The 72089-nt window shown below is 42.1% G+C and overlaps 2 protein-coding genes across 4 annotated transcripts in view; one reads left to right on the top strand and one right to left on the bottom strand.

Moving 5' to 3' along the window:
* The first annotated feature begins 14607 nt into the window (after nt 1-14607).
* On the top strand, nt 14608-60025 carry ndst3 (N-deacetylase/N-sulfotransferase (heparan glucosaminyl) 3). Of its 2 annotated transcripts, none has more exons than XM_084342436.1 (15): nt 14608-15006; nt 16648-17924; nt 27495-27582; nt 29398-29552; nt 31632-31817; nt 39341-39469; nt 48420-48602; nt 49614-49710; nt 50523-50646; nt 51175-51349; nt 51635-51805; nt 52729-52838; nt 56078-56180; nt 57158-57268; nt 58876-60025. In XM_084342436.1, exons 2-15 carry the CDS (start codon nt 16926-16928, stop codon nt 58903-58905), a joined length of 2661 nt encoding a protein of 886 aa, XP_084198562.1. In that variant the 5' UTR covers nt 14608-15006; nt 16648-16925; the 3' UTR covers nt 58906-60025. The 2 variants fall into 2 exon arrangements, with proteins under 2 accessions (XP_084198562.1, XP_084198563.1); XM_084342437.1 differs by having other exon boundaries at nt 58871-60025.
* Nucleotides 60026-64380: 4355 nt separating this feature from the next.
* The window catches only part of prss12 (serine protease 12), a 24834-nt gene continuing 17125 nt past the window's right edge, over nt 64381-72089 (bottom strand). For both annotated transcript variants that reach the window (XM_084340115.1, XM_084340116.1), the window contains exons 12-13: nt 68593-68888; nt 64381-66080 (exon numbers count right to left, since the gene is read on the bottom strand). In XM_084340115.1, the coding sequence (XP_084196241.1) occupies nt 65749-66080; nt 68593-68888 (628 nt within the window). In that variant the 3' untranslated portion in view covers nt 64381-65748. The remainder of the gene's footprint in view (nt 66081-68592; nt 68889-72089) is intronic.

Below are 72089 nucleotides of genomic sequence, written 5' to 3'. Positions count from 1 at the left end.
TGCTCACACATCGTATGTTGGCCTCTCACCTCAGGCCACAAAGCAGGTGAAATGGGGTTGACCTTAAGACCTTAGCCCTGCTTTTTGGCTGCATGCAAAGGAAATGGAATCTGATATGATTCACATGGCTTGATAGGGTTCATCAGATCACACAAACTTGAGGGCCAGGAACAAAATTCTTCACTGTCTCTTTTTTGAACAATTCCCACCACTCTTGATCTCTATTCCCCCTGCAGTCCTCAATCTATCTTTTCCTCTTTACCTCTGACCTTTTCATTTTTGAGTTCCTCCGTACCAATCTACTCCTCCATCTTGTCGTCTACACTCTCTCTCAATCCTGCCATACTACTGACCTTTCAGTTTCATTCTTCCTCCATTTCTCTACCTCTCCTCTCCTCCTGGTCTGGGCTGTAATTCAGCTTGTTTCAGGGCCAGTTAGGCAGCCAGTGGAGTTAATCTGTCTTTTCAGGTCATAAATCACCGCTTGGCATCTCTCTCTCTCTCTCTCTCTCTTTCCCTCTCTGTATCTCTCTCCCTGTTTCTTTCCTCTCTCTCTCCCCTCCTCGCTCTCACCTGCTGCATGGACGTAGAGCATACTTTGAGGTGATTGCGTCTGACAGTCAATGCTGGTGTTCTTTGCATGCGTGTTGGTGTGAGGTTATCGCTGCTTTAACACCCAACAGATAGGGAGTGAAACTGCAGACTCTGGAAGTGCCACGGCCAATCAGAAAAGATTGTTGAAACGTCAAGGCAGATCGGAAGTGATGCTTCTCTCTGTGGTGCAGTTTGGATCTCTATCTCTGCGTCTTTTTTTTTGCAAACACAACAATGGCACTCACACTCATAACAGATGGAATCTACTGGCTAAAACTCATGCATAAGATTGGTTTCTTTGAACTTTCAGGGGTTGGATTAAAGCCGGCTTTGTGTGTGCGCGTGCATTGGCTCCGTGCATTCTGACACATCTACGACCAGGCAGGTGCATGGGAAACTGTTGGCCCCTACAAGCAGACAAAACCACATCAGGAACTAGAATGGCGGAATTGATGGGGGGAGAAATACAGAAGAAAGAAGGGGAAGGAGAGAAAACAGCTTAGCGTTGCAGGAGGGAGTAGAGAGAAAGAGGGCGAACGCGGGAGGAGAGTAAAGTTGAATAGCAGGAGGGCGGGAGTGGGAGAGCGTGTGAATGAATGTGTTGTGGATCTATTGTGCCCGGCTCCTGAATGGAGTGTTAGTAAGCTAAGTAGTAACTGGTGATTTACAGCTCCGAGGCCATATCAGCTCAAGTGGGCAAACAATAGCCTTTCATACGCAACATTCAGCAACTAGAAGGAGCTTGTCGAGCTGTGCTATTCTGGATCCAAAGTGGGGTGAAGTGTTTTGGATGTCTGTGGTTACATGCAAGGAGACACTTCAGCGGAGAGGCAAAGCGAACGAAGGGCAGCAAAAAAGAGAGAGTGCAAACTGAACAAGCAGGGACGTGCTGTTTGTGTCGACTAAGCTTCATGCAATGTTTTTTAACCAGTGTGTTAATTAAGTCCTGTATTGTCTCTGTTTGAAAGTGCACCACACGATCTTTTTCAGCGAGAGATAAAGAGACGGTGTGGCATTATCAGCTGTGTTCAAATTTATCGCTAAGCTGTGTTTTTAGGGTCTGTGTGTGTGTGAGGAGGTTGGGGTGGCGTTGTAAATAATCTCCAGGCTCTCTCTGCTGGCTGCAAGTTCCCAGAGATTAGCTTCCCGTCTCCCTCTGAGCTTTGAGCTATGTTCAGCACCTTCCACAAATATAAAGACACACGTTAACTTGACAACCGCTCTGATAACAAGAGGCATGTGTCGACTAGAAATGCTGAAGTTTATTTTCGCAAAATACGTTTTCAGACATTTTTTTTTCCCCCCGTCAACCTCTCACTCTGTCTGTCAGTCTTTCCCCCGAGCTCGGTGAGAAATGTTGAGACGCAAGTCATTATGAGCAGAGCCGCCCAGCATGGGGACCCTGAACGCAGACCTATCCGTGGCATTAGAACAACAAGCCCTGTGACGAATGGGAGAAAATAGAGGAGTCGCGCTGCATATGTGTGTGTGTGTGTGTGTGTGTGTGTCCACGGCTACATTTTTGCCATTCTGATTTGTTGAGAAAGAAGAAGGAGATTCAGTCGACCATTCTGAGTGTATTGCGCTGCAGAATTGTGATAAGGGCCACACACGCAGACACACACACACACACACACACACACACACACACACACACAATCATTCACCTAATAGCAACTGCATTCCTTACTGCAGTGCCCATTCTGCTCTGCATATAGATTGTGAAGAAGATAGTCCTCAAGTAGGGTTCTTGCACAAGTGTCACGGGAGAGGGAAGCTCACAAAAACACACGCACACTCTTGCACGTGCGCTCCGAAAAGCAACACACAACTGCTGCAGGAGCAACAGTTGGCGCTAGCCTGCCTCCCCAAACCCTCGAGACCTCCTTTCAGAGACCCCAGAGACCTCAGCCTCCCTCCTAATGCTCCTCCATCCCTTTCCAATTCATCCTCTCCTCTGTTCCGTTCCTCCCCCTCCTCTGCCCTTCCCGCCCCAGAGAGTTCTCAGTTCTGACAGAACAGTTAATCATACACTCTCTGCAGGTCTCATCCTATGTGTGTGTGTGTGTGTGTGTGCCTGTGTGTGTGTGTGTGTCCAGATGTACACCTTCATTTTCAGCAAGACAGAGGATCCGTCTCTCTCACCTCCATTTTTCACACGTTTCTCTTCACTTTTTAAAACTCTTCTTTGCCTGCCCTTCATCTCTCATATCTTACCCATGTGTCTATTAAAATCACAAGCACGTCCACAAGAGAAAATACATTTTTTAGAGTCATGTTTTCGACAATTTTGTTATTCATTCTAGCTCTGGTTACTGTTGTCTGTTGATTTATGTGCACAGTTATTTAATTTGTTTTTGGATCTTTATGCTTGGATTACTCTGCATGTTTTAATTTGATAAAAATGTTCTTACTGGTACAGCGCTTTTTTAGTTTGTATTTGTTGTTGTGTTGATATATATCTCCAGGAAGACTAGCAACCAGTGTGTGAATGGGTGAATGCTGATTTGTGTTGGCAATCGTTTTGAGACTAGAAAAGCGCTATATAAATAAAGTACATTTACATTCCGAAGGGCTAATTATAACTTCTTGTAAATCGTGTTGAAGGTATAACTATCATTTAGACAATGACTGGAACAATTAAAGCAACTGTGGCTGAAGCTCATGCTAAGCGATCATTATTCCCACCACCACCACTCCCCTTCTAATTTAAACGCTACTAAGGACTGCACATTTCCTTGTCCACCCAACTTTCTGGTGATGAGCTTCCCCAATCTCCAGTTTGGAGATCCTTTCCGAACATTCTTGCAAATGAAGTGATGGGGTCAAAATCCACACAAATCCTGTGAATTTCGTTCCCTATCGTTTACGTTGGGTTATAAGGGCACCTGATTACTGTTTTAGGACACACTTAACTCTTGAACATATCCTTTAATCCTTCATTGCATGTCCAAAAAGTTGAGGGAGGCGTTTTCAAAAGGAAGAAGAATGGTCAGAATTGATGCAGCACAGGCTTTGAGACCTCCCTATGGGTCAAACTAGACCCTGCAATTCCCATAACTTGTTTACATCGTTATTTCAACTCTCGCTGGCTGTAAACTCCCACATCTTTCAAGTTCCTGCTCATAGTTTGCAACACGGGCTTTTCGATAAGAATTTGCAGTCTCCAAGGCCAAAGCTGAGATAAGCCTCAGAAGACATTACACAGCTGTTTTTCACAGGCTGAGTAGTAGGCTACTCTCCATGGCAAGTAAACTGATCCAAATGTGTAAAATCAGTGGGGTGCCTCTTTAATCAGAAGTATGTCTTGAACTCATGTCCGCTGAGATTGCTGTTGGTCAAGAAGCCGGTAATTCGGTGTCTGCTATAGTGGATTCCTGCTTCTATGTTTAGTCCAGAAAGAAGCCATGTTTAGAGCTGAAATCTGTAACTTTCACATCTTCACCTTCGCCTGGTGTGAGAGGTCTCACACCGCAAAGACGGCCAAGTTGTTATGGGAGGTTGTGTGGGAGCCTGTAGTTCAGTTGAATCTGCCATTACAAGACTTGAAAAATATCTCAGCTAGTGAAGTGTTGACCTACTGGGCTTCTGCTTGATTTTGGTGCGTGAAACTACAAACGTAGCGCAAAATGTGTTGCTTTCAGTGTGCTGGCTCAGTTTTAAGTGGAGTTTACTGGCAGTGTCAGCCAGGAGAGGAGTAACCTGACAAGTCGTGACTATCAGATCAACTTACTCACAGACTACACAGTCTCCATCCTTGGTTAATGACGTGTGTCATATACTCCACCATAGGAATGAATATCTTATGATTGTAATTTAAAAAGCATTACGGAGAGCAGCTTTTGTTTTAGAGACACAGCAAAGAATCTAAGAATAATGAGCCCCCAAAAACCACATACACAGACTGTTTTTATTCGTATTTATTTATTTATTTTGTTTTATTTTATAAGTGCAGGCAACAGTGGTCTAATCCGGATGTATGCACAGCTGCAACAAACCATTCAAGAAAGATGAAAAAGGAAAACAAACTTAGTCAAGTGGACGGAGAACAAACCAAGCTTGAGAGCAAAGCATGCAAGCAAAAGTGTTGCTAAAGAATGCCTTTCTACACCGCTCAGTCGCCAGAATACAATGTTGGCTTTGTTCAATTCAGCAAACCACTGATGTGTTAACTTTGTATGTTTCATATGTATAATATCAATATTAATACATAACATGCAGTATGTTGTAACAATCAGAATACATGTATAGGTGTTGACTTTCCTGTCTTTCACGTCAGGAGGCGCAGGGGATGGTGGAGGTGTCACAGAGATCACTGTTCGAGACAGCCACTTAAATAAGAAGTCTTGACATTTTCCAGCTGTGTCAGCGGTAACACAACCAGATATTTTAGACGAGACATCGGGACAATTTGCAGATGTAGATGAGACTCTGGGACAATTTATGAACAAGGTAAGCCATAAGCCACAGGATCTTTTCCTAACCCTAAGCTAAAACTTTTTGTGTCAAAACCCTGATCAGATCACAATCACAGAGTTGTCACAACATACAATTGAACACTGAAAATAAAGAAATGTGAAGTTGCAACATAAAGACATTTTAAGTTGTAAAATATCAACAGTAAACCTTCACCATATCTGTGGTTTTCATGAACGTTCAGTACATTACCAAGTTTTATTCTGGTGATTGGTTTGTGTAGTGATGTTAATACTGATGATGATGATGATGATGATGATGATTAGGATGATTAGGATATCCTTTAACATGCTCCTTATATTGAAAATTTAAAGAGCCATGCTAAATGCAAGGTACGTGCTTTAATCCATAACATTCAATGATTTGTCACAATTGCTGTTTGTTTTGTATATTTACAAACCAGCAGACAGAACTTTGTATTATACTAGTTTGCAAAACTCTCGATTGCTTTCAATGCCATAAAAAAAACTACAATACTTCCAACTACAGTATGGTTAAAGTAAGATTGAGGTTACCCGACCATGCACTCCTCTCCTGAATGAGAGTCAGATACAGATACTCTTTTTGCTCACACAGCACCCTGACCTCCACACCTTTACCTCTTCACATATCTACACAGCTATTTTATCTGCTTTGGCATTGAGCATTGGCAGCGGAGTTAAATTGTGAGGTGCAGAATCATCCAATGTGAATGTAATTTCTAGGATACTTGAGTTTATGGCAGAAAGGGCCTTTATTATGTTGCCTTTGACTGGGTGCTTATATTTCTTCTCCCAGAGATGAAATACAAGATACGAATTGCCCAGAGTATCATGAGATCACTGCCTTCAGACATCAAGGACAGTTACAACATTTTGGAGGCCATAAACATTTCTACAGACAGAGCACGCTCTTGCGACCTCATCTTTGTTTGCGGATTGAGATTCAGGAACCATTTTGTCCCTGGAGTCATCACCTGTCTGAGTACTGCCCACCACTGCTAACTCTCTCACCACGCCTGCCACCTGCCAGACTCACAGGGTGAGCACGACAAACCCCACAAATACACACATACAGTGCTGGAGTCAAATAACACATGTTACTTATTCATTACAGCCTCCATTTCTTTAGTGGTCAGCCGTGCTAAATATTTTGCATGTGAAGTGAGTGGTGTGGGGAACATAGTACATTTACATAAGTTCTGTATTTTATACAATCCTGAGGTACTTTACTTGACTTTTTCTGTTTTAGAGTATTTCATATTTCTACTTCACTGCTTTCACATTTTACATTTCAGATGGAAATATTGCAGTTTTGACTGCACTACATCCAAGTCGCTACTTTTCTGATCAACGTTTTTCTTATAAAACATGGATTTGTTACTTTTGTTGCTAATACTTTCCTACTTTTATCTAATTAATTGTATCAAATTAGTTTACTTAAACTGGAAATAGTGTTTTCTGCTTTTGTATCATTGTGAAGTTCACTACTCAAAATTAGTTAGGAATATTGGGATATGCATGTGCATGGATATGCAATAAAAGTCAAATGAAATATGTTGCAATATTTTTGGGGATGAAGATTATTCACAAAACACAAGATAAAAATTCATATTTGTCCAGAATATACAATCAAGTGAAGCACTAAAATATCCCAATATTCCTGACTTTTACATTTTCAGTAGTAAATGTTGATTGCACGATGTAATGACGAAAAAGTCAGTGTTTTTAATATAAACCTTGCTCCTACTATGCAGTTTCCTCCCTTCTGGAGGAATAAACACCCAGAGTCACACCAGATTCTGTTCTATTTTGGAGCTGTTTACCAACAGCAGAAGAGCTCAGAGATAACTATTTACCTTTAGGGATTCAAAATTATGTAAAAAAAATTGTAATTATCTTCCCTCCTGTTTATCACCCTGATTGCAGCAATCCACAGAGGTGACCTCCATTGTCAAGTTTTTATGTTTTGTAATGTTGACTGGTGACTGGTGACTGGAGCTGGAGGGGAAACGTACTTTACTTCGTTACAGAAAGGAGAGGGGAAAAGAAGAGAGAACTGGAATCTCTGGTGAGTGCTGAGTTCAATGAGAGTTGACCTTTATTCAAACAAACACACACACTGTCCTCTGTTCTTGCCGTTGCTGCTAGCTCACTGCTAATGTACAGTAAAGTAATCTGGCTGTTTGTTTTTGCTTCACTGGTGGTGAACACACCGTTAAACAACCAGCATTGCCTTTGAAAACCTGACAACAGAAATTTAGTTTTTTCGCCAAATCTAAAAATATGTAACTTTTAACCTTTTTATTCCTAATTGTTAATAAAGAAATCGCATGACCAATAACTCTAAATCCTGTTAAGAGCTGTGCTGGTGATAAAGGATCTTTTTTAGTTACATTCCACCAAATCGCTGTTGTAATAGTTTCTTCTCCTCAAGGTTTGGGAGTGGGCGTTTGGTCATAAAATGAAAAAAACTGACAATGAGGATTTTTCAAATTAGGGTTGATCAGAACACTAATTTGCAAAACACCCTCTGTACAGCTTTCACATTTTACATTTAAAGCTGTGCATAAATGAATGTGCAAGTCAAACCCTCCTTGTTCTCCTTCATGCTGGTATGATTTGCTGATGGACACACATAGGCCCCCTCTCTCTCTCTCTCTCTCTCTCTCTCTCTCACACACACACACTCACACACACACACCAATCAAGTGTGCAAGGAACTGTGGGTGTGAGTGAATATTACAAGTCAGCAATTTTGAGGTGTGAAAATTGCTCTTGCTCTCCAGGATATTTTTAATTTCCTATTAAACATCATTACACTCGCATGATTATGCATGGAAACCACACCTAGGTGCATGCACACTCGCCCCCCTCACACTCACACATATATTGCCTATGCACCATCTCTCTCTGTCAAAGACAAACTTACCAAGTTCACACTACGTGACTGCCCATGTGATGCTCATCCTTGTCCTCCATTTCATTAGACAGGGGGCCGAGTGAGCTATTCTGGGAGAGAATGGTAACTCTTTGTTGGTTGCTCAGCTGAAGAGACGTCTCCAATAGCAACTGAGACCTATGGCCTCCCCCCTGTGGCGTCCAGCTCTCATACTTGTGGATGTGAGTGTCCACGTCTGTCTTTCTGTCTGTGTCTGTGTGAGAGGGTTCATCCCTTTGTGTGTGTGTGCATGTGTCTGTGTGCAGCCCTCGAGTGTGTGCCTGTGTTTTGCATGTGTGTTTGTGTCTGCGTGCAGCCCTTGAGTGTGTACCTGTGTTTTGCATGTGAGTTTGTCGGTGCACACATGGAACAGGATGTGATCTATCACTCACAGATCTATAACAGTGGCACGCAGCGAGGGATGAACACGTTAGTGTCAGTTGCAGACGAGGGAGACGAGCAGAGGAGAGGAGTGATGTGACTGTTATCGATCCTGCCTGGTAATTACAGCGCGATTTATTACCAGAGAAGAGAGGGGGGGAAGAGAAGGGGGGAGAGACGGAGAGACGAGGTATCATATTTAGTTTGGGGTTGTAAGTCAGGTTTTTGGCGAGAGTGAACAAGGTCAGAGAGAGACAGAGACAGATCACTTTACCCCTCCCTCCCTTGAGTGCTGTGCGATCTGATCAGTGTTGTGCTTTCTGACATCCTCCCCCGTCCTTCCCTCTCTCTCTCTCTCCACACTCATTCCTATTTTTTAAATCCTCATGTGACCATATGATGCTGTGAGCACTTCTGTTCAACATAAGCAGACTCAGGTCTGTTAAACACTCCTGCATACATTGAGCCTTTCCATGCATGGTGCCTTTTTGCCTCTCGGAAGCATCACTTGTAATCAGCGCCGAGATGAAGTGTTGACATGATATGAAACGAAGGTGCACTCTGTCACTCTCGCAACAAGCCTGACAGTGTCTGTGGCTTGTAAAAGTGTGGGAGTGTTGGGTTGTTTACAGAGATGTGTGGGCGTTAAGCATGATCTTGTGGGTATGTGTGCGCATTTATGTGTGTTTCTGTTTGTGCGGAGACAATATTGTTCCTGAATCTGTCAAAAAACTATGTTCTTATATTGGCGAACCACATCCTGTCTGTCAATGAGTCACACAGAAAAACACACACGTACCAAAACACACCACTATGATCCTACTCACGTAGATAGATGTTTGGTTGAACTGTAGATAGCTAGGTGGTGATTTTCTTTTCATTGTTCTTTGTGCCTGACCACTAACTGTTATGTAAATATTTCACCAGATGCAGTTTTTGCATAAACAGCATTGATCCGGTTGCATTTACACAACTAAAAATACTTGCACATTGATTCATTTTTGCTTGGCTTTCATCATCGGACAAAGGCACATAACTGAAAAAAAAAAGCCTCTTCAAAAAGAAGTAAGTAAAATGAACACAAGGTGTTTCTGCTTGAAAAGAATTAAAAAGAAAAATCTACCAATGGAGCAAGTGAAGATTAGACTAAAAACAAGTCCTTGTATCTCACTGAAATGTTACTTTCTAGATGATTAGGCTATGCCTTATATTAAGTGTAATGAGAGCCTAGAAATTAGACGAATACACTTGATAAGATTTTGAATTTATATTGAAGTTGTTTCAAGGTATTTCTTATATATTTACATAAACACACATTTTTGCAGTGCCCCCTCAAACGCTTGTTATAAAAATACCCATTTAAATATTTTACAATTTAAGAACAACAAACTTTAGCGACCAGAATGTCGTCAGTGCACTGAAACAGTAAACTTCACTGGAATTTTATGATAATAAATTACCCAAAGAATCTTTTTCTACATTATGTTCTCTAAAAATTACAACATGTGCCAGTTTTTACTTTCCAATTCTTGTCTTTGTCTGTTTTCCTGCCCTTTCTCTGTGTACACTTGTGTTTTAATTCTTTATTGGCCCTTCTGTATCTATATCTGTTTTTTTCCCTGTCTCTTTGTCAGTTCATCTGTTTGCCCACGTTGGTCTTCCGTCTGATGAGTTCTCTGTTCCCTGGTCCTCTTCTGTTCCTGGTGTCTCTGTGTTTGCTCCTCATGTGCTCTGGCCTTGTGTTATTTTGCAGTCCTATGCGTGTTCCCTGAGTTATATCCTGATTTGTACTTTATTTAGTTTATGTATTTCTTTTTAGTCTTTTGTATTTTCCCCAGCCTGTTTTGTCAGTGTTGGTGCTCCTCATCTTTTTGCAAGCCATGAAAGCATTAACTTTTCAAACAAACAAATTGAAAAAGAAACTCTGGAATTTGTAATTTTGTAATATTTATATATTCGTAATATATTGCGAAATATTTTTTCTTATGGATTTGTTTTTATAAAAAACATTATTATTATTATCATTATTATTATTATTGTTTTTTTTTATATATGAATTTAGTTACCAAACATAAAAATAGGCTAAGCCAGGCTCCATTTTCATGTAAATGCTTTTTTCTTTGCATCAAAGCGATGCACATAAGCCTGCTATAGGAGTATCATGTTATGCAGAGGGATGGATTAGATTTAAATTAGAAGTTTATCTGGGACTGTTAAATAAAGACTACATTTGATATTATTCATAGCAGACTATAGTTTGCTGGTGTACTGTATGTTGCTATGGTAATCCTGCTACTGGCAGCATTCCAGTAATAGATTGATTTGGGTCTGGTTATTCTATACACCAGAACCCAAAGATGGAGGAAGAAAATATCTTTCTTTTTCTGTGTGTGTGCATGTGTATCATTGCCTTATCAATCTGTAAGCAGTGTATTGATTGGCCAAAAGATATTCTCTCTAATGTGCTCGGGGATGAGGAGTGGGAGGGAGGGGAGGAGGGGAGGGAGAGGGGGGCGACAGCTTTCACTTAGCCTCCGAGCTCTTAAGAGAACATCTATCTATCAACGTTTCCAGGCATGGGGAGGGGTCAGGAGCGGGTAGGTGGTTCGATTACACACACATACATAGAGAGAGAGGGAGAGAGAGAGAGAGAGAGAGAGAGAGAGAGGAAGGAGCTGGAATCATTAAAATAGCAACAGCATCAAGCAGCCAACACACCTAAGCAAAGCTGGAGCTTGTTGTTGTTTACACTGTGGGAGGCAAAGAGCTGATACATCTCAGAGAGCTGCTAGTTTGAGCCATAGATCCTTCGCTTTGTGGAAACAGCCAGGAGAGAAGAGTGTCATTATTAGTGCCAGGGCTCAGGGTCTAGTATGTATTCAGTGCAAGCATGCAACAATCTGTCCAATGTTTTGTTCTGTTTTTAATTAGAGGAGGGGGGGTATAGCGTGAACGTTGCACTGTGTCTGGATGCCTCCCGCCCTCACTCCTGGGATAATGTGATGCATCGCGATGATAATGTCTTTCCCTGTTTTTACACTCGAGCTCCATTTGCTCTCTTCAGGCCTCGAACAGGACCAGAGGCTCACAGAGCCACCATTTAGCTCTCAGCAGGGAGAGAGAAGAGGGGGAATCAGTCGCTCCTCCTCTCTTATCTCTCACTTAACAAAAGCCTCTGATGAAGACAACAAGCGTTCCCCCTCTCCCGCTCTCTGTCTCTCTCGTGCTCCCTCTCATTTGTCTGGTGCTCTCCTCTGTTTGACTGTCAGAGTGCTAGTTGAACATGGCAGCTCCGACACTTTTCACATCTCGAGTCCTTTGTTGTGTGTGCCCTCACATGTGTGCCTGAGTGACTGCAGTCTTGCGTGCATTGCTGTATATAGCACAGTCTTGTGTTTCTGCTTTGTATACTTGCTCCCGGGTCTGTGTCTCAGCGAGTTTATGTGTGTGCTAGAGCCACCATGCTCACATGTGTGCAATCGCATGAGTTTGGTTTCGACATTGTGGTAAACACATTAATGGCGAGCCAGGGTCCCAAAATTCAAACTTTTTCAAACTTTTCATTTCCTGCATTCTGGTGAACTTTTATGCGCCAATCTGTGCCTTGTCTAAGGAGAAAACAAAATTCAGATGTCAGGTGACAATTCAAAATATAATGTAAAATAATGCAGTATGGCTCAGACAGACTGTATTGATTTAAAAATGGTCCTCTCATGTACATCATCTTCTAACATCTATTATTTAACACATCATCTGCATTTGTGAACTGTATGTAAATTCCAATCGATGGAATTCGAGTTCAAATGCCCAACGCTGCCAACAAATCACATGCTGCCATTATTTTGAGTGTCTTTGGACAGCTGCTGCGTAGCTAATGCTGAGCTAAAGTGACCGCGAGGAACTTTTAAGTGTTTATGAAACAGTCTCGTTATTCCTCTGATGACTACGAATGACCAGTAACAGCAAAGGAGACCATCAGTGAAAAGACTGCTACTTTGTAGAGTTATCATTAAAATGAACAGGTTGTTTGTAGTCATGTGATTTCAATAACGTGGTAAAATGGATGAGATGGAGGAAAGTATGTACTGTTGTTCAGTTACAGCGGTACAAACTCCAACAAAGGACAGAAAAACGACTTTAACATTACAAAGTAAGGAAACAGTTAGTTACATACCCATGGTTTGTAAACGACACAAACCATGGGTATTTTGAAAGTTAGTGACAGTGTTTGCTTTGTATCAACAAGGAACACGTCACTGCGTCTCATAAATCATTTGCTGCTCTCCCTCCATTTACAGTTTGGGCCACAGCCACGGATTGGCGTGACATCTTCTCCAAACAAGCTATCTACGAGATTCCTGTGAAAGTCACTGGGGAAACAATTATGGGTGATACTTTCAGCGCTCGTCGGAACTTAGCATAAGCAAGATGGTATCGTAATAACTGACACCAGCTTCACCTTCAAGGCTTGAGAAGCTTTAGCTAAGTGAGCTAAGCAATAATAATGGTTTCAGTAGTATTCACACGATTAAGTTGCTCACCTGGATCTCATGAATGAATGATACGCCGTACCGATTGCTCGGAGAATGAAGACCAGCGTCCTTGGTTTTGACACTTTCTAAGAAAGAACCTTCTTTTATTGGACCTTGCTTCTTTTTCTTCTTTTGTTTCACAGCAGATTGTAACTAGTGCTGTTGAGGTTTGCACGCTGCCACCACCTACTTTACCACCACCTCTGCTACTTTCATGTTTTTGCTGTGTGGAGGACAAATGCTCTGAATACGGAGGAGGATGTGTAACTGCATCCCCCGTGATATCTCCGCTTATACATGTGCGCGCATTATTGTTCTTTTGAGTGAACGTCTCCGTAATTATCTCTCGGGTTAGCACACGCATGCATGGAGGCGCACACAAACACACACAAAACACAGCCTACACTGCAGTCTATGCGCAGCTGTCTAGTTTTCATCCCTGGCTTATTGTCTCCAACTTGCACTGTAGCAGGAGTGGTTCTCAGCTTGTAATGTGGAGGAAATGGGTGAACAGCCTCTCTAATTACACTTCACCCACTGACACTAATTTACATACAAACACAATCGCACTCCAATCCAAACCTTCATTATCTCCGGATTCCATTCTGTAGGGCATGATATTCTGCCTGTTGTGTTTCATTCATCCCTGTGTTTTTCAACACCGCCGCTCACTCATTACACTAACTGACAAAGAGGGACGCTTCCAGTGCGAACGTGACCCAAGAATGTCCAAGTGTTTCAAACTAGCCAGCGGGCAAGAGGAACATGTTACTGGCATGAGAATGGGCTCTCTCTTAATGCTCTATGGGGATCCGTGTGCTTAATGTTGTATGGAAGCCACAATCAGCCCCAACATCAGCCTCTGTGATCTGACAGCACAACTGCCAGTCTGGCTACTTGCATTTTTCTTCACACTTCTGACTGTGTGTGCCCTCTCTCTCTCTCTCCCACACACACACATGCACGCACACTAAATAAGCTCCATTGTAAGGCCATTACAATGTGAATGAGGGGCCCACCAGTCCCCATTGAGACTTATGTGAGCGAGTGTGTGTCAGCGCAAGTAGGTTAGAGAGATTGATGAACTAGAAGGGAGGGAGAGAGGAACACCTAATCAAGTTAAAAACACTGCGTGATTGACAAGCAGCGCCTGGCTGATTGACACTCTCCAGGAGCAGTCCTAATGGGGGCTGATTCATATGTGGGTGAACATGCATGAATTGAGAGTGAGTATCAGAAATGTCTTGTGTTCCCCCGCATGATTGATACCATTCTTAATTATGTGAAAATGCTTCTTTCTTTTTCTTTTCTTTTTTTTCCCCTTGCACACCAGCTTAGTGGAAGTGTTCCTCCTCACTTCTCCCACTCTTTTTTTTTTTTTTTTTTTTTTTTTGTTGTTATCCTTACAACTTGTGCAAGGAGCGAGAGAGAAGCAGCAAGGCGCGCCATTAACTTGCACCGGTGCGTATCCGTGTGTGACATCCCTCATCCGACTAACACCAACTAACGGGCCGTGAGCTTTTACCGGGCCCGTGATCGCTGATGCCCGAGAAAAAAGGCTGCTCGTGTCAATCAAACACGGGCCCCCCCTCCCCTCCTCTGCGCTCCCCACCTCTCCCTCCCTCCCTCTCTCTCTCTCTCCCTCGCTCGATCGCCTCCACTTGTGTAGGCGCTCTTAAAGCAGAGCATTTACGCACGGCGGCCAGTCGTTAACGGGCAGCCGCTCCTCCGTCTACTCCTCGCTGCCTATAATCTCCACCTTAAAGAGCAAGAGATTAAGAGACAAGAGAGGAGAGGAGAGGAGAGGAGAGAGGAGAGGACGGCGGGGGAGAGGAAGAGAAAGAGAAGAATAATGAAAGGGGGAAGAAGGAGGAGGAGGAGAGCGGATCATTCCGGCTGCCCGCATCTGCTGCTCTAGTGGAGGCTAGAGGGAGACAGGAGATGGCACAACGCTTCAGCATCCAAAACACACGGGAGTGGTGCGCCACAGAGACCGGAGCCCCGGACCCACCCGAAGCAGCGGCAGCGGCAGCAGCAGCATCGCACTCAGCGCTCTCCCGTCACACCTCTTCCCCGCACGGCAGCGCCTCAGCCTCGGCGAGGGGTAAGTGGGAGAGTCGGCGCTCGTTCTCGACATAAACTTCAGCGGCGTGGAGCGGGATGGGGGGAAACTCTGAGGAATGATCTGCTGTTAGTTTGAGCTCATCTCTCTGTCTGTTAGTAATGATCAGGTTTGTTCCTGTTCGTGCTGCGGGTTGCTTTGGAGAGCAGATTTATTAATTTCCCTCCAGTCTTTTTATGTTTTTGTTTAGTTTAGTAGCTTAAAAAGGGGTTGGACGATTTTCCTTTTTCGCAGTTATAAACAACAGTCAGTCTGATATCGACACCTAAAGGCAAGACAATGACACACGTTTGATTTTAAACTCGAGTAGATCTCTGGTTTACAGTTGGGATTTCGTGTCACGGAGCATTTCATGCATGAGAAAGCGACGTGCAGGCGCAGTATCTTTAGTATCCTGCATGATTTAGAGCACCGCTGGGAGTTTTAGTTGTTAAAATGACAGAGGAGAAACTTCCATGTGAAGTCTCTTGTGTTCATCCAATTCCAGCGCCCTCCTGTGGCTCCCAATAGTGAGACCCAAGCCTACCTCTTGTAACAGGTTAAACCAGCACTCACCTATGAAGTTTGAACTTCTTTAAAATCTCAAAACAGCAGCCTCAACTGAGCCTCTCCAAGACTGCTGCACATGGTCGATGTCCAATAATGATGATGTCATTTAAATACTATTTTAGTACTATTTTCCCCTCTGCGTTGCCCATAAAGACATCTATTCTAGCTCTTTTCCTTCTTCTTTTTCCTTTTCGGGTATCATATTTAAGGAATGTGACTGGACTCCCTCCTCTATGACCTTCTCCTCGCATGTGTTCTCTTAAGGCTAGGAACAAGAAGAGAAGGGATGGGGGAAACGTGAGGAAAGACTATTGATATTCAAACAGACAGAAGGAGAGAAAGGGGGGGTGTGGAAAGATAGAGAGAGGGGGAGAGAGTGAGGCGCAGAGAGAGAGAAAAGAGAGAGAAAGAGATGCTGTGGGATCTTTTCTTCTCCCTGGCTCCCGGCACATACATTAAGATGCTAATCCTGGTCTTTTTTGTCTCTTTCTATAATTCATTGCATTTTGTTCCTCTCTCTCTGCTCCTGTTCTCCCACTCTCTTATTCTTGCACTTTTCCTCTCACTCTCCATTTTTCCTCTGTACTGTCACGGGCTCCCCCCAGATTAGAGCTCCTGGCGAACGGATTCCAACTCTAATTTTGTGGTATTTCAGATGATTAGGTTCAGAAATAGGACAGAAGTGCACAGAATTTGGCGCAATTAGAGGAATTCTCCGTAGAGCTTTATGGGCCTGATTAGTTGAGCTGCCATCCACCTCCCCACATCGCCGTGCTAACACACAACCAGCTGTTGTTTATTTGCGAGGATCGACTTTTGTGTCTTGTGGTGTCACTTTGTGTGTGTGTGTGCCAGAGGTTGGATAAGCCCTAAGGATGCAAGTTGTTTTCAATCAGCTCTGTAGTTACCAGCTGTGCCCTCACACTCCCCAGGGTGGCACAACCTAGGTACACACACACACACACACACACACACCCGCGAGCGCGCACACACACAGGGAACTAATGCATACTATTCAACCTTGCCCAAAAAATTCACTCTCTCTTCTTTTCTCCTTGTCCCCTTTCTCTGCAGGCATTAATCATCGCTCGCTCCGTCTCTGCATGTGATTCCTCTGTGTGGATTGGAAGGGGAGTACCTTGACTGCGTTTCCTCAATGAAGATCTTTGTTCCCCAACATCCGGCACAGTTCCACTCTCCACCTGCCATGGTGACATGACGCACCCCTGAGTGGCTTTGCTCCTTTCTCACACACACAGACAATCTCTTGGACTCCTGAAACACTCTACTAGACCGAGCGGTCTAAAAAAAGACATTACCAACTGCTACGCGCAACAACTCCTCGCTTCGAGATGACGGTGGCCGTGCGATTCCGTCGCCACCTGCGGAGGCTCCTGCTCCTTTTGGCCTCCTGCTGCCTGCTCTCCCTCCTCCTCTCTGCCTACTTTCTGTTTACGAACTCCTCCCCGTCTATGCAGCTTGGACAATCCCCCGAACCCGCCTGCGCCCAGCCTCTCTCCATGTCCCCGTACCATCAGCTTCCATACCCATACCCTCCCAACCCCCCTCACACACACGTCCACACCGACCCGGTGGTGCTGGTGCTGGTAGAGTCCCAGTACTCCCAGCTGGGTCAGGACATTGTGGCTATATTGGAGTCAGCACACTTCCAGTTTCGCATGGAGATCGCCTCAGGGAAAGGCGACCTTCCGCCATTGACAGAGAAAGGCCGCGGCCGATATTCACTCATCATTTATGAGAACTTGTTAAAGTATGCACATGCAGACACATGGAACAGACAGCTGTTGCATCAATACTGCACTGAGTACAGAGTGGGCATCATCGGTTTCTTCCGCTCCACGGAGAACTCCCCACCTCTCCTCAAACTCCGAGGCCTCCCTCTGGTGCTCAGGACCAACCAGGCGCTTTGGGACTGCTGCGTCGTCTCCAGCTCGCCTCTCCTCCACCTGACCAAGCCCGGCACAGATCGAGGAGCTTTACCTGGGGAGGACTGGACCTCCTTCTCCTCCAATCATTCCACCTATCAGGCCGTGCTGCATGCACGGGCCAAGGAGGGAGCAGGGGCAGGCAGCGGCGATAATCCGGGGCCTGGGTTTAGTTTGGGCCTCCAGGCCACTGTGGTGCAGGACATGGGGCTCTATGATGGGGTGAGGAGGGTGCTGTTTGGACAGGGACTGGGCTACTGGCTCCACAGACTCATCCTGGTGGACGCCATCTCCTACCTCACAGACAGGAAGCTTACTTTGGGTCTGGACCGTCACATTATGGTGGATATAGATGACATTTTCGTGGGAAAGGAAGGGACACGCATGAACGCCAAGGATGTGAAGGTATTGGGGGTGATGGGCGTGTGATAATGTGCAGTGGGATAGAAAGGATGAATTCATGTCGGGCCAGTGGTGTTGGATTAGATTTTTAATTCAGCTATCAACTTTTAATAGCGGTAAGTCATGGCAGTGCGGTAGTGAAAATAAGGAATGTTTGTCGAGATTTCAGCTCGGGCACGGGTGCACCGAGGGGCTACTCTGGAAGGCGCATGCATGTCTGTGTGTGTTGTGTACCAAGTGCATATGTGTTGGGGTACATTGAGAGGGTATTTATCTCAAATGGAGGTTTAGCCAGAAGCAAAGAGGCCATTTAAGGGAACAAAGACGTGGAGTGAAAGAGAGAGAGGAGAGATGAGAGAGAGAAAGAGCGGCAGTGAATGAGCCTGTGAAAAGATGAATGGCACTTATTCCTCTTTTCCCACGTTCCTCCTCTGAGGGGAACTAAAGGAGAGTCAGCCATGCAGCCCGCCTCTCAAGACAGCTATTGTTTCAACACACATGCTTGCATGAGCAAACACACACGCATACAGACATACACTGAGGCATGCACCTCCACAGACACACACTGGAGTGCATATAAACACTTCTTCTGTGGGAATTAAATATTTTTTAAAAGACAGACAAAACACCTCAGGTTCACTGGAGTTTGGAGGAGTTTTGTTTGAAATCGCTGGTCACATTCTCCCACTGCGTCCTCACGGAAAATTAAAAAAGAATGTGTTTGGCGGGAGTGTGTGCATGTGTGTGTGGAGCTGAGGCTTTAAAACAGGTGAGATTTATGCTGATCTGCGGTGATGTGCATGAGCTAAACCCAGAAGCGCCTGCCCGTATCAGTGCAGCCACAGGATATACATGATAGGGAAATGTGTGTGTGTGTGTGTGTGTGCATAGATATGTGTGTTTGTGTGGGGGTGTTTTTTCTGAATCACTACTCTAGATTAGAATGTCACTTTCCGTCAATGGCTGACACCTGTCCCGTCAGGCAGAAGGAAAAAAAAAGCAGCCACCTGTCTGTGGCTGAAACGTGGGGACAAGATGAGAGGAATAGGGAGGCTGAGAAACAGGAGGGCAGTGGGTGGTGAAGTGGAGAGGAATTTCACCCTTGAATATAAAAAAGATGCTTGTATCCAAAAGGGATAAAAGAGTGCCGATCCACACACACACACACACACACACACACACACACACACACACACAACAGTGCACATACACATTCACAAAACGAGCACACAAGCGCTCTCTAGTTTGAGTTTTCATTTTAAGTCTGCCTGACTCTTCAGCTTTGTAGCATAAATATACATGAGGATGAACCAGTGCCATAACAGAAGGACAGGGAGATGGGGATGGAGGAAGAGGTGGAGTGTGGGAGATGGAGAGATAGAGAGGGAGGGCGGCAGAGAAAGAGAGAGAGTCTTGCCATTTGAAACATTCCTTCCACATTTCTTCCCTCTCCTCTCTCACAGCGAGAAAGAGCCGAGGAAAAAGAAGGAGAAGAGTTGGGAGGGGAGCGAGGGGAAGGTGGAGCTACAGCAGCTAACTTTGCGATTTGAGAGAAACAAAATGCTGTGGGGAAATGGGGAAGCAGAGGAGGGGAGGTGGAGGAGCAGGGATATGGTGATTTGTAGCAGCCCTCCCCTCAGAGCAGGAGAGCCTCAGGTAGAGTTGTCAGATTACAGCTTGGGGCTTATTTTCACTGACAAGTGTGTGTGTGCGCGTGTTAACCACGTACGTCCATAATTGTGTCATCAAGCCAATTTATCTTACTGTTCTCTTCTCGAAATGTAAAATACGTCTTTGATCTGTAAAATGGTAGTTCTCAGATGGAAGTATTTCCCTTCTTAGCAAGTGTCATTGAAAAGCTGGTGAAAGGATGAGTCATATCAGACGGCCATGTGTTAAATATACATCCAGCTTTGGTTGAAGGTGACAGCTGGAAAGATGTTTCCTTATAAAAAGAAAAATGTGAACGCTTGTGGAATCCAAGGAATTATTTAATCATGAAAGGAACTTGTTAGCACAAATTCTTGAGCTGAGGTTGTGTAAAAATTGACTTTATAGAGGAAAATAAATAAACTGTCTTGTAGAGCTGCAACAATAATCGATTAGTTGTCAGCTATTAAATTCATCACAAACTATTTTGATGATAGTTTTAAGAAGGAAACAGTTCTTCTTTTCTCCTCTTTGACAGTAAACTTTGGGTTGTGGACAAAACAAAACATTAGATGACGTGCTCCTGTCTCTTTAAGACCCCCCCTCCCGAATACCCAGTCTGCTCTGATTGGTCAGCTCACACATGCCTGACCCAGCACCGCTAACAACAACAACAGAGCACCTGTGCTATATCAATTCTTACGTGCCAAACTTGTCACTCGGCATAAATTACACAAATGTGTGACATGGTGGGGTAGTGTGATGTCACAAAGTCACAAAATTAAAGTTGGGACTACTAACGAGGCGTTAAAGGAACAGTGTTTTCTGTGGGAGAGAGGAGCTTCTGTTGGGGCTGCCTTTGGCCTTTTTAACTTGCAAGACTTTTTACGTGCACAAGAACCTATACATATATATAAATATATATATACTCATAAACACACACACACACACACACACACACACACACACACACACACATATATTGTTTGTTGCTGCCCTAGAAGAGAAACATCTACTTCTGAGCATGTTAAGTCCTCTGTGATTTCATCCTTACACACCTAATGCTAATGTATTCCAATACTGTAGCACTGAAAATGATTTTTCAATGACCAAATGTCAGACACAAGCCACCACAGCACATGTGGTGATGAATGTTTATGAATGACACACAAGCTATGCCAGTGTGTAAATCCTCTCTCATCTCAATAGTGCTCCGTAGACGACTTATGTGTAACACAGTATGTAACAGGATGTATTATTGACCAATTAGTAGGGCAAGGCGTTTGGAGTGCTAGTGTTAGAAATCCCTTCTTACCTCTGTGAAGCCAACATTCAGTCTCCTGTTCTCCCTGCCAGAAGAAGAAGGGAGAGGAGTGAGACGGAGAGAGGGAGAGAGGCCAATTAAAATGCCTCCCTCCTTCTCTCTGCACTCTTCATTAGTCTCACCCCACGAGTTCATCTGGTGACAAACAATACCTACACCCCCTCCTGTCTGTGCACACACTCACACACACAGCTGTATTTCCTCTATTAAAATGATTCACAGGGAGGCACCCCGCCGATGACATTTCTCAAAATGAGGGATGATGCCAGTCAAAAACTCCCATCAATGATTTGCGCGTGCCGCCGCCACTTGTGTCTTTTAATTCATGCGTGTAGGTTTTCTCTTAGCTTGGAGTGTTTGTGAGGGAGGTGTCTAATTCTCATCCTCAGATCCCTCTTTATCCTCCTCCTCCTTCTCCACTCACCTTCCTCCGCACCCCCTTCATCGCCCGAGTCATTGATCACTATCTCCGGCCTATTTGTATTCCCCCCCTAAACCTCTCCCTTCAACTCGTTCTCACTCTTTACCTCCCCAAGGTGCTTTCTGACACCGTGTCACCGAAGTTGAGAGGACACTACATGTGTGAACACACATACTGTACAAACCAAGTGGAAACACACACTCTCTGTTTTGCACAGAGGGTTGCATTTAGTTGATCTGACTAGATACTTGGCATTTTTATGTAATCAAATAAAAGTAAAAGCTCAGTCACAACTTTGAACCATTCCTCGGAGCTGCTGTGTGCAAATTCAAACCATCACCATGTCGGAGGAAATTCCCTCTAGTGACAGTCTGTCTGTTGTTCCCCTGAGAATGAAATAATTGGCTAAATAAGATTAAAACATGTGTTTCCAGAGACTCCATGGGGCTGGGATTTTTTGCAATTTCATTGCTTTGTTTAATTTGGCAAGACAAATAAATTCTAATAACCCATAAAATGTTATTTAGCCTTTGCGACTGAACTGAAAGCTTGTTTTAACATTTCTTCCAGCTAGAAGATAGTTATTCTACATATTACTGAGAAATGTGTGATAACAGGGTCGGAGCATTTGAAATAAAGAAATTAATATCGAGGCCAAAGTGTTTCTCTATGTGCTCATGATCGCTTTTGGTCTGGCAATGACCTGAAATTGAAAACAAGACAAAAAAAGGACTCTGGCAATAGTCAGACTTCATTGAAGATTTTTGGCTTAGCAGTCTGGAAAGTTATTGTGCAGTCCTACTTAGAGTTAATCTTTAGGCCTAATTAAGTATGATGCATTTTTGCCACTTAAGTCAATGGAACCGAGCTCATCCCATATCCGTTTATTGCTTTGCCAAATTACATAAGTAATGAAGAAAAGACATAAACAGTGGAGGAAAGATTTGGAAACCAGTGGAGAGAGACGAGGAAATGTGAGAAAAAGAGACTGCTTTTGGTCTTAAAGAGGCATACAAATCTCTGTTTTTTAATCTTTCATTTTAATACATGGCACCCATAAGGAACCTTAGGTGTAAGGCCTCAATAGTTTCTAAAATGACAAAGTTGTAGGTGAGAGAAGGAGAAAGGGAGATGACATATAAGATGACAGAGGGGAGCAGGATATTGCTTCCAGCATAATGCTTCCCGACATCTGCTCACATTCACCCCTTCTGATCTGGACAAGTGAAATTATCACAGTCGGCCCTGCAGGGAAGGAGAAGTTTCACAGAAAGAAAAGAGGCTGTTCCATGTTTATGTATCAAGGGAGGTTCATTTTTGGTTTATAACATATAAAAGACAAAAAGACAAAAAAAAAGTAATCCTGTCAAAGTAATGAATGCTCCTGTCAACAAGAAAATTATCTTAATAACTTTTTTTTTGTGTTTAATTAACAGTTTTTTTGTCCGCGCTCTTGTTTTTACTCCAAATTTGCTCTGAGAGCGTGGCTGTGTGCCATGCATTTTCTTCCACCAAATGAGGCAGGTTTTGCGGTCACAGCAATCACTGAAACTCAAAATCCTTGAGGGGCTGCCAAGTAGAATTTAGTGTAAGTACAGCGATGCCAAAGCAATCACAAGTACCTTGGATCCGTAAATGCAACTGAATAGATGATTTTGTAAAACGCTCCAATATAAAAAGCTACACAGGCTCGAAATCTGACAAGCGAGAATGGAAGTGAGACAGCGAAGGGAAGAGTAAGCAAAAGGAAGACTGGCATTAACTGGTAAAACGCTCATCCTGCTCATCAAATAGAGATGCCTGACCCAGTTAAATCTGCTGGTCTAGTGTTCGCATTACATGCACAGCTACACACACGTAGACACAAACGCGTGTGCTCACGTAGATGAATCGAGAACTTTGACCTGCTTCTGCGCCAGAATTAAACCCCCTAAATGTGCCTAATTGTCTTGTTCCCCTCAACCCGCCTTTAAATCTGTTTGCAAATAAGTGGTTTCGTAATTACTTTAGTTACTTTTGATCTCCCAGCCAGGCTTACGGCCGTGAAAAAAAAGAAAAGAAACAGTGCAAAGGCGAGAATGACAGAATGGGGATATGGTGGAGAGGTGGTTGGTGTAAAGGGTTTGTGAAAGGCAGTGAATGCCAGCTGTCCAGATGCCTGTCTCCCATCTGTTTGAACCCCAACATCTCGCTGGCACCTCTTCCAGCGCTTTCCCCCGCACATGTGCAAGGACACACAAACACGCACACCCGCTGTCGCTCTCACGTACACAGCAACAAACTGGCATTGCTTCTGACACCAGCAGTGTTAGGCAGCTGTGGGATTGGGCACGGAAACCAGGGCTATCACTAACCGCTAATCACAGTGTGTGTGTTTACCTTCATCAGTAGGATTGTCAAGATCTCCGCATAGTCCCACCTCCTGCTAATCCAAATCCCCCCTTCTTTCTTATGAAGTATCTCTTATGGCACGTTTTTAAAACCATCTCCAGCTTTAAGCTCAGTATTCAGTGGACAGATTGGCTCCATATTGCTCAAAGCCCTCCATTCTCCCAGATCTGCTGCCGTTACCCTCAGAAAAGCAGCAGGAGGGGCGTTCATTGTCCCCCATAGCCGGAGTTAGAGGTTTTGTCATATGCTCAGTGTGTTTCTGACCGAGACGTGTGCTCCTTTTTATAGCTGGGCATAGTTTGTACCCACGGTTCTACCTCCTTATGATGATATGCAGCAGTCAGTAGGGCACAATTCACTCAGCACTTTGCTTTCACTTAGGTGTGAACAAAACATCCTGTTACCATTGCTGTGGTATCCTGATGTGGTTGTTTGGAATATTTTACCAATCATACACAGATTTCACTCCGCTTTTACTGCCTGTGGTGCACAACTGGCAGAATAACCTTATCTCTGCTGTCTGGAGAATGGATAGGTTAGAACCAGCAGGAAGATTAGGCTCCCATGCAAATAAGAAATGCCCCCTAAACTACAAGTATACTTCTTCAGAGATGTTTGTCGGATAGTTAAAGTCCACCCCCCCTACACGCTTCCGATGTTGGTTCTCTCTCTAGCTCTCTCTTCTTTTCTTTAACTTTTTGTGTCGCTTTTCACATGAACAACCAAGTGCAACACTATGAATGCCTTACGTGAGAAGTGAAGAGAGAAATGTCAGTAAATGTGCACTGTTATTCCCATATAAATATATAGAGAACGTCTTGCGATGCCCATTAACAACATTGTACGACCCATGAGTACTCAGTATTCATTACTTTGTAGTTACATTAGTACTTAGTACTCATGGGCAGATCTTTTTAACTCGGCCCCACCTGGCAAAGTACTTAAAACTTCTTCTGTGGTAAATTCTGCAGCAAAAGTTGTTTTCAGGACCAACATTTGACCTTGATAAAAAAATGTGCACACAGACTCACGAGGTGAAAACATTAGCAACCGACGCTGTCCCGACTAACAATAGCACATATCCTTCATCTCTCTGACAGCCAGCTTTTCTTATCAGGTATATAATCCTGATTTCCGACACGCTGTCTGACCCTGTCCAGAAAAAAACAAGCTAATTTTATTCAAGCATAACCCCACCCTTATGGTAGTATCACAGAGTACAGCTTTTGCACACCTTCAGATCGACAGGTGCGTAGGAGAAGACCGAAGGCCGACAAAATCAGGAAAAAGACTCCCGCACACCGTCCACTTCACTCGCAATTAAGTTTAATGACGTCATTAAACTTAATTGCAAGTGAAGTGGACGGTGTGCGGGAGTCTTTTTCCTGAGTACAATAAGTATCGAAAGGATGCAAAAGAGGATACAAAGAAAAAGTTGAGAAGCAGTATGATGAAGAAACAATGGATAAAGTTTGATAAAGTCACCCAAAATTTTGAACTGAGTTACATCAAGCTAAGTTAAAAATAATTCAAATAAAGTCACTATTTACTACCAAATACCCGGAGAACTTCATATGAAAATCACAAATAGAATACAATGTTTCAACAATGTTGAAATTGTACAATAGTTAACTTGCTAGAAGTGTCCTCTTCATTGTTTCCCCCAGCATTTTAGTTGGCCCTCAAACTGAAATAGGACCAGTAATCTGTAGACAGTGAACTGTCAAGTTTATCTATTAGATGCAGCTTACATTACATAAAAGTTCTTTCGAATGGTTTGGAAAACCACTTTGCTGCGATGTGAAACTTGCCTGAGAAAGCAGATCTATCACAGTGAGCAATTTGTAGCCTGTAAAAGTTTCATAATCAGTGCTGCGGCTGCAAACAGTGAGTGTTTTGAAAACTCTCCTTGTTAGTGTTAGATTTTGGCAAAAACTTCTTTAATGTCAGAAGTCCACGTTAATGTTTGCCTTTTGGTGTCCTGGATTTGTCAGCGCAAGAGTCAGTTAGCGGTCCTGGGATGACAGAGCAGCCCTGAATGCAGCACCGTAGCATTACTGCCCAATGACGACTTAACTTTCCCAAGAAAGAAATCAAGGTGACAAAATGTCCGCTGTGATAGTAAAACATGCAGAAGCACCTGTATGGTCATTAGTGGCTCTGACACATCACAAAAATGTCCTGCGTGGCTCTTTTGTTTTCTGCTACGGATGTTAGCTAGCAGAATACAGATGAGGTGTTTAAACTAATATACTGCACACTTGGACACACACCTACGCCGACCCTCACAGATAGCAGCACACACGTTAATAATGCATTTTGACCAAGTGCATCGGGGGGTTTATATTGAGTTACAATGCAAAGCACTCAGCTGCAAACTTAATTTAATTCTTAAATCTTTGTATCCACACACGTTTGCCTGCATATGTGTGTGTGTGTGTGTGTGTAGAGGAGATGTAGAGGATGTCATAACAGAGGAGACAGGGGATCAGATTAGGGAGCTGTGCACATCTGTCAGCATGCAGCCATCTTCAACAGCATTAGATTAGAGCTAATGAAGACACTCTGTGCATGTGTCTGTATATTTGTTAACTTGGGACACACACACACACACACACACACACACACAGTGGAGTACAGAGGGTGAAGAGAAACTGCCTGGAGCTGATTCCTTGCTCTGACATCAGCTGCTCAGGTCTCGTAAATCAGGCAGGGTTCCTGGGGATCGATTAAAAGCAGCATGACAAAGAATGGTAATAGAGATGTGGCTCGTAGCCCGGCAGAAACACCCAGACTGACTGAAATATACAGAGAATTATAAGACTTTCATACACAAACAAAATATTTTTTGTATGCGAGAAGTGCAGCGGTGGCAAGAAGATAGGATGGGAGAGTGCGAGAGAAAGAGCAAGGGGGGAGAGAGCGATCTTTCCTCCGTGCTGCTTCAGCCTTCCTTTCAAATTAGAGCAGCCCCGTCTCCTGAGAATGTGACATTTTCACGGAGCAGGCGAGGGAGAGATGGAGGTTTAGAGAAGGGTGGGGTGGAGGTGGTGGAAGACAAATGGGGAAGGGAGGGCAGAGAGGCGGCTGCAGGTTCTCAGAAGCAGGAAGATGGAGGAATAGAGGGAGAATCAGGAAGAAAGGAGGCGAAGGAGGGAGGAAGAGTGGGAGAGAGGAAGGGAGGATGCAGGGTTTCACTTGGTAATGTTAGGGATGGATGGAGAGAATGATGAGTAGGGAGGAGTGTGTGCGGGGGTTATTAGTCCACCCTCCAGAGGCTACTAATGCACTGACCTTCATTAACTCGCATTACTGTCGGTGTGTGTGACTGTGTGCGCGAGAGTGCAACTCTCTTTAGTTAACACTCATTACAGAGTCTTTGTTTAAAGGCCAGTAAACTAATGAAGTCATTAAATAAGTGGAGAAAATCCTGATTCAAGTATTGAAACCAGAGGCCGAGGTATGTTTAAGGAAGGAAGCAGCCACTGGAGCGTGTGTACGGAGGACTGACACCGCCGAAATCAAAATAAAAAAACAAAGAACTGAATCCATAAATAAACAAACCTTTTACTATTTTTTTCTCTTTTTTGTCCATGTTCGAAATGAATTATATCAATCAAATAAAAAAAAATCTATCAAAAATGAATAAAACTAATAAATAAAACGGGGAAGTAAATTAGTAGTTAATACAAAGGTGGAGAAGAAAATGATGCAATTAAAATATTGACATCCATATATGTCACATTTTATACATTAATTAACGGCTACATTTATTTTCAATCTACAGGCTCTCCTCGATACTCAGAGGCAGCTGCGTTCTCAAATCTCCAACTTCACCTTCAACCTGGGCTTCTCTGGAAAGTTCTACCACACAGGTGAGTTCTGTTCACATGCTTTATATAACGTGCTAGTGCCAGACATACACAGTGTACAAAAAGGTATTTTGTTTGAATTGACTCATGCATTAAATACTTTTATTCATTTCAGTGGGTTTTACTCAAAATGTCAGCAGGTTAAGGTCCTTCGATAAAATAGTTTGCCTTCATTATTAATAAAAGCTATCCTTTGGTTTCCATTCAAGTTAATCATATAAGATTTGTTTTCATTTTAACTTTCACTTCCACTTTTGACACTAAGAAATTTTTTTTTCTCAAACATTAGGCGCAGCCCTTGTGGCGCTACAACATCCTCATCTATTAGTTGGTCTTATGATGAAGGATGAAGGATGAAACAATTTTTTAAATGGAAATTTTCACATGAACATTTGTTGGTGCAATCCATCAATTGAGAAATGTATTAGGAGGCTTACCCAGTGTTAGTTTGAGTCAAAAAAGAAGCCTATTATTATTATGTGGAAGTCGAAATAGCACTTTCTTTAATACTAAGTAGTAAAGCCTGACGATATATCGGCTGCTGATATTATCGGCGGATGTTGGCCTATCATAGATGTATCGGTATCGGCTTATATGTGCCCCGATATCTGCAAAACTTTCTTGGGAGTAGTTTTAATTATTAAATTCCCAGCAAAGTTTAATGCTTCAGTGCACTGATGTCATGTTAGACAATAAACTTTAAAGTTTAACTGTAAAATATCCTGTCTCTGTTACACATCTTCGTCACAATTGACCGATCACATCATTGCAAAAATCTGTGTCTCTCAGCCAGTATGCTGATATCTGAGTTTTTTACTTCTTAATATTGGCATCGGCCTCAAAAATTGAGTATTAGTTGGGCTCTACTAAAAAGTTAAGAAATGATGTATATTATATATATATTATTTATTTGAAACATGGCACTGAAACTGTATTAGAACAGTCACTGAGAACCAATTGCTTTTATTTCTGTTGCACGTCTGATACATAGTATATATGCATCTATCAACTAACTCTTTACAACTTGATATCAGATAATTAACTTGATCAGTAGGGTCATGTATTTCTGTAAAATAAATGTTCTGCTAGGATGGAAGCAAAGTGAGAAATGATTTAATTTAGATTTGTTCATTACAATCAATTCAATGTTTCTTTATTTACCGTAACAGACATATATGTGAATGAACTGCGTCAAGACGTCTTAAAGTCAATCCTGAAAAACACAATTGTAACAAAGGGATGGTCTCAGAGGGACCAATCAAATCCACGTAGTTGCCATAGCTTGTGCTGAGTATATGTGATAATACATCATAAAACAATCTTTTTTTTATTATGTCATATTATCTCCAGATTTAGAGTTATGCAGTAATATTGATAAAAGCATATTTGCGAGGCTGACGTATTGCCGTGCATCCAAAGCTCTGTTGCGGTTGCAAGGACAGATTTTATTGATTTTCTAGTTAAAGTGTCTAACTCTGCAGCGAGAGAACAAAGGAGGAGGATAGTCTGGAAAAGAAAAACAGAGGTGAGACTGAACATCTAATTATAATTAGAAGGAATCTGACACAGAAAAAATCATATTACCATAGCATCTGTTATTTCCATGGCTTCGCTTTTCATCACCATGGTATCTGACTGCCACCTTATTTAGCAACGCAACTTTAAAACAAGCCAGTTGCTTGGTGATGTGCTCTCACCTTACACCGGAGAGAAGTTGTGTGCAGCAACACTTTTTCATCTGCTCTCAATCTGCATGCGGCGTGCATTTATACATATCATTTCTCGTCCTTTTGCCCTTGCGTGTGTGTGTGTTTGCAGGCACTGTTGAGGAGGATGAAGGAGACGATTTGCTGTTGAAGTATGTGGATGAGTTCTGGTGGTTCCCCCACATGTGGAGCCACATGCAGCCTCACCTCTTCCACAACGAGTCCTCACTGCTGGAGCAGATGGTCCTCAACAAGGAGTTTGCACTGGTGAGAAGCACATGCACACACACACATGCACTCACACACATTTCTTGCAGCTGTCTATTCCGTTGCTGCTTTCTTTCGTCTTGTGTGTCCTTTTAATCACGCTCGCTTCCCATGATTGCGTTTTCTTCAAGGACGTCTGCTGCTGTTAGTAATTGTTATTTCCCCGCCACAGCAGATTAAAGACATGATGTTCACAGGTAAATTTGCTGGAACTGTTTTAGAAAAAAATGCATTACATACAATATATGTTTTATAGGAAAGCTGCTTGGATTATGACATTCCTACACCAAAGGACATAGACACAAGAATGTGGATTTCACATCCTGTCCTATGTGTTGTTCGGTTTAAAATGCGTCATCCCATTTTTACACCAAAATTAACCCTTACATTAAGGTTTTTTTTCAATGCGGGTAAGCCTACTAAAAATAGGCGATGACTCATTTCCTCCTTGCATTGCCAGTCGATGAGTTCGCCTTTCTGTTTTTTTTTTTTTTTTTGTTTGTTTTTGTTTTTTCTGGTGTGTCACATTCAGTGTCACAAGCGGACCAGAAAACGTTCGAAAGCAGGATGGAGGCCAGTGACAATGATACTGTGGTTTTTAATGTCTTTTACTTCAGTCTCTTATTCAGACTTAATGCCAAATGAATGATGTTCAAGCACTGCTTTAATGTAAACAGGTAGAAAATTGGAATAAATCGACCCATAGATTATTGGCCCGATATTGGTATATTTATATATAATATATATAATGAAATTCAATAGAAACCAAATTGCTTTGATTGGCTTAACAAGCACATCATCTACACGCTACAATACGGTAGGTTTCAGAGCCAAGCATGTGAATGCTTTTTACAGTTTCAGAGGAATACAACACAATTGCGTATTCCAAAATTAGAGCTGTGGAATACAGAAAAGGATCTTGTTTTTAAATGGAAAAATGTAAAATTATCTGTTATCTTATCTGAATCGCCCATGAGAAGCAGGTAACTATCAGTTATCGGTATGTTATGAACATATCCGCCGGATGTTTTAGTTCCGATCGGAGCTGGAGCAGATAAATACCCATTACTGCAGCGTCATTTGACCCAGGAACAACAGCAGATTGTACCCTCTCCAACTGACGACATAAGCCAGATGTTAGTGGGTGTTAGTGGGGTTTTTTGTCCAGTTTGAAAGGGATCTTAGCTTCCCCCAAGCCCCGCAGGGAGAGCAAACATGAACGATATTGACAGCGTATGTTCTGCAGATGTGTGCAATATAAATATGCCTTTGTTTTGTTGATAAAAAACACAATCAGGATAGAATTACACGTCCTGCAGAACGTATTTGTTAATGCAAATTAGTTGCATGTGAACATATTTTTAAGCGGAAGAGCCCTTCGTCTGTCTTCAGAAACAAGAATGCTTTTAGAGAGTTAACTGCCAGGTGCTAATTATCCAAAACAAAACAAACAAACTGTTAATATGGCAGTGAGGGACTTGGGCACTTTTTGATGGGCGCACCTGAGCCCTGTTTAATGTCTCCTGTTTAATCTTAAGTCCACAAGGTGCTTTTGTTGCTCTGCTCTGCCTTGTTTTTCCTCTGCTTTGTTAGTACGTGTGTGTGTGGGTGAGCGGAGATGATTTGTATGACCGCACTGGAGTGTCGTGTGGCACATACAACACAGTGAAGGGGGGCTGGTTCATGTCGTTGAAGGTGAATGTGATCATAAAGTCTGATCCCTAACCTCTATTGTACACACACACATACATACTCCACTCCCTCATCCCCTGACTGCTGATGCTTAGCTTTGACAGTGTGTGTAGGTGTGTGTCAGAGCGAAGGACAACACCATCAGTCTGCAGAGATGCACCCAACAACCATCCACCCTCACCACACACACACATGCTCACACAAAATATATATTTTTTTTAATTTCCGACCCGAAGGCCGGTATCGTAACAAACACAAACCTTCTCCTGCAAGGTCAGACTTTGTGTTTATGTGCTGCCATGTCCTTTGTCAGAGTTGTAAATGTGCGTGTGTTTATGTATATAACCCTCACATTTCCGTGTATGTATGTATGTCCTCCACCCCCAGGAGCACAACATCCCAGTGGACATGGGCTACGCCGTGGCCCCTCACCACTCAGGTGTCTACCCGGTTCACCTGCAGCTGTACAAGGCCTGGAGACGTGTGTGGAACATCCAGGTCACCAGCACAGAAGAGTACCCCCACCTCAAACCTGCCCGCTACCGCAAGGGCTTCATCCACAATAACATCATGGTGAGGAGACAACAAAAAGAAAAGCCTCAGGGCTGCGTGAGCTTTGCTGCTAGGGCTGCAGCTAACACATTTTGCCATTATCGATCAATCAACCCTAAATAAATGTCAGCTCAGTAAGTTTTGCAAAAGCACAGGTAAGTTAAAACTTAACGTTTCTTTATTTCGCAACTAACGTTTGTTTCGGTTGAATTTTTTATTGCTCTTTCGTCTGAGGGCTGCGCTTAAGCTCTGGTTAGGTTTAGGCACAAACACCACTTGGTTAGGGTTAGGTAAACATCATGATTTGGCTTAAAATACCTGTTTTGGTCACCATGATCTTGGCTGGAGATGGTCCGACTTTTCTGTGAAAAGCAGCTGTTTTGGTCGCCACAAAAAAGGGCTGCAAATGTCTGCAGGTCTCCTGAACACACACCCGCTTATGTCATTCAAAAAGCGTCTAGAAATATCCCCAGGTGTCCTTAAGGATCTCTATGCAATATCAAAGATTTGTGAAAAATGCTCATCAAAATTTCCAAATGCTTCTTTCTTTCCACCAAACAGTCCAAAACACAAAGACTCTTCATCTGCTATCATAACTGACAAAGAAAAGCAGCAAATTCTCACATTTAAGAACCTGGAACAAACGAATGTTTGACCTTTTTTGCTAAAAAAGAACGACTAATAATAAAAAAACTAATAATAATATCGATCGTCAAACTAGTTGGCGATCAGTTTTCTTTTGATCGACTAATATATGCACCGTTGCAGCTCTAACTGCTGCAGGCACATACACGCGCAAATGTGCTCATCCGCATCCATAAATGCACTTTGATCAGCTGACATGTTTCTGCACATAGATGAAAATTGATTGCGACATTCAAAGCTAACTGCTGGATATTCACTATTGAGCATCTTGTTTTTCTGTTCGCTGAAAGCTAAAAACGGCTGCCACGTTCCTCAGTTCAAACTATATTTTCCAGGCAAACATCTCCATGATTACTTCATATGTTTATGTACCATTTGTTTTATTTTTTTATCTTCTAGATCTAGAGTTAGTAATAATTTAGCTGTTCTTTCCACAGCTGATGGTTGTGGGCATCCCTAGAGCAGAGTCAGTGTTTGTGCTGTTTGTAGACACATTTCACAAAATATGTTGGCCAGGCCGACACAAAAGAGGCATGTGTTTGTTGTCTGTGAGGTTCGTCAGATAAGCATGATAAATATCACAACAAAGCGCATCTTGTATGCTATCAGGTGCTTTTCGGAACACGGCTCCACTGATCATGCAGAAATCATGAATCAAACCGAACACTCAATGTTGTGCAGCGTCCTTGCCCGCCAGTAGGGAAAGTGATTTGCTTAATTCATCTGACTGAAATTAAAACCATGAATTGTAAATTCTTTGTGCGACTCTTGAATGCAGAATCATTTAGACACAAAAGTCTGTTTGGATCTGTTGTTTGGCTGCTTTCTTCCTTTATCTCACTTTGAGAAAGAGTTTTTATCTACTGTCTCTTTGTGCAAATAAGTGTTTGCTGAATAGTAAATTGTGTGCTGATTGTTTCTTGCAGTCTTAAACAGAAAATCAATAATGCTGCGCTTGGTGTGCAACCTCTGTGTGTGCACGCGTATGTATGTGTGTGTGTGTGAGTGATATGAATTCTTTGACCTCGTCTCACCACAGCACGCTCAGCTCCATGTTGATTCAATATTTAATGGCTTCCCAATGCGGCTAAAGGGGTGAGAGTTTCTGTGTGTGTGCATTTGTATATTTGTATATGTGCGGGATGTGCATCGCAGAATAAAGATCAAGTAATGAGGGCACTTTTACACTTTCATGCTCCAATAAATAATTCATCAGTCACTGTTTGAGACAGCAACAGAATAAAACTCGCGTCACTCATTCCACCTAAGCAAGTTGTCTTCATCCCTCCCTCTGTCTTTCCTCCTCCTCCTCCTCCTCCTCCTCCTCTCCCCCATTCACCTGTCAGTCAGGCTCTTTGTCAGTGTGCACAACTGCTCCCTTATTGACAAAAGAACCAATCAAATCTGACACCAAAATTACCAGTCCATGTTGTTCCGCTGCATTTGGGTGTTGAGCAAACCATTTGAACAGACAGCTATGTCAATTTCCTAATCAGTCCTCGAAGTCTGCTTTCATTTCTTGACATCTCGTCACAGCGTCATAAAAGACAGCCACTTAATCCTACTTGCTTTCAATACAATAACAAGCCGACAGTTTGACAGGCTATAATGTGTTATTATACATTATCAATAGTGAGGTATTGAGAAGCGCCAATGAATCACTGAATTAAATAACACGCGGCCAAACAAAAGAGCACATTCAACACTTTCCAACACGATACATCACAAAGAAAGAAAGAAAGAAAGACAGCAGGAGAAACAACAAAGAACAAAGTGGCAGAAATAAAAAATCTAATTTTTGTTTTACAGAAGAAGAAAAGTTTGTTTTGAAGAAAAGCTGAAAAGAAAGTACAGGCTGAAATGAAATTAAATCCTTCACCGACGACCCCAATGATGGATGCTGCTGCTCTCCAAATATTGTTTTTGTTTTCACTCTGACGGTCTTTCAAATAAAAATCAAGACTGTAGTTTTTATTGGCTGGAATAAACACAGTGGAAGGGGAGCAAGGACACATGCAAATCAGATCCAGTGCTGGTCACGTGTAGAGCGAGCTTTCATCGGCTGAGCTTTCCTGGTCTCTCAGTTTTGACAGGATATAAAGAGAGTGAAGATGCCTAGAGGGAAACATCCCATCGCTCTTGTAGAGACTCTCCAGGGAGGCTGCCCTGCTCTGGTGCGGGCTAGTTTACATGTTCGCTTAGAAAAGTAACAATATTCAGTACAGTTGAGCGCTATTTAACTATCTGAGGAAAATGTAATTATGAACTTGTCCGGGAGGGACAGCTGGACCCCGGCTCTGTGAATTAAAATGACATGGCACTTAGTCCCATACCCAACAGTGACCCTCAGGACAATGTATGTCGATGGGTATTTAGGCTTCAGGTCACCCCACCGTCATCGTCCCCAAAAAATTTATATTATGGCTTTCTATTGAATTTCATACCTTGAGACGTTGGACTTTCACAGTTCACTCTTGATTTTGGTTATATAAAAATTCTAGGGCAGGACAGTGATAAAAAAAAAATCTTAATACCCTATCCCAGCCCCGGCAGAAATAAATAAAAAAACTAAGGTATTTTGAAACCTTAATGTTAGCTGGTACGCTCAAATGATCAAGAGCTCCAAAAAACAGCTACTAAATGTATCTTAGGATGAGATTGTTTGAAGACGGAAAGTGCTCAGAAAAGAAAAAAGACATTTGAACATCAAAATCAGAAAAGCACGACACCTGCTGATGAAAATCATGTGAAAGCTACACCACAAGCGATTCAGTGAACCTCCAGGTGGTATTGTTCAATCACATTCCTTTTACAAAACAGTAGAAATACACAAATATGTATTAGTAGTCACTGTTCAATATATTAAGACAGGGGAGCACAGTGGCTCGTCTCTCGCTCCGAGACACTGCATGCTGCACTGACTAAATAGAAAAGGGAGGCTAGGAAAAAGAGAACGAACTCAAAACTTAGCTCATGCAGGCGGAACGTTTTTCTGAGAGGCAGTTTCTGTGTTTGCGTGTGTGTGTGTGTATGTATGTGTGCGTCTGCACGTGCAACTTTAAATCATTTCACTATATACCGGGCGGTGAGCTTTTAGATTCCGATAATTCATCTCGCCTCCTGACCTCTCGTGAAGTTACTCCGGGACATCACTCACAGCCTCCCCCGTTTTCTTTACCTTTCACATTTTTTCACTTCCAATTTTTCTCGCAATTTCTGTCTATTAATCTCTTTCCCCTCTGCCTCTCGCTCCATCTTTGTTTGCTCCGAGGAGGACAGGAAGTTGTCTTAAGGCTGTAAAATTGGTGTTTGGGTGTCTCTGTCAGCAGATTGAGAGCCACCCACTGGACCCACAGTATCAGAACAAATCAGACTGAGATATGGGATTGTGCCCGTGTATGTGTGTCTGTCTGTGTATGTGCGTGTGCTCTCGCGCAAACATGCATACTTGTGTATGTGTATGTGTGTGCGTGGGTTTGTGTGTGTGTATTTCTTTTTAAAATGTACTATATCAGTTTGAGCTATAGCTCTGTGGATAATTGGTTTGGTGAAATAGTGCTGAGTGTCTGTGGCTCTGGTGGCCTTCTCCCTCTCTCTCTCTCTCTCTCTTTCTCGTGTGTGTGTGTGTGTGTGTGTGAGTGTGAACGAGTCTGCAGTGTTTTATAGATAAACCAATATCTGCGCTTCCAGCCTTTACTCTCTATTTCACACGGAGAAGTGCTCCACGAGGAGTTCACAATAAAGACCTTCTTCTTCTCCTCTCCTCTGTTCTTCTTCTCTTCTCGTCATTTCATTCATTTAATTACCTCATAAAAAAGCCATTAATTCATCAGCTGTTTAACACTGGAACCGGCCGTCTGTTTCTTGTGTATATCTTCTTGTGAACATTATTTTTCATTTTTTACTGCATAAAATGTGTCTTTTTGACAAATACTTGCTCCACAGTTGAGGCGAGCTGTAAAGACTCCCTGATCATTCAAACGTTAAAGCTAAAAAATGATGTCACTGCTGTTAAATCAATTGTTGCTCTCACTTTTTTAAAACCTTATCGAACCATAAAATTGTTACATTTCTCCGTAGCGATGAAGAGAATATGAGAAACTGACATCGGAGACCCAGCTTTTATCAATCAAAGCACAGAGCATGTAGCCCACACAGGGCGTGGCGGTGTTGCTTTTGGTATTAACGTGGCCAAGCGAGCACGGTGCACCTGCTTGAGGCTGGATTAAAAGTAATCCATTATCGTCTCCTCCTGCCTTGGTAAACAGTGAGTCACCAAAATACTAAACAGGTGTAGGTGAGGAAGAAAAACAATTGAACAGTGACACAGAAATGTTTAAAGGGACAGTTCCCCCCCAAAACACAAATAAATACTTTCCCTCTTACCTGTAGTGCTGTGTATCCATCTAGACTGATTTTGGGTTGAGTTGCATATCAGCCATAGAGATGTCTGCCTTCTCTTGAATATACTAGAATTAGAAGGCACTCGGCGCGTGGTGCTCCAAGCGCAATTAGAGACATTTGAAAAATTCAACAGCAATGTCTCTTTCTAGAAATCATGACCTGGTTACTCAAGAAAATCCACAGACCTTCTTTTGGTCGGGCAGTTTCATGTAGGAACTTTTTTCTTTCTGTCAAACTAAACCCACTATCAGTGTTGGGCAAGTTACTTCTAATATGTAATATATTATATATGACTTGTTACTATGATTTGAAAGCAATACGTTCTTCACAATATTACAATATTATTCATACACTACTACTACTTTTGCCTTACTTTCACCAAAACATCTGCAGAAGGACAACCAGGCATTTGTGGAATTCATGATAATAGTGTTTTGACTATGTTGACTATAAAACCTTAAACTATTATTCAAAAAAAATGGTTTATTGTCATTTTCCTTATGGTTTGAATTTGGCCGCATTTAGAAAACAACTGAAAAAGATGCCTCTCACTGCAAAAACTGTGCTCCATAATACCAGAGCTGATTGGCCTTCCAACCTGGGAGCACTTGCAATACTCCAGGGGCTGTCCTGGGGTGAATAATAATATATTACTGTAACGCGTTACTTTTGTAGCACATTACCCCCAACACTGCCAACCAACCAAGCTTCGAATGACAAGAGGCTTGTGCTCGTGACAGAGCAGGATGTAAACAAAAATGGCGTCCTCTTTGGGATATAATGTTACAGTAGCTATCCCAGTTAGCCAGCCTCGCGTCCATGGGGAGATGCGTCCTTCTGCGCAGTGATATGGTTGTTGGTGGTAGCTCGATAGAAATAAATAGTTCCGACATGAAACTGCTCACAACAAAATCTGTGGATTATCTTGAGTAACTGTGTTGTGATTTCTGGAGAGAGACAGTAGTGTTTTGGCGCTTTGAGCACCACAAGCCGTGTGCCATCTAATTCAGTCATATTCGAGAGAAGGCAGACATCTAGTTGGCCAAAACTCGGCAACTCACACCAAAATAATTTAGATGGATTAATTACACTACAGGAAAAAGGAAAAATATGTATTTTTTATTAGGAGGTGAACTGTCCCTTTAACTTCATCTGCATGAAAACCAGGTCTCTGCTGCTGTGGTGAGGTTATCTTGGTTGGACAGTGTGTCCTCTTACAACCCTAATTTGACTCTTGAAGACCTTTTTACAGGAGACATGTTGACAAGTCATTACAGAAAAGACAAGGTGGACCTAATAACATTTAATGACGGCTCCAAGTGTCCCAGTAAGGGGAGCAAATGAGCCAGCGTGCAGGATACTAGTGTCCTAGAGCTTGAACACCCACATTAAGCAGATCATTGTGTATGTATTACACCTTTTTATCTCATGATTAGTAAAAATAGCTGCTGTGAAAAAGGTTTTTTACACTCTACAAGGATATGACTTGAAACATCTGTAGAATTGGCACCTGTGATAGGTGTCATTACCACATGCTGGATGACACAACAGAGGGATATTCCTGACCCGCTCTGCTGTCTGCTTCTCTGTAGACAAGCACGACTCTGTAGCTGTACAGTTCATCCTCCCATCTGTCATCTTTCATGCCGCTAGTCGGATGATTTTTGTTATTTTATGTCATCTTTGTACCTGGTTTGTTTGTACGTCGGCCTTGAAATAGGTGAGTAATCACTCTTTGAAAAACTTTACACAGAACTGACTGTTTTAATCCCAAAGCATCGAATCACAGAGGGTTCATATGCCACTTACAGGGGAACTCCAAAGATTTTACACATCAAAGTGTGTTTACAGGTCTTGGGGAGTACTACTGCATGTGTGACAAAGTTGTGTAAAGCCTTTTGTGGCTCCAGAGGGAGATGCACAAAGTCTGGTAATGGTAGTCTTCAAGTGATGTCACTTGAAAACAGCAAGTTTGAGAACAAAAACAAAGTGGAGGTGTGGAGTTACAAAGAAGTGTGCTTACCAGACTCTTTGGTGAACTCCTCTTCTCTGCTTGAGGCCAGCAGCTTGAGCTTACATTGACTGTTACAAGCACAACATGCCTAAATCTTCAAAGAAACTATTGGTGTATGCGTTGCATTGTGGGTAATGTAGGTTTTCATAAGGAAGAGTGCACTGAATAAAAAAAAGGAAATAATTCTGGTTCTGCTGCATCGATTTTGATGCTTTGTGGCTTAAACCATCCATCATGAGAACTACAATATTATAGGAGTGCATTGCTAAGTCAGAGGAGACGTCTTTAATAAGTCATTGAAAACAACAGATTATCATATTTGCTCGTAAATGCTTTTATGTCTGAGAAAATCTTCTTAATACCTGCTCATCATACTTTGCTTATTGACTGTCAAAAACCATTTGTTTATTCCTGTGTGAGCTGAAGATATGAAAGACATTAACCAATCCTCTTTTTTTTTTGTGTATGTGCTTGTGTGTAGGTGCTGCCTCGTCAGACGTGTGGCTTGTTTACTCACACCATCTACTATAAGGAATACCCCGGTGGACCTAAAGAACTGGACAAAAGCATCCGTGGGGGAGAGCTGTTTCTCACTGTGCTACTCAATCCAGTGAGTCAGAGACACCATGCGCAAACAAAAACACACACACACATGCACACAATCAAACACACACTTGCACATTCAAACAGATATAGAAAGTGAGAGATTGGAAGGACTGCTACTTTCTATTTAGATTTTTGCACCTTAAAGAGGTGCAAACTGGGTTTACCGCTTTCTCTGTAGAGGTAACTTCCTCTGTGTCTGGTTCATTTTCGTTTTTTTGCTTTGTGCGAGTGTGTGTGAGTGTGTGTGCGCGCGTGTGTGTGCGCGTGTGTGTCTGTCTCTTTTCCTGTCAGGGGCTGCTTCTCACAGTGGAGTTGTGTTCATCTCCCCACTTTAAATTAGGTCTCACCACAGGGGGGTTGCTGTCACATACACACTCACACACGCGTGCACACGCACAATCACACACACCGCGTCCTCCCCCTCTCGCTTACCCCTGCTGTGTATGTCAACTCAACTCGATTCTCCTTTGAATTAAGGAACAGAATTAGGCTTTGCCAGCAGTTAAGATGCTCATTCACGCGCACGTGCTCACATGTGCGTACAGGCACACAGTCCAAGGTAGGCGTCGAAATTCCCAGGAATTATCCCCAAACAATCTCTGTCTGACTCCGACAGCACACGTGCACATGCTCCGACACGCACGGCGCTGCTCGTAGATCAGCAGTAGGCTGTATTGAAGTGTCAGGTAGGGGAGTGCTGAACTAGAGGAGCTGTCAGAACTCAGCGAACATCATAGAGTCAAGTGCAGCTTTGCACAACAACCCAATCTAGCCCTTTCTTCTCTTTCTGCTCTTTTTTATTCAGTTATTTTTTGTCTTTATTTCTTCATTTCTTTCTTTCTTTCCTTTGTGTCTGCTGTCTTCCATTCTTAACTGTTTTATTTATTTAGATGTTTTGTTCTTTTGTTCTGTCTGTCTTCTTTGTCTCCACACATCAGCGCATCCCTGTTTCTCCCTTTGAGTACAATGTTTTCACAGTTTTTAAATGATAATAACACATGACACTTGCATAGAAATGTTGTAAGAGCTTGTTGTTCTACTCTCAGATGACAGTTAATATAACAAAGCCAGTTTATATGCAGCTCAAAAGAACTCTTTTAATTGCTTCATTTTGCTGTTCCTAACATCTCAGGTAGCCATTCCCTCTTTTGTTACACATCACATTAAGTGTTTTATATTACAGTGACAATGGTTTTCTAATAATAGACTTGGTGCTAGAGTGAGTGTAATTTACCTTTTTTCTTTCCAAGCCATTTGTGGAGCTGAATTGCCTGTAATGTTTTGTTACAGTAAGGAGTAAGTGAGGAAAATGTAGCAGACAGATGGTCACCTGTGCTTATAATAGGCCTTCTCACATCCATTTTTAACATGCTTCAATGGATGAATTGTGTTAAGGGCGAATACTTTTATGGCCTTTAGCAAAACCAAAGCAAAGCATGAGCAAACATACGTATTGTTGAGAAGGTTGAAGATAACAGAACTACAGATTTCCTCAAGTGCCTTGTAAAAAGGAAATGCCAGGGTTTTCAATTCCGATCGGGCACTGTAACATGAGAATATTTTCTTTTACTGGAGATTTAAAAGGAGGTATAATAAAAGATGAAAGAAACTTTACAGGCATGGGAGCATGCAGTCTGTAAAAATGACTAAAATAGCCAGTTTGAATGGAATTAAATCATAGCTCTTAAAAAAAATACAGTAAATCACCTCCCCTTTTAAACCTTCTCCTGTATAAATCATCACAGAGTGGTCGCAAGGTGCCTTCTGGCTCCTAAAGTCACCTGCAAGGACCCCGAGAGGAGCTTCTACATGATGGCTGGACTGAGTGCCTCCAGAGTAAACACTCCTGCTCTGTAAATTCAAGGCACCAAACCATCTAATATAGAGCTACCTAAAGGCTGCATGTACTAAACACTTCCTCCTGCTCCAAGTATGAGTACCAAGTAACAATACAAAACTGTAATATATATGAAGTCAGATTAATTAAATATGTTTTTTTCAAGTGCAGCCTTTATAATTTAAAGTTTAGTGTTGCTAATAATGATTGTAGTTGGGTAATACTGAAATTTCTTGTCTGGGTTACAAATTCTAATTAACACCGAAATGAAATGTAGGTAAACCATTTTCTATAATATATTAGACAATATAACAGTAAATTAATTTAATTTTAAAACAGGAGAAATATATGAAACATTGCTTTGTAGCAAGTATATTTTTTGCAATACATTTGATACCCAAACTAAAAGAGTACACTCAGGCTCAACATCAACATAACGAAAACAGGGTATTATTCATCTCATATCCTGCCTGACTTTAGTTAATCATAACATAACGGGTATGGAATTAATAATTTGCTAAGACAACATTTTTTGTATCTGTCATTGTTGAGTCACAACAAAGGCCAAATATGGTGTCCAACAGTTAAGCATTGTTAATAGCCCAACAGATTGTCAGAAATGCCTTTTGCTATGTCGTAACACATATTGCAATACATATTGTTTTATGAATACTGCTGAAAAGCTGCAAATCTAAGCTTTTATGACAGATTCATAGGCAATTGTGTCAATATTTTTTAGAAAGAAGAAGTCTGGAGTGCTTGGAAATTCAAGCAAAATGTGATGAAGGTGCTCTTTGGTATTTATACATGTGTATGTATAAATATGAACACATGACTCATTAATTGCCTGGTGCTTTTAAGGACTTTTTCAAGCTTATATTATGCAATACACTCTAAGGACTGTCATCTTCCATATTGTCAGATTCCCCTTAATCAATACTCATCTTGATACTTTGAAGTACGACTATTGTTATTTATACAGGGCAGGCAACTTCATAAGCCTTTGTTGGCTCCTAACCTGCCCTATGCAATGTTTTTATCTTTTTTCTATTACTGAGTACCCATGTGTAGTGGCACAAACATACTTCTTTAGGGTGTGAGCCCTGACCTTTTTCCTGCCTTGGATCTTATCAATAACATGAATAAGCTCTTGGTAGTAATCCTATCAGCACCCTTAAACGTATTGATTGTCCCCCACCGGAACAAGACTCAAACTGAAGCAGTTGTTGATCATTTGTAACTCCTATCGGCCAGTTAAGAGGAGTAAGCAGTCAGAAGCCAGTATAAAAGAGAGCAGTCAATAAGTAGGTTTACCATACTTAACCATGAGGTCCTTGAGTATACAGTTATGTGCATAGAAAATATTCATGTGTCTAGTAGTATATGGGATTTGCTGCGGACAGATACACGCACACACACTCAACTTAATGCATGATCTTCTACAGACTTACCCCTTGCGGCGATAATAATTACATTAAAGAAAATACACTTTCCAACATTAAAATGCCTCCGTTTTGGAACTATACGCTGGATTTGGGAAGGAGCAGTCTGAAGAAAATCCCATGAAGTTTTCGTCGTAATATACATCTCATTCTTTATCCTCCTCCATCAAAACATGTCATCCAATTTCTGCTCATCATTATATTTTTGTTGTGACTGGCTGTGTGTTCCTGAGTGGTGATAAGTGCCAGAATCATTTCCATAGCTTAATTTGTGCGTATGTATTTTGTGTGTGTGTGCGTGTGTGCATGCAACATTTGTGTAACTGTGTGTGTTGATAGCTACTCAAAGCGCAAAGGACCTGACAGCATTTTTGCTCTCATCGCCAGTGATGTCATCTCAGCATGAGCTCACAAACCAAGAGGGACGCCTCTGCACACTCACTGTCCCCCTCTATCTCTTTCACACACGCACACACACACGCACACACACACACACACACACACACACTCATATACATTTCACAAGGGTTTGAATTTCTTCTTGAAAGCCAGAAACACGCAGAGGCTAATTACATTTTTTCCACAATCTTTTGTCCTTCTTCTCTCTCGCTGCCTCTCTTTCTTCATCAGTGTAATAAGAGATGAAACTCTCCTCTTGTTGTATCTCTTAATGAAGAGACCTATTAAACATAAAAGCGTTTTTAAGCGCTAAATGAGACTCATCTGCCATGACGTACGTGCACGCTCACACATGCTCACACATACACACAGACTGATGATTTCATTCTCACTTCGCCCTGATATGTTTCCATTCGCAGACACAAAAGCTTTTATTAGTGTGTGCACTTTGTAATCAATAGTGTTCTGTAGCTCACTGCTTTAGTCCCGCGGGGGTTTCCTATTGTTTGATGATCTGCACATTGGTAACATTGTCACTTCCCATTCAATGACTTTAAATCACATTTGGCCTGTGGTGGCGGTTCAGCACTGACAACACCCAACATATTGGAAGTGTGTGCGTGTGCATCTACTGTATGTGTGCGCGCGCTCGGATACCTTTGTATCATTGCGGGCTGCATCAGCGATCATTGAGCTCCCCGTCTCACATAAGCTCGACGATCGATTGGACGACCTACACTCTGCAAACAGCCAATAGGGCAGAAGTCATTCCCCAATAAATGGCCAGAGAGATGGTGAGAGAAAGAGAGGAGGGGGGGAGTGAAAGGAGAGAGGGAGGAGAGGAGTGGGGTGAGAAGGTGGCAGACAGATTGAGATTTAATTTTCAGGTCACGGCATCTTGTGTCACTTGAGAATCCAGACACATACTGGGAGGAAGTGATGCACATACAGGCACACACACACAAGTACACACAAACACACACACACACACAAGTGCATGTGTTTGGGTGTCAGCATCCAAGTATCAGCGTATGTGTGCACGTGTATGTTTGCATAAATGTGTATTGAGCTGACACAAGCAGAGCTGTAGACATATATCACGCCTGACATTTAGCGCTTAGCTCTGCCACTAAGCTTATTAGCCAAACACCAAATATCAGCACAATCTGCCTCCCTCCCAGCCCCACTGTTTTTCTCACCCTCCCAGCCCTCACCTTGCCTCTCCCCATCAAAGGCTCTGGTGGCCTCTCCAGCTTCCTTTTTCTAATTTTCAACCTGTTCATGTTGACTTTGCTCACACGTGTGAATCTTTCCACACTTCTTTTTGTCTCATTTCCACTCCTTCCTTCCCTTTCTCGGGGGTCCTGCTGATTGCTACTGAAGGCTTTGGCAGCTCATCAACACATACAGGCTTTCAGACACACACTCTCTCACACAAACACACACACACACACAATAAGCTTCAAACCAAACAGGAGGAGAAATTACAAAGTGAGAGCAAAGCAGTGAAAGATGGCAGAATGGAAAGAAGATGTTGACTGGAGCAGGCAGAATAAATTGAATCGAAATCATTTGCCGTATTGACGTTCAGCTTTCAATTATCCACTGATGAGACAGAGACAGCGAGATGGACTCGAAGAGAGGGTAAGAAAAAGAGAGGAAGAGCAAGAAGGGGAGATAGGACGATGATGGTGAAGGGGGGAGAGAGAGAATGAAACTGTGAGGGGGTGGGGGTTGGGGGGGCTTCTTTTTAGGAGCAATAACAATTCAATCAGGGAGAAATGTATGTGGAACTAAGTGGTCTGTAATGGGAAACAGGCTGCTCCAGCTAAACACTGAAGGAGAGAGAAGGCAGCAGAGAGGGACAAAGAAGGGTTAGGGTGGATGGATGGATGGATGGATGGATGGATGGATGGATATGTGTATATGTACTTCCGCTCTCCATTGAGTGAATGCACGTCCGTTCACTCTTGTTTTACCTTGTTACTCTCCCTCTTCAGCTTCTTTGCCTCCTCCGTCTGCGGGGTTCTTTTTCTTTTGCAGTGTAGAGTTTCCACCGTTATTCCAGTTGTTCCACCGTCACCTGGAGATAGTGACAAAAGAAAATAATCCCTCTTCCTGTTTTGCTTTGCAGACTCGCTGCCCTTGTGCGTTAATTTGTCCTTCGCAGAAAAATCTGGTGGCAGACCGAATGGCAGATAGAAAGCAAGGTTTATAGGGAACCAATCTATATGCAGATGATGTCATTTTGTCACAGCCATTACACTGTGCAAAAGGTAATTACTTCAGAATGACAAGTAAAAGCAAAAACGTTGTCCATTGCCAGTCTAAGAGGTTGGAACCAGGAAATGTTTGATATTTTTGCTTGATGGATGGATGGATGGATGGATGGATGGATGGATAGATAGATAGATAGATAGATAGATAGATATATAGATAGATAGATAGATAGATAGATAGATAGATAGATAGATAGATAGATAGATAGATAAAAAAAACAAAAAAACAAACATCCATCCATCCTCAACCAAAGGCCAGTCAAACAAGTAATTGCTTCAAAAATGTCAATCATGTTAGGGGGGATTGGAAAATGTCACAAACTCAAATACACGCCTGCTGGTTCTCATAATCCTCCAAGACATGGCATTTGTGAGTGTTTGTGTGCCTGTGTGTGTTCATGTGTGCATGGATTTTAAAGAACATCGCTCCATGTTGGACTGACATGCTTCATCAGAGCATCTAGGTCAGCATGAGATCGGGGAGAGAAGGGGGGGGGGACAACATAAAGAAGTGACTTTTCGGAGCCGACGAGAGAACGAGAGAGAGAGACATTAAAAGGGTGAGAGGAGAAGAGGGAGGAAATGAAGCTGCATAGGAGCATCGCGAAGAAAAAGACAAGGGACAAAGATTAAAAGAGGAAGGCTGCAAGGTCGGGGGTTTATTTCTCTCATTTTTACACTCCTCTCCCAGCCGGGGCTCCAAGTACGATTTGACGCCAATTCTGGTGTTAAATTATTAGCGCAGTATTCTTTATTAAAGGCACATATGGGACTCAAAGCAATCCAATATTCAGGAAATGAGACGTGGCACTGGATGCTGAGAAAAAGGTTTATATGGTTGAGTTAATTGAATTCTTAGCCACCGAAAAAAGGTTGCACCGTGTCGGGAGATTAACTCTCTCTCAAGTGGCTTTTTTTTGTTTTTTTTGTTTTTTAATTCACACTCACCTGCCAAGGTTACTCTCACTGTCCTCTCTGTACTTCTTTTTTCCTCTCTTTTGTCTGCAGCTCTCCAATTACAAACACAAATCATCTTCTCCCCCCTCCTTTGTTTAATTTGGCAGCCAGTGCTTAAACTCTATAATGAATGTTTCCATGTTCAATAACACTCGGATTGTCTCCCCCCTTCCTCCCTCCATCCCTCCCTCCCCCTGCACACACACACACACACACACATACAGTACACCATGTCCCCTCACAGCCTGAGTCAGACATCACAGCGTATTGAGTGGTTTGAAGGGAACATAAATCACTTTTTGATCACCTAGCCTGCTTTCAAGAAAAAGCACGAAACAACACAAAAAAAAGGGGAGAAGTGGGAGAAACGGTTCATAGCAACTTATTTTACTCAGGTTACATTCGTCTGCGTTCACCGTATGTCAATCCAAAATCTTTTCATTTTAGAATAATCCTATCCTGCACTTTTCTTCCCCGCCTTCAACTGCTGCAGCATGCCATGGGAAATACTCCCCCTCTATCCCAAATGTGAATAGATGTTTCCGGTGTGACGCTGTCGAATTTAATTTTTACACATTTCTAAGAGTGGCGCTTCAAGCTCTCCATTCATGCGTCTAAGAGGAAGGTTTTAAGGGTTCTTGACATCACGAGTCATCGGTGAGGAGGAGTGAGCAAACATTTCTTCTGTTTCTGTTGCTCCTGCTTGAGTGCTCGGCTTTGACAGGGGTTCCACATTGTTGCTCTAACATCTACTCGATTGATACAAAGGCGAGGCTGGATGGTGCACTGCTGGTTCACTAAGAGTGAGCACGAGATAAGAGGGCGGAGGTAGATGCACAAACGCATCAACAATTACGCACATAAAATATGACTCTGACATGCATACCCTTGCTGGTTCTCTTCTCTCTCTGTTGCGTTCTTTGTCACACACTTTGCCACACACACATCTCCCTCCCATAGCGTCTCTCGCTCACACACACACACACTCCTCCCATCAGTATTCGGGGCCGATCAGTATTCTGAACAGCTTTCCAGGTCGGCCGGACGCTGATCCATCAAACCCCGACACTGTGTCGCTTTGTATCTACGGCAACCTTCAGCGTTTAAGAGGAGCACCGACGGTCCTCTGTCACCTGGAAATCACTGCGTATGCTCGTGGGTGTCTGTCTGTGTCTGTGTGTGTTCACATTCAAACTGTAGACGTACTCCCAAATATGCTGGCACACGCAGACACACACATGCTCACATCCAACAAATAATTCATATCTTAATGGCTGATGTTACCGTTTCATCCAGACACTTCACGTTCCCAAGCTCCCTCCAATCACAAAAGAAGCATCTGCGTGCATGTGTGAGTGTGTGTGTGTGTGTGTGTGTGAGTGTGTGTGTGTGTGTGTGTGTGTGTGTGTGTGTGTGCGTGCATTTGTCTGTAGCAGCTATCTTAGCTTGTCTCTTTGATCAGCCTATAAAAGCACTGAGGCGTGGACAGATAGCCTGGACCAACACACTATCGCTCCTCCGCTCCCTCTGAGCCTCTCCTTCTCCCTCACACACATTAACCGTCATGAACACACACCCGACACACTCTGAAAACACTTTCCCTTGTGTGTAGCCGCATCTCTCCCATCACCCAGCGGCTCTGAGGAGTATTGTGCTGCCTCCTCGGCTTTATCTATCAGTGGCGAACACATCGCTTTGAGTTGATCTGTTTTCGTCTTTATACTTGAGACTGCATTGTGCTGAGAGTTAATGTCGAGTCTTACCTGACAAAAGTGAGTGTGTCACTTTGCAAAGTGATGGTAAATATTGATACCCGTTGGACAGCTGCTCTGTAACTGACTTTAAAACCAGCACATGCTGAGAAATAATCTGTTTGCTTTCCACTGCAGTCACAACATCAGTAATTAGATTCTACTGCGCTGCCTCAGTTTTCCACAAACATGGGAACTCGGGAAATTAGATTTTGCCTTTATCACAATTTTACACAATAAGTATATATTTCCTTCTCTCCTCTACTCTATCTCTGTCTCTCCACCTCAGATCAGTATATTCATGACACACCTGTCCAACTACGGCAACGATCGACTGGGTCTTTACACGTTCGTCCACCTGGCCTCCTTCCTTCGCTCGTGGACGAACCTGAAACTCCACACGCTCCCGCCCATGCAGCTCGCACACAAGTACTTCCAGCTTTTTCCAGAACAAAGGAACCCGCTCTGGCAGGTATGTGTGTGTGGGTATATAATCCACACGTATGGGCTTGTCGTTTTACATTTCTACTGTGCATTTCTGTTCGAAACAGATGTGGAAAGTGGGTCCTGTTTTCTTTTGTATTGTACAAAGTATGATGATTTTATGAGAGGTAATTTTCACAATGCTAACTATGTCTCAAAAGCCTTGAAAAGAAGGCAAGATGGACTATTTTACTGGGTATTTTCTCTGACTACCTTAGACAAGGAGGTTGGTTGGTTTGTCAGCAGGATTACACAAAAGCTGGTATATTTCACCAATCTTTGATGAGGACTGTAGACCCTGTTAACTTTTGGTGCGGATCCAGATAAAGGGACAGATCCAGGATTTTTTTCACTTTCTTTAAATGTGCAATATGCAACTTTTTTTGACAGACCTATAACCAATAAAGAGACAGAGCTCTTGATACATTTTAGATGCACTTTAAAGCCAATGTATACTTTTGTATTAGGGTAAAGCATCCTTGTTTTTTGAGTTACGAGACTTAAACAGCACATTGCCTATCGAGAAGTCCTACAGTTAATGAATAGAAGACTACTCTATATTACCAAAACTGTTACTAAAAAAAGTTATATAGTGCACCGTTAATATTGCGAGATTCATGTTTTTCAACGTTTTTGTTAATTTCTCAGGGAACGATGCATGGATCTTGATAAAAAATAATAAAAAAAAAAACAGGAGTTTTTAGGTGGCTGGTGTGAGTATAATTCTGTTAAGGATTAAGGATCTAGCTGATTCAAATATGTTTTTGTGTTTGAGGTGGTATTCATTTTTTTTTAAAATTATGAAGCCCTCGTGTCCAGACGTATACGAATCTGTGGTGACTAGGTTGGGAATAGTTTTGATGCCTGACACAATAACTTCATTCATTCTGTGTAGTGAGTCCTCCATGCACTGAATGTACTGTGTGGGCATGTTTGTTTTTGTGTACATGAAATGTATATAATCGCTTAAATCTCTAAACCTTGGTCTGTGCCTCTGCAGAATCCGTGCGATGACAAACGGCACAAAGACATCTGGTCTAAAGAGAAAACCTGCGACAGGTTACCCAAGTTCATGGTCATAGGACCACAGAAAACAGGTAAGCCCAGACCTGCATGTGCAACAAAGAGACTCCCTGTGTGTGCTCAGGTGTCTAGATCCTCAGCATCAGAGCCCATTCATTTAATCCCCCTCGCTCCTTCGGCTCTGTCAGAGGGAGACAAAGCAGGAGGCTCTTACCTCTTTTCTTCCACCCACATATTCTATCTACTTTAGATGCGTAGAGATACAGTACTGAACTACCATCCTCGCCCTCTTTTTTTTTTTTTTTCTGTCGAAGACACAAAAGGAAAAGCAGATTATTGAACATCTGCTGCTTGGATCCATAGCGCTGCATTCATGTTATTCTAATTGCAGGTGTATGGTGTTGGAGGGGAGAAGGTCACGTAATGCTGCTAATTAACCGGATGATAATTCTCTAAACGGGAGGAGAGGTCACCATGGCAACATTGGCTGCACAATAAATAACAATTACAATAAATGTTATATCTTTTAATGCATGTCAGAGATGTTCGAGATAAATAGGGAATGGGGACGTGTGGGAGTAAGTGCGAGGGGGACGGGGTGAACGGAGAGCTGCTGAGGGTGAGACGCAGGGCACGACCGGAGCCCCACTGCTGATTGGTGTCAAATGGTTTTGAATCATTTGATGGCGAGGCCTGTGATCTCTGCAGACACACACATATAGTGTATTCTCAGCAAGATATAAATCTTGCGAAAGGGGAAAAATCATCCAGTATGGATCAGTGGATGACAGCTCTCGCGCACACACACATCCACACACACACACGCACACTACTCTCTGCTGAGCCGAATTAACGAGCCAGTTATGAATTATGCCCTTTCTTCCAGGAACGACAGCACTTTATCTCTTCCTACTCATGCATCCCTCCATCTCCAGTAACTTCCCAAGTCCAAAGACTTACGAGGAGGTCCAGTTCTTCAACACCCATAACTACCACAAAGGAATCGACTGGTGAGAACACACAGAAACACACACATTTACCCGTCTTTCAATCTTTCTTTGCCTTTTTATTAGCCAGAGCCTAAGGTGAAATAAAAGATTACAAACGACCCTGTCTCTGTAATGTGTCTTGCAGACGTCGGTGATACATTAAGCAGTTCAAAACAGTTCAATAACGTCTTCAAAATGATCTTTTAAGCCTGTAAACATAAGCCAACAGACATATGGCCGCCTAAATTGACCCGTAAATGGGTTACTTCGCTGACGGAGACACAGCTGGTGTAGCCTCTGAAGTCATCCAAAAAAGACTTAACTGTGGAAATTTTTCATTAAACACTGTTCAAATGATATCGTGGAGTGTTCTTTAGGCTCATTGTCTCAGCACAGATTAAGGCCATCGCTCGGTGACTTTAAAACTTGTATCTGACTTTGAAAAATGTGTGAAGACTCAGCAGCGTACGCTCGAGAGCGATGCTGTGGTTTGAGGCGTGTATCATGAGCGTGTACACTTGTCAATTTTCCGCATGTCTGCTGCCTCAGGTACATGGAGTTTTTCCCCGTGCCCTCTAATGTTACCACGGACTTCCTGTTTGAGAAGAGTGCGAACTACTTCCCCTCAGAGGAGTCCCCGCGGCGAGCTGCTGCCCTCTTGCCCAAGGCCAAGATCATCACCCTGCTCATCAACCCATCTGACAGGGCCTACAGCTGGTATCAGGTACACACAAACACAGAATATATTAGACGCCACTGACTGCACATGTATTATTTTTAGCTGCCCACCTCATCACATGCTTCATCTCTTCTATTGATTTTAATTGAATTCTTTAAGGCGTCTGAGTTCTTCCTGCAAGCGTGGCGTTAATGAGCCTGATTTATCTATACGTCTCAATGCGGGAAATGTCACCAGATCCTGAAATCTCCTGCTTAGGTCTGTTTGATTAATGAGACATGAATGTCAACGACGTGCCAGCTCAAATGTTATGTCATTGTCCTCCACCAGCATCAAAGGGCTCACGAGGACCACGCCGCCCTGCAGTTCACCTTCTATGATGTCATCAGTGCGAGATCGGGAGCACCGGCCGAGCTGCGCTCCCTGCAGAGCCGCTGTCTCATCCCCGGCCTTTACTCCACACACCTAGAGAGGTGGCTCACTCACTACCCTACCAACCAGGTAGGTACATGCACACGTACACAGCTGCACTGTAATATCAAACATATCCACGGTTATCAATACAGCATCTGATATTAAAGCCCTGCGTTTTGTTTGGAAGATGTGATTTATTGTTCACAGTGATTTCTTTAGCCTTCGCTGATCGGGATCATGGTCGCAATTGAAGGATTGGTTACTTTATTTATGTTAGGGTTGTTGGATCGTTTGAGAATTCCTTATGTTGTGTTTAGATGGGGACTACATACAACAACACTTTCACATTGCCTGCAGGAAGTAATAGCAATAAGGCATAAGAAGTAAAACGAGTGAAGTGATATATGATCTGCTGTCAGAGTTGCACTAAACGAGATTGCCCCCTGGTATTCCTTTTACCAACTACCTAAATGAGTTTAAGTGAACTAGTAGGGGTGGGAGAAAAATGAGTTTTAGATGCATTGCAACTCTTTCTTAAAAGTATATGTCTCGTTATTAAAACCCGATCTTTAACAATATGATCATCGTACCAATACACCACCGTAACAATTTTTAAGATGAGCTGAAAGTTCCTTACGGCTGAACCAAGCAGATAGTGAAAGAGAATGTCCATTAAACGTGTGTTTAAAGTCCTAAGCTAGGCTACTCCTTTTAGTTTGGTGAGGAAAGCTGTACATCAGCAAAATCTGTTAATTTGTTTAGTTTTTAAATTATGGATCATTACAAATATGCTATATATTAAAAGTAGCAAGTCCTCATATAGTGAGAAATTAAAACATTTTGATGCAGCCATCAAGAATTGTTTTACAATCACGTCGTACATTGAAAGTATCAAGTTTATTTCTATTAAATCATTACAAATGACCTTAACCTGTCCTCTCAATTCCAGTAAACACTACTTTGTTCTTTAAATGTACCAAGTGTTATAGTATGACTATATCTGTGTGCAGCTGATGATCATAGACGGCCATCAGCTCAGAACTGACCCTGCGGCAGTGATGGATGAAGTCCAGAAGTTCCTGGGAGTCACTCCTCACTTCAACTACTCCCAGGCCCTGACGTAAGTCTCTCCTGCTTTCTCTCTACTAGTCTCTTGGGGTGAGAGGGAACCTTTCACCTGGGATGCACTGTGACAGAGATGATAGTACACATTCAAGCTGTAACAACAAGACTCCAAACCCAAATCTGTGTGAAGCCTGACATCTACTGGCGAACAGGAGGGCACTAAACTGGCCAGCTCCTCTTTGCCAGACTTTGGTGCCAGGTGGTGTCATTCTCTGAAAAATACAACAGACAGTGACATCACCTGGCACCAAAGATCAGCCAATAGCAGATGGTCAGTTCGCTACTTGCTTTGAGCTATTACGTGTCCGCATTCACACAGATATTTGGGGCTATTTTCAATATTTGAAGGAAAGAAAAAAAATGTAGCACAACAGAGAGAATAATTAGATGAAGAAAGAGTGGAAGCATTCATTTCACTTCAAATTTGTCAAATTTAAGTGTAGTAGACATGGCAAAAATTAACGCGTGAAAAAAGATGCTTTATAAGGGTCAAGAAACCGAGCCGGTAGTTTTGTGTAAAGCATTACTTGCTTGTATAATATGTCCATTAATAATATTTGTGTTCCATAGTGAACACGTGAATTTGTCGTAGCAATAACGAGTTGATGCCTGCTCTTGCCAAGAGACAGTGGAGTGGTGAAGTCTCAGCCCCCTGAGCCGCTGGCCTGGGATCAAATCCCAACAGAGCGTTGACTGTCTCACTTACACTGCCTGCCTGTCTGTGTTACTGCCTGTCTGAATAAATAAAAGTCCGAAAAGGTTAGTGCACTGCACAGTGTCAATCCAAAGGAACTAAAACAGCCTCATTGCCAGTAACCTAGATGAATAACTAATGCAAGTTCTGTGATCTAAACACATCCTTTGATTAAAAAAAGGGGAGAAATTATGGTTTTAATTTAAAGAAGTCATGTGGAAAGATAGTTCCTGTAAACAGTCTGTGACTGCATACTGTACAGCCAATATATTCAGATACTGGTGCATCATGGTGGAAGAGATGCCTATTATGCATGTCAACAAAATGCTCCAGAGTTTTAATACAACTCAAGAGAATTAGCTTCTGCCTCTTGATGCTCTGTTTCCACTCATTCCACATTAGATATTTTGCATGTGAGTTTGGGAGGAGTGGTAAAATGTTTTATTTCTCAAGCACCACTCATCAGAATGCAATCTGCCTGCAAGCCCTCAAATCTCCAGACAGGGACATGGAGAATTTGTAGCTCAGATCGGGACAGAGAGTGCCTCTGTCTTGAATCACGAGCTCACATGCATACAAATAATTTGTAAAGAGATGCATTTTGACAGAATAATAAGGAAGCGCTGTTTGTGCGCGTGAGGTTGTGAGTGTGTGTGTGTGTGAGTGTGTGTGTTTTGGGTGAAGACCGAGTTACACAAAAGCCTAATCTTTCTTTTCTCCTTCTCATTCTTTTGACATGGCAGCGGTCTGACAGATCCTCAACACTGCAGCCTATTTATTTAATCCCCCTCTCCTTTCTTCCTCCTGTCCTGTCAGAGGAAAACTGAAGGAGAACCACTTAACTCGTTTTTCTCCTTTGATTCACCCACTGATGCATGCAGATAAAGAACAATATTTGCATCTTTCAGTCACACCCACATTAGACCTCCTGCTCTAAATGCAAAATAGCAGTCAACAATAACATGTATCTCTATACCTTTTCCATAGGTGTACTTTTATGCGACTATACTGCAAAAGCAAGGTGCATCATCTGCATACATGCGTACAAAATTACGACGTACAAATGATCAGTATATATGCTGGTTACCCATACATACTGTATACACATCCGTATATACGGTTAAATACGCATGAAGCATATGTATTCATGCATATACTCTAAATACATGTGACAACAAGCGCATGTGTTAACTGAGGTATTTTGCTTTGAAAGTCACCCTCCATGTCTGTGACAGGTTGTCACATTACATGCTGCTGGGGTTCAATAGTCTTTGCACTCTGCTAAGAAGAGCGGCAGTTTAGCTTCACAAGGAATAGTCATAGAGTCAACACGGGAGAGGCATAATGTGTAGTAAATATTTCTGTAACACTCACTATGAAGCACTTATAGCACTGTATAATCATAGCTATAAGCACTTATGAATATTCACAATGCTTTATGACAATAATCACAACTATAACTTACTTATATTGGGTTATAGTGTGCCTATACTTATAGGCAATCAAAAATATTCAGAATGCTTTATAAGAATAATCATAACACATAAAGCATTTTGTAATGACCTTGAAGGTCAAACATCATAATAATGTATCAGTATCAGTAACATAAGTTGCAACTTTATGATAAACAATTGCTCAATAAATGGTTTATGAAACATTTCATAGTTTGTTAACAGTGAAATAACTATTAACTAAAGTTGAATTAACTATAATTTGACCATTTATTCAAATTATGGTTATTAGAGAGTGTTACCACACATCCCTCAGTAATCCACCAAGTAGCCTTGATGACGATGGGTCCCTTTTGTTTGTTTTTTTCCGCATTTAAATAAAAGAAGTGAGCAGTAAATCAATAAAATTTTAATAGTGTTTGAAATATAAAAATAATCCAAGGCACAGAGTGCCCTGAAAGTATTTGGTTTAATCCATTGGTAGGTTGTGGCTTAAAGAATTCAGGCACTACACTGCACAGTTAGAAAAAAAAGCCCCTTAATAAATACAAACTAGTACGTTGTGAAAACACAACATCTCGCATTGACACAGTTGCCTTCCTCGGGGTGTCTTTACACAAAATGAAACTAATAATTAAAGTAATGACATTTTCAGATTGGATTTGGGTCCAAATGAGACAACAAAACAAACTATAGCCTGTGCATATCTTTATCTCTATTTTACCATATTACCATTTTCACCATTGATGTTGGCCTAGCAATAGATTATACTAATGATTATTATGTGTCTGCATTGAGAGCAGGAGATAGAGAGAGGAGAGACATTGAGAGGGAGGGCGATAGAGACACACAGATGAAATGAGACAGCGCTGCAGTCAGAGAGACACCGATAGCAAAGGAGTACGAGGCAGACAGAGAGTGTGTTGAATGCATACTGACAGTTATATCTGCTCTGTTAGAGGACGATGGCGCCACTTTTTCCAACTGTAATGTCTTTATATTCGGACCAATTCTGAACTTACTACTCATTTGATTTCTTTTAATAAGATTTCTCTTCTTTCTCTCTTCTCTCTGTGTCTTTCCTCTCAGGTTTGACCCTCAGAAGGGCTTCTGGTGCCAGCTCCTGGAGGGAGGAAAGACAAAGTGTTTGGGAAAGAGCAAAGGGAGAAAGTACCCTCCCATGGAGCCAGAGGTAAACTTATACATTTTAATTAAAATAGATTTCTGCTCCGTGAGAAAAAAAAAAAATGATATATGCATTGAATGAAATGTTAGAGACAAAAGAAAAAAGGAAAAGCAGCAGCCTGACTGACATCGACAGCCCGCAGTGGCCTCCATCGCTGTGGCAAAATTTCCCACAGGACTCAGCATTGGGGCGGAAACTGTCAGCCAATCAGATCCGGCCAGAAAGTTACAACCTAATTATGAGGACTCGATAGTGACACAACACCCGTGAGGGAGAGGATGAGGAGAGGAGGAAGGCAGAAGGAGAAAATCCAATCCATAAATCTTTGTCCTGGCTACTGATTCCACAGAGGAGAGGGAGCAGACCCGCGGACGATGAATTCGCTCTCACATGAAGACAAACACGCGGAAATACAATTTGTCTTCCCGCATGTGATCGCACGTGGCTAATGGCTGTGCCTCCGTGTCACCTGTAATTAAACTGTATTTGAGTTTCCACCAGGGGGACAGAAGGAGAGGACAGATGATGGGGGAGGGGACGGAGGGAACACCAGGGAGGAGAGGTGGAGATGAGGGATGCACACAGGAGGGAGAGAGATAATGGAGCTCATGCATCCTGCATGTGATTTCCTCCCCCTCTCCAAACTCTCTTTTCTTAGCTCTGTTCATAGCACTCGGCACTTAGTGGCCCTTAAGTCCTATTGTGAGGAAATAAACTAATCTAAAGATGGTGGCACATCATTAATCTCTCTCAATATCTTGTTTGCCCCCTGCTCCCATGCTGTCTCTCTTATTTTCTCTTCTTTTCAACCCCTTTTTCCCTCCCTGCACTTCTCACCTCTCATGCCGTTGCTTCATTTCCTCACTTCATCTCTCTTACTCTACCATCTGCTCATCCTCTCACCTATTTTGCTCTCACACTTCCACTTCTTCCGTCTTGTTTTTTTGTTTGTTTGTTCTTTCCCTCCTCTCCTCTCTCTTCAGGCGCATGCATATCTCTCCAGGTACTACAGGGAACACAACGTGGAGCTGTCAAAGCTGCTGCATCGCCTCGGACAGCCGCTTCCCTCCTGGCTCAGAGAGGAGCTTCAGAAGGTCAGCAGCATTAAACTCTGTGACGCTCATCTCGCCAGCTTATGAATGCAAGATCAAATGAATTCACGTCAGTGAATATTGAGCAAAAATGTCCTTAAAGCCGAAGAAGATGTGCTTTCAAATCAAATAGTTCTTTGCAAGATTACGTTTTCGTGACAGAGTTGTTGAGTATTTAACTCACAAAAACTCATCTTCAGTGTTAGCCAGTCTTATTTTTGCTCTTTGATTCATTTCATGCAAGTTAGACAGTTTCACAAAGATGAAATAGATGAATTCTGGAAAGTCATACGATATCTTTATTTAATTGTTTTAATGTTTGCATGTTTAACAAGCTGAAATAGATGAGTAATTAAGAAAAAATTAAGTAATCCTCAAATAATATTTTGTGAGGTACAACCTATTAAGATGGTTTGATATAGTTATTGTCATTATTTTCTCATACAGTCTAGTTCTTGTCTTAATAGACAGCTGTAACAGACCGCAGTAACTGCAGCTCAAGCTCAAAAACCTAAGCAGAGTTCAGTAACTACACTCAATGCAGTCTGCCTCGGTTTCCGTTGGATCTAGGACATTTTGTAATTGTAGTTGCTGTGCTTTGGCTTTGTACCGCAGCAGTGCACTCAACATTTTTGACAACTTTCACTTGCCAGAAATTAAAGAGCCAGAGTCATTTTAAATGTATGCTTCTGTCAAAGGTTTCATGGTAAACAGATGCTCTCAGATCTCTGTCTGACTACCTAATAGCATTGCACAAAAAATATGTGACATTTTCCACAACATAAAAAATTCTCCGGCTACAAAAATATGTCACTTCTGTCGAGCGACACTTATGCACCGACCATAACTAAGGCTCAGCGTCGGCCCAGCCTGCACAGGTGGTCCGCCCCTTTCTACCTGCATGCAAAGGTGCAAAGGAAAGGAAACTAAAGCAGCAGGCGGAGCACTGACAGACTCAGAGGCTGTCTATCTTTGTGGCCCCAGATTAGATTGACAGTGCTAGAAACATAAGCATCCGACCCAGTGACAGTTCAAAGACTCTGATTCAAATGTTTCTAAACTCTGATTGGTACACAGAAATATGTGTCATCACCTTTTTCAGCAGTTAAAACCCTATAAAGCAACCAAAGCACCATGTTTGGACAGTTGGACAATGATAAACACGAAAGAATTGCAGTTATGGCTGGCTTGTAAGAAAACACACTGATCTTCTGTACTTGACGACATTGTAATCCTGTGAAGGTATTCAAAGCATGCACTTAAATGAGGCTTCATAGTCTAAGTGCTGTTGCTGTCATCCGTCTCACCTTGATCCCTGCAGAGCCGTCTTTCTTCTGCAGTCCTCAACACTGTTTATCTTTTTGTCTGAGGAATGTGTTTGCGCGGCTGTCAGCGTTTATGAATCAGAGGGAGCCACTTGAAAAGTCTGCTTACATTTTCCAGCCCATTCACAGTTTTCGCAGCATGTTGTCTTTCTTTTTTTTCGTGCTTGGCATTTCAATCAATAAGAAAGCAAAAACGGAATTAAATTAGTTTTCCCTTCTCCTTTCCCTCTTCTCTGTGTCTCCCTCTCCATCCCCTCCCTCTCGTCACCTCTTTCTGAAGGTTAGATAACCTTTGCATCCATGAGCCAGGGTTAAAGGTCAAAGGGGTCCAGGAAGACCAGGAAGCGACCAGGAGCACCTGACCTTCAGATGCACTGTCTGTGGCCTTTTAGTGAACCCTGAGGTGAGGGCAAGGACAGGGTGCCTTGTTATCCCTGCGAGCTGTGACGCTGCTGAAGGGAGCAGAAGTCTTGAGAGTGCAAAGAAAGTTGAACTCTTGTATGAAGAGATGGATGGATGGAGAAATGACTCGGACAGCTCTGAAGAAAGTGGGACTAAAAGGAAGAAGCAGACAACTATGGGAGACACGGAGCGTTTGGCAAGTCTTTGATGCCCACGTCCCGTGCAGACCTGCAGTGACTTTGACGGTTATTACCACTATTATTACTATTATTATTGTTTTATTTTCACCTTTGATTTATGATGCCAGAACAGCGCTGGTCAGCTGTGCGTGGTTCCCATTGAGATGACTTTGCACTAAGTTCTGTTCCATGTATCTCCAAGACAAAAAAAACAAACAAACACGCACCCTATGTGGTTCTTGTCTTACTTTTTTAAAATTCTTTTTATCACAATGAGAGCGAAATAAGCAGGGAGGATGCGTGCGTAGACTCAGGGTGAGTGACAGGCTGTTACTTTCCATGATAGGTTCTCATTGTTTTGCGAGTTAATTTCTTTAAATGAAGCTAGTCTCCGGTAGATCTGGTAGCCTTGTTCACCCCTTAGAGATGTCACTTGAGGCTTTCACTGAAAGAGTACGGACTGGGAGGAGTGAGTCACTGAAGCAGGATGCATCGCCCGCTCATTATTTTCCTCTGACAAGCCACGCAGAAGAACGCCGTGTCCGTTTAGCAGAGCACGCGCGCTGATGACTTCAGCGCCGAGGACCGAGGAGACGTGAGTTTGTGGGAAGGAAAACTGACCAAAATGAGCCTAATGGGTATGACACTTAATTCCAAGACCCTTTAAGTAGCTACTTTAACCACAGGCAGTTTTTGTATCGTCAGTGACTCATTTAAGTCTCAACCTCTTGTTTATTTTTTGGTTCCTTTTTGAAACCAGTGGCCTACGTTGTTGAGCTTCAGTTTGAATGCAAAAAAAATCCCCTAAATGTCAAACACAGAAACCAAAATTAAAGAAATGGATATGACTGACAGCATAAGATGTGTCTTTTTAATGACCAATGAATATTACGGTGCAGACACACACAGACACACACACTTGTGAAGTCACATAATCTTTGGCCTAATTGGCTGACAATAGACTGTTTGTCCTCTAAGGTAAGTGGAAATGACAAGCGTGACGGTTGGCTATTAGAGGGATTTGTGTCAGGTATTGCATCAGTCACCATGAAATGACCTTCCATACAATTATGTTCAGTTTAAACACCAAGGTTATTCTGATATTCCTGTTTTTATAAGAAATGCACACAGCATCACGTTAGACAATGCTGTCACACAACATAGGAGACATTTGCATGGGACATTCACAGTTAAACACAGGCAAAAGTCAAATGTATGAAAACATGATGTTCCCATGAACACTTATTACATCCACACAGTAATGTCTGAAGAAGGGCTCGGGCCTGAATGTTGCACCTGGAGGTAATAAGTGTTCGTGGGAACATTATCTAATATCCTCTTAGAGTCACACCGTGTCACTTCCTATCAAACATGATATACTAGACTTAAAAGTAAAGGACTGACAATTGTGAAAATGTATTCTAACAACATGTATTTAATAATTATATAAGCGTTTTGTGCAGGAATGTACAAGGTATTCACTGGGAAATTTGCAAAATGTCTAAGTAGGGAATATATAGATATTTGAAATGTGCAAGATAGTAATCCAAAAATGATGTGTGCTAATGTAACATCAGTGTCAGATGGTGCAAACCTTACATTAATGTAATGAGTAGTGACTCTGGGTGTGGCCGAAATCTATGGAGTCTTTGCTTAATGAGGCCAGATGCAGCCAAGAAAATATGCTCTCATAGCCTGATGTTTTGGTTTTTAAGGAACTGCAGCCTCGTGCCAGCAGGGACTGTCTCAAAAAGTTTGGGGGTCATCTGCAAATTTACCTGCTCACCTCAGGGTACTATACGTGGTACGTTTGATATCAGACTTTTACTCAAGTACCATTCATATGTTTGACTTTTCATTTGATATCCTTACTTTTACTCAAGTATGACTTCTTGGTACTTTTTACAACACTGCTCAAACCGAGGACTGTAGATTTTGTTTCCCATCACTCATACTGAAAGTGCATTGGGAAGGGATCTTTTAAAAGCCAGTGTGAACAGAAGGAATGATTACTGCAAGTAAAACCCTTTTTTTATATGTACACATGGCACCTGACTTGTTTTAAGTCTAGAGTAAACTTTGAAGCCATCATTTAAGGCACAGCGTGATGATAAGATGCCTATCAGCCATTGTTAGAGTGTGTGGGGTTTTGATTTACTGCAGTAAGGGTTTCCAGGTGAGATTGTATTTATCAATCTGCTGTCGAGCCGCTTTTTTACCTCTGATCATAAAATGTAGAACATTTGCAGTAAACCTTGAATGTGATGGAGGGCTTTGACGTTAACCAAAGCAAAAGGATATGACATATAGCCATGAAGTCCATCAGATGTATGCCTTCGTGTCCAAACAGAAAGACCGATGTATATTAAATAAAAACATCCATTACCCGCAAAGCAAGAATGAAGGGAGACTACTTTTAAGCATGACTACACTCAATAAACCCTTTTCTGACAGATATGGATGAAAGTTGAAATATAAAAAATGGCTTCCAACAAACAATTATCTTTATCTTAAGTAGCTCCATTCCTGCAGTGGCACATTGTGTTTATAAGGAGCCGGAAGTAACAGTGTGAAGGTATGAAATCATTTCAGGTATTCCAGTTATGGCTCATTTACAGCAGGGTTTCGTCTTTACTGCAGAGTTCACAAGGGGCAGGCAGTCGCAGGGTAGCAGTCAGTGTTTTTACTAATTAAGTCTCTCGTGGGCACTTTCTTTTTTTCTAGATATGGTATGGCTGTAGTGTTTTTTGGCTTGTTACAGCTAAATGAAACCGAAAGGCGAACAAAAAAAAAAAAGGAGTAAAAATGTGTAGCAGGGCTGTTGTTGAGAAAAGGGTGTATTTTTATATAAACTACATCAAAATGTTGTCAAAGGAAAATCGGCTTATGATGACATGAAGGAGGGAATTAATTTACAGCCAGTAATAAGCCACCAGAATATTGAGGTTGCTCTTTTTCAATAGTCTCAAAAAACTTTTTTTAAGATTCTAGTTTCAAAGACTAAAGTCTAAAAAATGGGGGTGGTCCAGATAAAGTAAGCGCGCTCAAGTGTTGCAGATCAAGATATAATCAGTCTAAAAGTAACACAAACTCCCAAATCTATAAACCTTCAAAAGCAGCTCGTTGAGGAGGGAGTTTGAAGCAGCCAATTTGATGTGCATGAGATCACTCTCATTCAGGTTTAATCATTATCCTCAGATCTTTCCCAACTGGTTTTCCCAAGTGTTGCCAGACTTAAAGGGATGGAAACAGATATGAGTAGAAATAAATTATCCGTGTATAATGAGACCTTCTGTTCTCCAACACCTCTGGTGACATCTAATATGAGCTCATTAGAGCAGAGAGAGAGAGGTTCAATGGGAATAGGAAAAAGTAAAAGACAAAAAAGGGCAATTCTGACTGGTTTCTATATTTCAGTCTATATTCAGACTAAAAAGACGGTGCTATGACTGTTTTATAATTGACACCATGAACATTAGAAATATATAGTCAGGTGCTTTGATGTGCCAGGATTTCAGTTTTCTGGCCTTCAGCTTCTGCCTTTCTTGACTTCATTTGGTCCTGGGTCAATTAACTATTTCTTCCCCTCAATCCACTTTTGGAAGTTTTAGTAATCGAATGGATTGACGTGCATATATGCACTTTTTCTGTGCTTTTTCTCTGTACAGTGCAATACAATACAGACTGCTACACCTCTCCCACTTTATATGTTCAATAAAGGATCCCTGGCTCGTATGAAGGCTTGGAACGTTTGCAGTGGATAGAGTGTATTTTCTTGTATGTAGATGTATTTATATTATTTATTTTTAATTCAAAGAAATGAAGTGGAAGCTCCTGTATTAGATAGAATGAGCTGTAATTTGTGATAATGACCACAGGAGGGCGCTCTCAGGTAGTAAGGACAACTGTGTGTTCAAGCTCATGGCAGCTCAGGCAATCAATTTATGAAGTGTAAAAAAAGAAGAAAAAAAAAAGGTAAACTAGAATATTTGCATTTCTGGAGAAAAATGCATGTGATGGCTGCATCTGCTGCTGTTCCTTGTGGTGAGTGAACAAAGTTCTGTAAATGATGAATGTGTCACAAAATTCTGTGATTGTCCAACTTTACTGGCATAGTCAGTTAAGTGGATTTCTGCCACCTAGAAGGAATGACATCACATATTTCACAGCAGTGTTGGTGATTTATGTCTCATGATATGACCCAAAATTGGTGGCAATTAAATCATCAATTAAAGATATATGGTGGCATTTTCTGAATGGACACAATGTGAGCCTGTCGGTACCAAACTTTAACATGCTCATGGAGAACTTGTGTACCAACATTCATATTCTTAAAGCCAACAGAATTATTAAAATATCATCTAATATTGTTAGTGTAGCATCCCCTGAGGGAAGAATTGAGAGGAATTTTACACACTTTTGCAATGTGGCTGTCACAATGTAGACAATGTACACAATGCAAAAAATGTGTTCACCAAAAAAATCCAAACATTTTTACAGTGTTTTACAGGGGTCAGCGTGTGTGCAAGAGAAATACTGCTGCATAACTGCAGTGTGCAACTATTCTGTCTGGTTGACAGGTAATTGACTTTCGATGTTCTGCAACTTGTCTGTGCTTCATAAAAAATATAAAAGGGTTCATAGATACAAAGGCAGTAATGCATGATGGCATTTCATTTAAACAACATGTCTCGTAAAATACTCATCAATTCAATATTTTGAGATGAAGTGAAAGCAGAGCCACGGCAGGGATCACATTGGCCACAACTTTCAGAGCCATAAAACTTTGAACATATCTTATTTTGATAATGAATTAGGGGACATTAGTCATCTCAATTATTTCCATCGTGGAAGGTAAGTAAACACAAAAGGAAAGGGAGGAAAAACACTATTTGGAGATATAAATATAATTTATGCTGCAGAATGTGCAAATTTCAATTCTAATTTCCATCCATACAAATTATGGAATTCAATCTAATGTGATGGGTTGACCACAAGGTGGTGCTGTTCTGTTGGATATTAAAACATGCACTACTCCAACCACTGTGTGAGGAGGTGTTTGGCTTATCAGGAGAAAAACATCAAATAAACACAAAGCAAATTAAGTGCTTTGATACGAGGAGCAAATTTAGATTAATAACTTTTCAAAAACTAAATGACTGCATCAAAAGTATGCTTTAAAAACACGAGGAACAAAAGACAAGCGCTCGAAAGACAAGAATATTTTTTATTTATATGCCAAGATTTCATGCAGCCTCTCAGTGTAACAGTTGGTCCCAGTTCTCCAAACGTGTGTTGGGTCAACGCGAGGTGTTTGCATTGTAAATGACCACAACTGAGAAAATGGCTGCCATTCCTGAATGCACTGTGTGGGAGTGTGTGCGTACACATTGTCTGACATGGTGGTGCTCACTTTGACACTTTGTAGTCAGAAACAAACCTGAAGGGGAGTCTGTCAGTTCCAGCTTTCAAATGTTTGGGAATGACGACAGGTAAAAGTAAGTGCAACAACCGCTTAGAAAGTATACGCAGTCACACCAATATGCTTTTACATTAACAGATATTAAGTGTCTTAATTAAACACAAAACAAACACAGGTTTTTTGTTTTTTTTTACAAAATCTACCTTTATGAAGAAATGTTACAGTACATTAAAACATAACACAGTCAGTAAACACCAAGTAAGAAGGCAGTGTAATGTCAGTTTTTTTTTCAAGTGTACCAGATTGTCTCCATTCAGTGTTGTCAAAACCTCGACCACACTGAACTATCCCACCAGAGAAAAATAGCTTGATAGACGGTATCGATATGACAAATGAATTCTGCTTTGTGCTTTGATTCAGAAACACTTAAGTCCCGTCCCTGAGACAAGGACAAATACTGACTATAAATTATAAATGCCTGAGCAATTAAGACCTGATATTAACTTTTTTACACAGTAAAACAAAGAGCACAGTGGAGGAACATTACTTAAACAAGAATGAAGCGAGGTTGAAGGACATATTTCACTTTGGCAGATGTCAATATGACTAGGAAGCTGAACACAACAGCACTGAATATCATGCATTAAAGGGGGCTCCTTGGTGCAAGTCTGCAAGATTCATATCATGCCATTACTTACTGTGTGTGCATAAGTGCATGCATGTGTGTTACACTGTTGGTCCCTTTTCAACATGTTAAATCACATAATTCATATCATAAATTACAATATAACAAAAGCAAGCACAGAAAACATTATTGCGAAGAATACATTTTAGCGTAGTATGAAATGTCACGAGACAAAAGATATTTAAGTTGAGCTTGAAAATCTTGCAGCTCATGATGAGAAGAGTAAATCATTGAAATAAGTGCTAATGACTCAGATGAGAGAAAAGACGTGCCCTCATCTCTCAAAAAAAAAAAAAAAGTTCCTACGAGAAAAAGTCCAGCATTGCCTTGTCCTCACTGGATAATCAGGTCATAGCATTGTGAGTCATGACATCAGTCATTCATGGATGAATTACACTGTTGTAACACCTGAAAAATCAAGGAAGTCTTTGAGCGTCACTCTTTTTGATCGAGAGGTCAGTCGTTTCAGTTCACCGCCTTTTCTCTTTTCTGTCATCACGTCCAATCACCTTGCGTATCCAGGAGCTGAAGGCGGTGACTTTGGTGTAGACGCCAGGGGACTGCTGTGTCCGGCAGGCATGGCCCCAGGACGTGACCCCGTAAACAACCCAACCCCCTCCTGGACGCTCGCACACCAACGGCCCTCCGCTGTCGCCACGGCAACTGTCCACACGCCTCTCGGGCTGAATGCTGCCTGCGCAGAGCATGCGGCTTGTGAAGGCGCCGTGGAAATACTGCTGGCAGTGACGACGGGGAAGTAAGGAGAGAGGCGCCTGCTGCAGGGTCTTGGAGTATGAGCGGCCTGAGAAAGAGGGAAAGAGTTTAGAGGTTTGCTTCTTTATTGGTGTCAAAGGTCAGAAGCTGATCAGTTGACTGCCAGAGTAACGGAGGGCGGCAGGGATGACCTATTTTTGTAGGCCAACCCCAAAGTTAGCATCGCCCAGTTCCCCTCGACAAAAAGCTAAAGGGATTTGTCCATTGAATTTTGGCAAACAAAAGTTTATTAAACATGTTTTTCTCACGAGATAATCTTTACAAATCAACATCCCCAAATGATTTTTAAGCATAAATGCAATACAGTTATAAAAAGCTAACATTAGGCTTTAAATACGATTGCATGACTTCAGCGTCACCACCACTTAGCCTCTTACTACACTATACAAGTTGGGAAGTTTGAGTTAGCGTAGTATGCAAGTAAAATCTGCCTCTAAAGGCGGACTGGTGACTAGATGAGTTTCTGTGTAATATCGCTAAACAACTTCCGTAGTCTCATTTAGCCACTTGTTTGCAACCCCCTTTTTTAAGACACGTTGTAGCTTCAACATTCAGCAGTGGGGTGTTTACTGACTTGTTTTATGTGGTAGAACAAAACATGAAAAATGAAAAAAAAAAAAAAGCGAAATGGTAAATGGACTTGCATTTCTATAGCGCTTTTCCAGTCTACTGACTGCTCAAAGCACTTTGCAACACTTGTCACATTCAACCATTCACACACACATTCATACTCTGATGGCAGAGGCTGCCATGCGAGGTGCCAACTGCTCATCAGGAGCAATTTGGGGATCAGTATCCTGCTCAAGGACACTTAGACATGCAGCTGGGAGCCGGGGAGTCGAATTGAATACTAAACTGAGATAGTAAACATCATACATTCTGAATATTTACATGCTAGTTTAATACAATTATCATTGCGAGCATGTTAGCATGCTGACTTTAGTGCCACAGTGACAGTCCAGCCTGAGAGTGTGTGCATGATTGTCAACAGCTATTCCTTAACCTGTGAACTGTTTTATTTATTTTTTTTACACTGTTTTCAAATAGTTTTGACATTTGTGGATGTGACACGCAGTGTTCCTCATGTGAATGACTTGTGCTAAATGTTTTATTCTAAAGTTTGCTTTGCCAGCGGGCAGCAGACTCTCCTTGACTTGACCTCATTTATCACATTCTTATCAAAGACTCTCTGACTTCTTTCAGGCATTAGAGGCCTCTACCAGCTCTAATTTAGAGATTAATCAATTTCAAGGTTTCTGGCAGAGTCTAAGAGAAGCTATTTTCTTCAAATCCATGACGGTTCCAATTACATATCTTTTCTGTGTCTCTTTTGCTATCTCTTATGCTAACTTGACTGTAGGCCTGGGGATGTTCTAGACAGAGATTTATATTTACCCAGTGGCCAAATGTGTGCAGAGCTTCATAACTATCCCCCCATATCCTACCCTCTTCTACTATAGTGGCAGCTTAGGGTGGTATGTGTTTGTGCAAAATGTGTTTGTGTGTGGGTGTGTGTGTGTGTGTGTGTGTGTGTGTGTGGGTGTGTGTGTGTGTGTGTGTGTGTGTGTGTGTGTGTGTGTGATATCAGTGGCAGACAGCCAAATGCAAACAGCTGTACAAAGCAGACATCTCCCCTTAATGCAAACAGCTTTTCCCGGCATCACACACTCCAAAGAGCCTGAGTGTTGTCATCACACTTAAGTAAACTCAAAAACACTCCTGTACACACACACATACATGTACACACACATGAATTCGACCTTATTTAAGGAAGTAATGACACACACATCTTAGCAGGGAGGACGTGTTTTTGCGTAAGTGTGTGCTGTGACCTTCCGTAGCCCTTTGTGACTAAATTGCTCTGACGACATCAGCGTGTAATTTAAAGATCACAAACAGATGTACACAGTCAAGTGTATGGACAGACAAAGCATGAAGTCAAACAAGTTTAATTACCAGAGGAGGATTCTCTGCTGTGTTCTCCTCTTTACATTTGCACTTGACCTTCAAAATAGCTTACGTATGGAAAGAATTCAAGTGGAAGGAGTGTGGTTACAGCACGTAATTGTTTTGAAGCCGAGTCTAATCGACTACTCCCAGTGTTTCACGATTTTCTTTTTTCTTTTATTAACTTGCTGTTTCACATTACTGCATTGGTTATTGGCTGTTTTCCACCGCATTTTAACTGCGAAACTGTGAAATTTACTGTGAAACATCTTCTACCTTCGGTAAATATTTTGAATGAAATGTCATGTATTTATCAAAAAATAAAAAATAACATATTTCTATAGAGCCAGATACCAAATTTTAGCCGTGATTTTGCAAAACTATTTCATTTGAATGACTATAACTTTAAATCCTGCAACATGCCATTAACTCCACATTCATTTAAAGACAGCATTTTAAGTCACTAGATTTGTATTTTAACAGGTGTGAGTGGCCCGAGGAAGAGTCACGGTCACCACCTCATATGCAGGGGTGCACAAGAATTGAATAAATATGATCTAATGTTTTGCACCTCCAGGGCCACCGTCCCTCACCTGTGTCACCCCAGCCGGTGATATGACAGTTGCTGGCTTGTTTGAGCACCCTCTCTTTCTTCATAGGCAGGCAGGCGGGAAGAACATGGCGGCTGAATGACACACACTCTCCCGGCATCTGGCCCACCACCCCCGGAGACAGACGAACCAAGGCCAGGTCGTAATCGTTGCTGTGGGAGTGGTAGCTCGGGTGGAGGACTATCTGATCTACGGCGTACTCCTCTTCGTATTCCTCGGGGACAAGGGAGTGGTAGTCGCCCACTCTGACTTTATACTGCTTGGTGCTGTTTCCATACCTGCAGAGAGTAATAGAGGGATGGATCGAGAGGCCGTTAAAGAAAGAAGGTGTGTGTGTGTGTGTGTGTGTGTGTGTGTGTGTGTCTGTGTGTGTGAGCAATCCCACCATGAGCAGTAAAATTATGAGCTCTGGCGGGGGTTACATCAGCATTAGGTCATCTGGAGCTGTAAAAAGTACTACGTAATCAGTTTTAAGTATGGATATGAAAACATTTCCTTACTTCTTTTCTTTTCTTCCAACAATCTACTACTTTTACACCCACGTTTAGACCTTTCTTGATTATTTTTAGTTACATTTTGTATCGTGTTTGTGTTCCCCCTTGAGCACTGTCCTAAACCATCTACATGCTCTTTCCTCTCTCTGCTGTACTCTGCTGTTGGTCTTTCCTCGGCTCATTGTCCTCACATGCTCAGTGTGTATCTTGGGGCTCTGAGATTCATTACAAACTGTGGTTGTCTAACTCATCATTGTGTATTATACAGTGAATAAGTGAATCAGTCTGGTTTATGTGCATGCTGCCTCAGTAAAAAGTAAAGTGTTTATTTACAAAGCCAGTCTCGGCAAACTTCCTAGTTGCTTATCTCTCTTCTAAACTTTATATGAAAACATAATCTTCGTTATCTGGATATTTTGCGATTTGTTGCTCCCATAGTCCGAACTAAATTGGAGAGGAATGCTTAAAGGTTTTCTGTACACATCTACAGATTGTTTAATCCGATTATTTCATTACGTTTTCTTTTTAATTTCCTTCTATCTTCTTTAACACAACATTGTCGTAATGTACGTACATTCGATAAGTTCAACTAAGACAGGGTTGCACACTTCTTGCTCTTCTTCTAGGGGCTAAACAAATGGAAACTTGGACGGAGAATGAGTTTAGGCAGGAGTGATAACAATAAATCTGTCATTGTGTCTGTGTGTTTATGCTTTTTTGAAATGGAGAGAAAGAGAAGGAGAAAAAAAAAGCAGGGTAAGTCACAGACAAAGACAGCACCAAAGGAGAGGGAAGGAAGGAGGGAGGGAGGGAAGAGAAGAGAAGAGAAGAGAAGAGAAGAGAAGAGAAGAGAAGAGAAGAGGAGAGAAGAGAAGAGAAGAGAAGAGAAGAGAAGAGAAGAGAAGAGAAGAGGAGAGAAGAGGAGAGAAGAGGAGAGGAGTATAAGAAGGAGGCCTTTGGATTGAGCCAATTCTCTGTGTCCAGTTACAACCGGTCGAGTGTTTCCGGAAAGATCTCCTGACCTGGGAATGCCGCGATGTTCCTGGCAGAGCTAAGACTCTGCTTACCGCTCATCTACGTATAGTACATACCCATTTACACACACAAACGTTTGGAGCTCAGACCGACTCACTTGGTGCAAGACAACAAGGCTTGATCCTGTGTGAAAGGTGGAATCTCAAAACCAGAATGGAGTGTGAATGTGACACCTCAGTTACCTTTCACACATTGTTGTTGTTGCTAAAAGCAGTTAAAATCTGCTGGAGTTCTGTTACTGCTGGCGAGCCCCCAGCTGTACAGCTACAAGGTATAAATAGGTTTAATATGTTGACAGCATGTGACCACTGACCTGAGGTCAATTTCTATGCACCTACTAATCTGTAATGGTAGTGTAAGGGATAAGGTGACATGACTATGTTAGTTACATTTAGTTGTGGCACCTTAACATGTCATCATCAAATCATCTGTGGGTGTTGGTTGTTTGTTGCTGTGTATGTGTGTGTGTGTGTGTGTGTGGGCCTGTGTGAGTACCACCCTGTGTTGGTTACCATATATGAAAGGTGACACTGTGAAGTCGGAAGTCCCTATCTTGGTCTGCATGCTCTGGCTTGTGTGCAGCAAATTGCTTTTGAAAGCTGTCATAGCTGAGGCTAACAGCTCAGCACTCGGTAGTGTCTGACTTTTCCTTGTCTGCTTGCAATATCCATTCTAACAGATATCATACAGGTGAAAGTACTTTAGAGATGGTTCACCTCAAAGTCAAAAAGACACATTTTTCCTCTGACCTGTAGTGCTATCAATCCATCTAGATTGTTTTGGTGCGAGTTGCCAAATTTTGGAGATATCAGCCTTCTCTGGAATATAATGGAACTAGATGGCACTCAGCTTGTGGTGCTCAGAACACAAACACACACAAAAAAAAACACATTTGAAATACCCAACAGCAATGTCTCTTTCTGGAAATCAGGACCCTGTTGCTAAAGATACTTGTTGTGAGCATGTAGGAACTTTTTTCTTTCCATCAAACCACACCTACCAGCATTCATCTACTCATGGATGAGAAGCTAGATAACTAAGCTAACTGACCTTGCTAACATTTCAGTTCAGCCACGGAGGGTGCCATTAATGTTTACATCCTGCGCTGTCACGAGCTCCTCGTCCATGAGTAAATGCACTTAAGATCAGTGTTGATAAAGAAGTTGCATAACTGTCGCTGGAACGCTGCGACAGTGATTGTTGTGTTTGGAATGCTCATCCCTGTCATCAGACCTATTCAGTCATTTAGGTATGAGGGTGTGTTGGCTGTATTGTGTGCCAACCCGCAGCAGGGATATTCAATGAGCTTTAATGATTTATTGTGGCTTATGATACATGAATCATAAGCTACAATAAATAATTGAAGCTCATTGAATATCAAAAAGGCATAGCCCGCGGCAGCAGGTGAAGTCAAAGGAGCCTGATGGGCTGGCCACATTGGCTGCTTGTGTAACGCGTGGCGGCTGCGTTGCTGAGCTGCTGCGGCTCACTGGCGTGTTTGTGTCGGTGAGTAATACACAAGCTGTGGCATGTAACCACAATCAATTAGTGTCATATTCGAGGCTAATTATTATTTATAGTAGTAGTAACAGTAGTAACAATTCCAACTGTGTGGTTTTAAATGACTTACAATTGTTATTTCGACAGTCAATCTTTAAATCTGCAGTTACTCTGGTGGTTAACTTATCTCAGTGTTTGCATTAATCAGTCCTAAAAATCTTGATTGCTACATCCCGAGTGCTCTTAATTTGTTTCCTGTGTGTCGTTTAAAAGAAGTAGATGGAAGAGTCACATCTCAGAGAACAGGTTCCTGTGTTAGGAGTACAACTCTGGCAGTGGAGAGGCCCTGGGAATGGGTCAAGAAATGGTAGTGGAAAGGATTTAGTGAATGACCACTTCCTCTCTTTAATGTGGAAACATCAGGATTTATAGTGGTGGAGCCGCTGGAGC

Source organism: Pagrus pagrus, assembly GCF_965226575.1.
Source record: "Pagrus pagrus genome assembly, chromosome: 2".
Taxonomy (NCBI): Eukaryota; Metazoa; Chordata; class Actinopteri; order Spariformes; family Sparidae; genus Pagrus; species Pagrus pagrus.
This window is presented reverse-complemented; position numbering and strand designations above follow the sequence as displayed.

Coding starts and splice junctions, on each gene's coding strand:
- ndst3 (XM_084342436.1), top strand. CDS start 16,926: ATGACGGTGGCCGTGCGATTCCGTCGCCACCTGCGGAGGCTCCTGCTC. Junction 51,350..51,634: donor GGGCCTACAGCTGGTATCAG/GTACACACAAAC, acceptor GTCCTCCACCAG/CATCAAAGGGCTCACGAGGA. Junction 52,839..56,077: donor AACTACTCCCAGGCCCTGAC/GTAAGTCTCTCC, acceptor CTTTCCTCTCAG/GTTTGACCCTCAGAAGGGCT.